This window comes from Leucopleurus acutus (assembly GCF_964270905.1).
Source record: "Leucopleurus acutus genome assembly, chromosome: 16".
NCBI classification, from domain to species: domain Eukaryota; kingdom Metazoa; phylum Chordata; class Mammalia; order Artiodactyla; family Delphinidae; genus Leucopleurus; species Leucopleurus acutus.
In genome coordinates this window covers 16,322,529-16,384,186 of record NC_139158.1, presented here as the reverse complement: position 1 = coordinate 16,384,186, position 61,658 = coordinate 16,322,529, and the positions used below count along the sequence as shown (strand labels likewise).

General features: G+C 52.6%; 7 protein-coding genes across 12 annotated transcripts; 4 read left to right on the top strand and 3 right to left on the bottom strand.

The window, feature by feature from the left end:
• Nucleotides 1–14,286: 14,286 nt before the first annotated feature.
• MAPK3 (mitogen-activated protein kinase 3) lies at nucleotides 14,287–20,933 on the top strand (the record flags this gene model as incomplete). The annotated part of the gene is made up of 9 exons (XM_082858037.1): nucleotides 14,287–14,468; nucleotides 15,530–15,712; nucleotides 17,542–17,731; nucleotides 17,927–18,043; nucleotides 18,342–18,456; nucleotides 18,843–18,974; nucleotides 19,135–19,244; nucleotides 19,340–19,494; nucleotides 20,338–20,933. 8 exons carry the CDS (start codon nucleotides 14,287–14,289, stop codon nucleotides 19,460–19,462), a joined length of 1,152 nt encoding a protein of 383 aa, XP_082714163.1. The 3' UTR covers nucleotides 19,463–19,494; nucleotides 20,338–20,933.
• Nucleotides 20,934–21,583: 650 nt separating this feature from the next.
• GDPD3 (glycerophosphodiester phosphodiesterase domain containing 3) lies at nucleotides 21,584–27,160 on the top strand. 3 transcript variants are annotated; one of them, XM_082856518.1, is made up of 10 exons: nucleotides 21,584–21,740; nucleotides 22,005–22,047; nucleotides 22,283–22,418; nucleotides 22,511–22,556; nucleotides 22,719–22,837; nucleotides 22,917–23,006; nucleotides 23,326–23,459; nucleotides 25,049–25,108; nucleotides 25,209–25,260; nucleotides 26,990–27,160. In XM_082856518.1, exons 1-10 carry the CDS (start codon nucleotides 21,602–21,604, stop codon nucleotides 27,125–27,127), a joined length of 957 nt encoding a protein of 318 aa, XP_082712644.1. In that variant the 5' UTR covers nucleotides 21,584–21,601; the 3' UTR covers nucleotides 27,128–27,160. The 3 variants fall into 3 exon arrangements, with proteins under 3 accessions (XP_082712644.1, XP_082712642.1, XP_082712643.1); XM_082856516.1 differs by having other exon boundaries at nucleotides 22,511–22,837; XM_082856517.1 differs by lacking the exon at nucleotides 21,584–21,740 and having other exon boundaries at nucleotides 21,985–22,418.
• Nucleotides 27,161–28,456: 1,296 nt separating this feature from the next.
• Nucleotides 28,457–32,150, top strand: YPEL3 (yippee like 3). The gene is made up of 5 exons (XM_082857600.1): nucleotides 28,457–28,603; nucleotides 29,279–29,461; nucleotides 29,567–29,610; nucleotides 29,822–29,930; nucleotides 31,663–32,150. The coding sequence occupies exons 2-5, from the start codon at nucleotides 29,345–29,347 to the stop codon at nucleotides 31,750–31,752; spliced, it is 360 nt and encodes a 119-aa protein (XP_082713726.1). The 5' UTR covers nucleotides 28,457–28,603; nucleotides 29,279–29,344; the 3' UTR covers nucleotides 31,753–32,150.
• Nucleotides 32,151–33,050: 900 nt separating this feature from the next.
• Nucleotides 33,051–37,102, top strand: TBX6 (T-box transcription factor 6; the record flags this gene model as incomplete). The annotated part of the gene is made up of 8 exons (XM_082856939.1): nucleotides 33,051–33,415; nucleotides 33,498–33,732; nucleotides 34,647–34,914; nucleotides 34,996–35,142; nucleotides 35,220–35,290; nucleotides 36,467–36,540; nucleotides 36,623–36,806; nucleotides 36,889–37,102. Exons 1-8 carry the CDS (start codon nucleotides 33,298–33,300, stop codon nucleotides 37,100–37,102), a joined length of 1,311 nt encoding a protein of 436 aa, XP_082713065.1. The 5' UTR covers nucleotides 33,051–33,297.
• PPP4C (protein phosphatase 4 catalytic subunit) lies at nucleotides 36,387–45,388 on the bottom strand. 3 transcript variants are annotated; one of them, XR_014326808.1, is made up of 11 exons: nucleotides 45,302–45,388; nucleotides 44,909–45,070; nucleotides 41,365–41,416; nucleotides 40,783–40,833; nucleotides 40,458–40,559; nucleotides 39,670–39,843; nucleotides 39,451–39,577; nucleotides 38,468–38,657; nucleotides 38,128–38,382; nucleotides 37,836–37,998; nucleotides 36,387–36,526 (listed from the first exon to the last, which is right to left on the bottom strand). XR_014326808.1 is itself a non-coding variant. In XM_082856940.1 (9 exons), the coding sequence occupies exons 2-9, from the start codon at nucleotides 45,004–45,006 to the stop codon at nucleotides 38,253–38,255; spliced, it is 924 nt and encodes a 307-aa protein (XP_082713066.1). In that variant the 5' UTR covers nucleotides 45,007–45,070; nucleotides 45,302–45,388; the 3' UTR covers nucleotides 38,024–38,252. The 3 variants fall into 3 exon arrangements, 1 of the variants encoding a protein (XP_082713066.1); XR_014326809.1 differs by lacking the exon at nucleotides 38,128–38,382; XM_082856940.1 differs by lacking the exons at nucleotides 36,387–36,526; nucleotides 37,836–37,998 and having other exon boundaries at nucleotides 38,024–38,382.
• Nucleotides 45,389–47,786: 2,398 nt separating this feature from the next.
• On the bottom strand, nucleotides 47,787–52,957 carry ALDOA (aldolase, fructose-bisphosphate A). 2 transcript variants are annotated; one of them, XM_082857440.1, is made up of 9 exons: nucleotides 52,902–52,957; nucleotides 50,378–50,504; nucleotides 50,081–50,292; nucleotides 49,557–49,611; nucleotides 49,266–49,426; nucleotides 48,835–48,918; nucleotides 48,543–48,717; nucleotides 48,179–48,378; nucleotides 47,787–48,090 (listed from the first exon to the last, which is right to left on the bottom strand). In XM_082857440.1, exons 2-9 carry the CDS (start codon nucleotides 50,487–50,489, stop codon nucleotides 47,995–47,997), a joined length of 1,095 nt encoding a protein of 364 aa, XP_082713566.1. In that variant the 5' UTR covers nucleotides 50,490–50,504; nucleotides 52,902–52,957; the 3' UTR covers nucleotides 47,787–47,994. The 2 variants fall into 2 exon arrangements, with proteins under 2 accessions (XP_082713566.1, XP_082713565.1); XM_082857439.1 differs by lacking the exon at nucleotides 52,902–52,957 and adding an exon at nucleotides 51,803–51,930.
• An 881-nt stretch (nucleotides 52,958–53,838) lies between these two features.
• Nucleotides 53,839–59,576, bottom strand: LOC309972963 (uncharacterized protein; the record flags this gene model as incomplete). Its single annotated transcript, XM_082856856.1, has 4 exons — nucleotides 53,839–53,952; nucleotides 58,198–58,353; nucleotides 58,607–58,750; nucleotides 59,571–59,576. The coding sequence occupies 4 exons, from the start codon at nucleotides 59,574–59,576 to the stop codon at nucleotides 53,839–53,841; spliced, it is 420 nt and encodes a 139-aa protein (XP_082712982.1).
• Between the last annotated feature and the right edge of the window lie 2,082 nt (nucleotides 59,577–61,658).

Sequence of the window (61,658 nt, the reverse complement as noted above, 5' to 3'; positions counted from 1 at the left end):
GGGTTGGTTGAACAGTTCTTTTGAGCCATAAACTCTTTGACACTCCTCCCATCAAGAGGTGGGGTCTGGGGGAGTTCTCTGGTGGCCTAGTGGTTAGAATTCCAGGCTTTCACTGCCGTGGCCCGGGTTCAATCCCTGGTCAGGGAACTGAGATCCCGTAAGTCATGCCGCGCGGCCAAAAAAAAAGAGGTGGGATCTATGTCCCCTTCCCTTAATTTAGGCTGTCTGTGACTGCTTCAATAAAAAGAGTGGTGGAAATGATGCCGGGTGACTTCCAAGGATGGGTCTTGCAGTTTTCACCTTGCTCACTGGAACGCTTGTTCCTGGAGTCTGGAACTCCCAGGTAGGAAGTCCAGTTACCCTGCCACAGTCATGTTGGTAAGGACACCCATAGGCACTATGGTTGAGCCTGTCCTTCAGCCATCCCAGCCCAGGCCACAGTCATGTGAGTGAGGAGACCATCTTGGAAGTGGATCCCCCAGTCCCAGCTGTTCCAACCCCAGCAGAGTCACTCCCAGCTGTTCAGGTCATCCAAGCTGAGACTCAGACATCATGAAACTGAGTATAGTGTATGCCTTTTCCAAATTACTGACCCACAGAGTCAGTAAGCATTTAAAAAAAAATGTTTTATACCACTAAATACTGGAATGGGGCTTCCCTGGTGGCGCAGTGGTTGAGAGTCCACGTGCCGATGCAGGAGACACGGGTTCGTGCCCCGGTCAGGGAAGATCCCACATGCCGCGGAGAGGCTGGGCCCGTGAGCCATGGCCGCTGAGCCTGCGCATCCGGAGCCTGTGCTCTGCAACAGGAGAGGCCACAACAGTGAGAGGCCCGCATACAGGAAAAAAAAAAAAAAAAAATTGGAATGGTGTGTTACAGAGTAATAAATGAAACAAAGGCTAAGGGCAATAGTGGCAAGTAATTATGTATTAATGTACTCAGCATGAAGAAGACAATGCCTACAACCATTACAATGCTGAATTAATCATTGGGTGCTAAATTGATGCATATATATTAATCATTGGGTGCTTGGGTGCTAAATTAATGAACAATTATTTCATTGCATGTACTAAATAATTTTCTCTTTATGTTCCAATACTAAACTAATATGTGTAATTTTAATTATCACTTCAAGAACATCCAACCAAAAATAAACAAAGAAAAAAAAGTCATTCCTTCATCCCTTTTAGATCCTGATGATGACGCAATGGGAGAACATTTAAAGGAACTAAATTGACTGCACAGGAAATTCTACGAGAGAATACGGAAGAGCTACCTACTCAGGGATAAACACACAAGACTGGTATAAACCTACACGAATATTATCAGGATGGCTGAGACTGTGAAACATGCTATAGACAACAAAAAGGGCTTTTAAAGCTATGTTTGGAGCAAGAAGAAGAAGGAAGAAATGGGCCCATTGCTTAGGGTAGATGGTGTAATATTAACAGATGACCAAGAGAAAGCAGAACCTCTCAACTTTCACTTGGTTTGCCTTCTACAAAGAAAATGATGCTCAAGATTTTAAAATGGTTTAAGCTTGTGGTTCAGAGGAAATTGAAGCCCCAAAACTGAAGAATAATGATATGAGAACACTAACTCAATTAAAATGTTCAAGACCCCAGATCTGCATGAAATCCATCCTCAGGATACTGAAGGAAACTGGAGATATGGTTTGGGAACCATGGTAGACAAACTCTGAGAAATTTTAGAAAATAGGAAAAGTACCGGAGATAGGCAAACACCATTCTTACTTTCAAGAAGTTTTAAAAAGTGATTTTTAATACTATTCACCAATGACTTTGGTATTAGTCTCCCTGACAAGGGTCTAGATCCTATATTCTTCAGATAATTTGTGAGCACTATTTGTGGGCACCAAGTAGTGGGGACAGTGAGAACTAATGTTAAATAAACCTCATTTCCCTTTTTCATAGGGTTGTGATAGGGTTATCCCACGATGAGACGGGGAACCTTAGGATTTTATTTGCTTTCTACCTTGATTTCAAGGAGCAAGCACAGTCTTTCAGGACATCCTTGCAGATCATATAAAGGAACGTGGTCATGAATTCAGGAATTTGGTGGGTCTGTAGCAGTTTGAATGTGAATATTAATTAAATGCTTATTAAATGCAGAAAAATGACAGAGAAAGGACCTATGAAAATTCACTCCTACATAAGAGCAGTAAAGAACCCAGCAAAAATTGTCAGAATCAACTTTTTAAAAACTCTATAAATTAACCAAAGGCTAACAGCAACTTGAGGAATGCTTATTCAAGAAAAATTGCTGAATCTTGGTGAGAACACTGAGCTTTGTGACATTTTAACTTGCTTAAGTCCTGTCCTCTACTCTCCAGCTCTGTTGAAACCTTGAAAAATAGCCCCCATTCCCAGTACAACCTGGAAGACACTGGAGGGAAGAGAATGGAGCTGGAGCAATTTCCAAGTCTTTTTTTTTTTTTTTAATTGACGTGTAGTTGAATTACAATGTTGTGTTACTTACTGCTGTACAGCAAAGTGACTCAGTTATATATATTCTTTTTCATATTCTTTTCCATTATGGTTTATCACAGTTCTTTCCAAGTCTTATTTCCAAACAATTGTCATTATTGGCACTGTCTTGTGGTTCCTTGGAAGACCCAGCTTACAAGGCTGTCTGTATTTGACTTCACTTGGAGCTTGTCCAGTGTGAGAAGTCGTCTTCCCAGGGGTCATCTGTCAAAAACATTTAAAGGCAAGTGTCTTAACTTTGCAGCTGCCTGAGGTAGTAGATAGCTGTTAGGGCAAACAATAGACTAACCAAAAAGCTTTAGAGGAAAAGCTAGGGGAGCTCAAAGCTCTGAGATGACGGTGTGAGGAGCTCTGCATTCCCATTCCCCAGAATAACAAGCAAAATTGATGAAAATTATTTTTAAAAAAACTTAAAATTTCTGGAAGTTGTACTAATGGCACATAGCCAATGAAGAGACATTTACTCAGGAAAATCTACTAGAACTTGGTAAAACTAGGAAGAGTCCGTGGCATTGGAGCCAAAAGAATTCCCTCCCTCCCACCCTCCCCCCAGCTCATCTTAAAGGAAACTCTGCCCCAGGTATGTGTGGCCAAGAAGACAGGGTTCCCTCTCCCCTCAGCTCCCAATCAAGCCTTACCATATCTCATGAGGGACAGGCTGCCAGCATTTTTCATCCCCTCCAACTCCAAGCTGAAGAGGCTAAATTTCTGGTGAGTGTGGCAGAGAAGTAGGGGGTTCCCTTCCCCCATGCAGCCCCTACTCATAGGGTGGAGGCTCTGCCCCTGGTGTGATGGTCCAAGGACACTGGGGCCCCAACCACCCTCATCCCAGCTTGCTTGTAGAGCAGAGATCCAGTGCTGGGAGAAGCAAGCCAAGAAGACCAGAAGCTACTGCCCTAGCCAGTGCCCAGAGTAGTAGTTGAGAAACTTTGCCCAGGGAGAGACAGTGCATAGAAAAGAGACTTGAGGCTCTCCCCAAAGGAATTGACTTTATTTGAAATTTAGTATAGGAAAGCTCAAGCCTAAGGGCACTCGCAAAAAAAAAAAAAAAAAAAAAAAAAACTCTTCTTAATTAAGAACCACAAGGCTAAACCATAAGCCACTTAATTCACCAGAGAGAACCAGTGAAAGAGACAGCTAAAAAGAGCCCTCCTGGGGTCAGAACAAACCTCAAAGACCAGCCTTAACACCTACCCCTGCCCAAATTTAATTGAATCAGACTGCTGAGCAATATATGCCCCAGGGCATCGTCAAAAACAATAGAGTAATCAGCCAGTAATCAGTGGAGCCTAATAGGCAGTGTGCAATATCAAATGAAGCAGACAACTTACCAGAGAAATCGTGAAAGAGACACAGAGAGCCTGCTATAACCACTGTCATCCCAAGGTGACAAGAGCTGAAACAGGAAGGCAGAGTCCAAGGCTATGCCCTTCAAGGAGCAAGACCAGAGCTTTCAAGGTGAGGGAAAACTAACTAAAATAGCCTAGTCAAGTCACAAAACAAACAAGCCAACAACAGCGAAAACAACCCCTAGGGAGGGAGAAGGGGAATCACTATCCAGAGTTGCTATAGTACCTAAAATGTCCAGTTTTCAACAAAAATTATGAGACACGTAAAGAAAAAGTGTAACCTATACACAGACAAAAAAGCAGGCAACAGAAGCTGTCTGCGAGAGGGACTAAATGTGCAACTTAACAGGCTTCAATGTAGCTATTACAAACACGTTCAAAGAATGAAAGGAAACCATGCTTCAAGAAATAAAGGAAGGTATGATGATGACGTCTCATCAAATAGAGACCAGAGACTATCAAATAGAGATAAAGGGGTGGAAATTATTTTCTTAAATAACCAAAAAGAAATTCTGGAGTTGAAATGTATGTTAACCAAAAGGAAAAATTCATTATAAGAGCTCAACAGTTGATTTGAACTGGCAAAAGAAAGAATCAACAAACTTGAAGATAAATGGATAGAGCTTATGGAATCCAAAGAGCAGAGAGAAAATGGAATGAAGAAAAGTGAACAGAGCCTCAGAGAAATGTGGGATGCCTTTAAACACACCAACATATGTGCAATAAGAGTACCAGAGGAGAGGAGAAAGAGAAAGGAGAAAGGAAAAACATTTGAAGAAAACTTGGCTAAAGACTTCCCCAATTTGCTGGAAAGTGTTAATCTATACCTCCAAGAAGCTCAACGAATCCCAAGTAGGATAAATGCAAAGAGATCCACATCCAGACACATCATAGTAAAAGTACTGAAAGATAAAGAGAAAATCTTGGGAACAGCAAGAGAAAAAAAAGATTTATCACATGCAAGGGGGTTACAATAAGATAAACAGCTGGACCGAAATGTAAGAACTAAAACTATAAAACTCTTAGAGGAAAACATAGGCATAAATCTTCATGACCTTGGAATATACAACAGTTTCTTATCTAAGAAACCTATGTACAAGCAACAAGAGAAAAACTAGATAAATTGGAATTCATCAAAAGTAAAACATTTTGTGCTTAAAGAAAATGAAAAGAATCCATTGAATGGGAGAAAATATTTGTGAATCATTTATCTGATAAGGGTCTAATATTCCAGAATACATAAAGAACTTTTACAACTCAACAACAGAAAGACTAACATCCCAATTTTAAAATGGACAAAGGACTTGAATAGACATTTCTCCAGAGAAGATATACAAATGGCCAGTAAGCACAAAGCCTTCAGAAAAATGCAAATAAAAACTACGAGATACCATTTCACACTTGCTAGGATGGGTATTATAAAAAAAGACAGATAATAACAGTGTTGGCAAGGATGTAAAGACATTGAAACCCTCATGCACTGCTGGTGGTAATGTTAAACGGTGCAGCCACCATGGAAAAGAGTTTGGCAGTTCCTCAAAAGTTTAAACAGAGTTACCATATGATGCAGCAACTCTACACCTAGATATATACTCAAGAGAACAGAAGACATATGTTCACACAAAAACTTGTACACAAAAGTTCACAGCAGCATTATGCATAATAGTCGAAAGTGGAAACAATCCAAACGTCCACCAACTGATGAATAGATATATAAACGTGGTATCTGCATACAATGAAATGTTATTAAGGCATAAAATGAGAATGAAGTACTGACATATGCCAAACCCTGGGTGAATCTTGAAAACATGCTAAGGAAAAGAAGCCAGATGCAAAAAGGCCACATATTCTATGGTTCTATGTATATGAAATGTTCAGAATAAGCAAATCCATAGAGACAGAAGGGATTAATTGTTGCCAGGCTGCAGGGTTGGGGGAATGGGCAGTAACTACTAATGGGTATGGGCTTTCTTTGGGGGTAATTAAAATGTTCTGGAATTAGATAGTGGTGATGGTGGCACAACCTTGTAAATATACTGAAAACCACTGAATTGTACACTTTAAAATAGTGAGTTTTGTGAGTTCCCTGGTGGCTTAGTGGTTAGGATTCAGCGCTTTCACTGCCGTGGTCTGGGGTTCAGTTCCTGGTTGGGGAACTGAGATCCTGCAAGCCGTGGCCAAAATTTAAAAAAAAAAAGGGGTGAATTTTATGGTATATGAATTATATCTCAGTTCAAAAGTTGAATATTAGTATGCACAACGTAATTTAATCTAAAAATATACTAAGCATGAGAAGTCAAACATAAACACTACTTTGTGATTTCATTTATATGAAATCCTAGAAAAGGCAAAACTAAAGTAACAGAAAGTAGATCAGTCATTGCCTGGAAGAGAGAATCACTGGAAGGGGGCTTTTTTTTTTTTTTTTAAAGTCTTTTGGCTGCACGGGCATATGGGATCTTATTACCTCACCAGGGATCGAACCCATGCCCCCTGCATTGGAAGCGCGGAGTCTTAACCGCTAGACCTCCAGGAAGTCCCTAAAAGGAGCTTTTTAGTTTGAAGAAATTGTTCTATATCCTGATTGAGGTGACTGTTACATAATTGTACTGAATGACCAAAATTCATCAAGGCTGTATATGTAAAATGGGTGGATTTTATTGATTGTAATTAATATCTTAACTTTAAAAACAACAAAAATTTGATGTCAGCTTAGGGAGTTACCTCTTATGATAAGAGACATATAACGTCTATATATCTTTTGCAGTTTTTAAGGCGTCCATATTTAAAAATCTCTAGGGGCTTCCCTGGTGGCGCAGTGGTTGAGAATCTGCCTGCCAGTGCTGGGGACCTGGGTTCGATCCCTGGTCCGGGAAGATCCCACATGCCATGGAACAGCTAAGCCCCTGTGCCACAACTACTGAGCCCGCATGCTGCAACTACTGAAGCCTGCACACCTAGAGCCCGTGCTCTGCAACAAGAGAAGCCACCACAATGAGAAGCCCGCACGCTGCAACAAAGAGTAGCCCCTGCTCACCACAACTAGAGAAAGCCCGCGTGCAGCAACGAAGACCCAACACAGACAAAAATAAATAAATCAAATTTATTTTAAAAAAAAAACCTCTAAAACTTTACTGTACCTAACTTTGTGAAGTAGACAGAATCAATTTATGATCCCATATTTGGATTTGATAAAACTAAAGTTTAGAAAAGTTATGCCACCCACCCAGGTTCACATATTAAAAGCATTTAAATCTCAGCCTCCCTATGAAGTAAGTACTATATCCTCTTTTTCAGATGAGAAAACTGAGGAAGAAGTTAAACAACTGATTAGCGGTGGCAGGATTCAAACTCCAGCAGTTTGATTCCAGGACCTGAATTTTTGTTTTGCATTGTTTTTTGATTTTTTTTAAATTAAAGGAAAGTAAAATGACATGAGTCAGGTAATATACATCTGCAGGCTGAATATGGCCTTGAGTTACCTGTTTACAGCCTCCAGTGAAGAATCAGATAGACAGGTGTTTGAGTCCCAGGCCTGACACTTACCACAGGTATGGTCTCCAGCGAGTCACCCAAGCTTTCCGCCCCAGCTTTCCCATGTGTGAAAAGAAGATGACATCTGTTTCACAAGGCTTGTGTGAATATCAAATAAGATCATGTGCCCTCAAAAATCTAGCACTTGGGAGGCACTCAGTTTTCCCCTTCAGTTTAGCCATTGCCTACCTGGCCCTAAGGTACTCAATTTCATTGTGTGTTGAAGTAAAATAACCCAAGCCTCTGCAGTTAATAGGATTATAGCTCATCTCTCTGCAGTTCTGGAAAGTGAATTCACGGAGGCAGAAAGAGAAGGGAACTTGCAGTCCCCACACTTCTAATTACTGTGTTCTACCACTTCACAAGTCAATCTCTGACAAACTGTGCTAAGTCCCATTAAAGAAAAGAACACTGTGAGGAGGCATATGAGGTTCAGGGAAAGTCTCTGTGTGGAAGAGAATAAAATATTGGACCAATACAAGGGAAGCAATACTCCTACCATACTCCCACTGGTCAGACTACATATAGAAAATGGTATTCTATTTTGGGTTTTGCATTTTTAACAGGAACACAGTCAACCCTGAGCTCATACAGAAAAGTGCATCATCCCAGCTGACAAGGGGTGTGGAGACCATTCCATAAATATTCAATTCTCTCTTTCAACAAATATTTATTGAGTGCAAAACACATCTTGGTACTGAAGAGGGTTGCAAAGTAAAGACACCATCATTACAGCCTTCAAGAAATTCTACCATCTAGGAGGAAGGGCAAGATGAGCACATAAATAAATATAATACACATTTGACATTTGCTCTAAGACATAAGAGCTGCAGATGTGGCACACGTAGCCGCAGGATACCAGGAAACACTTCATCCTGGAAATGGAAAGGATTCCTTTTATTGAAAAACCTGCATAACGGGCAACCCAAATAACAGAAATTGCATGAGCAAAGGTACAGAAGCAGGAATGTGTATGGCATGCAAGCCATTGAGAAATTCAGTTTTCCTAGAGAGAAATGTTCATCTAGGAAATGAGCCTGAGAAAGGTAAGATTTGGATCAAAGGAAGTAGGGCCTTGGATGTTGGTAAGGAATTTGGACTTAATTTGGTAGTTAAAGGAGGAATGAAGAATCTCTAAAGAGAAACATTGTAATGACACTGTTATTTTGCCTGTCCAGCACTCTCTGAGGATAGCACACCAATTTTCATTGGGAAAACCATCCCTCCCCCAGACCAGTTCATGTCATGCAAGTAGAGATAACTAAATCCCCAGTTCTACATTGATTGGTTCAGGGATTTGCACAGGCTCCAAACAGAGCCAATAACCAATGGGAGTCAAATCTGGCATTTTTGTTACAAGGAGACAGAAAGACAGAGATGAGCCTCTCCCTTGCCGGAGTTACTGGAAAAAACATCAGATATGAATCTGGACCTGCTGGCAGCCATCTTGCCACCATGAAAGGAACCACCAGAGAATGGAAACAATTCAGAAGAAAGCAGAGGTCAGAGGTGGGACCAAAGTACTGATGACGTTGTTTAAGTCCCTGGAGCCAACGGTGCCTTAACATCTACCTCTAAATTTTTCAGTAAGTAAACCCATAAATTTCCTTTCTTGTTTAAGTGGGTTTGAGCTGATCTTTAACCACTTGTTACTGAAAGATTCCTGCTTCATACACACCTTATAAGCTCTTGTGTTTTAGGCGTATCTGAGGAGGAAGAAGACTGAAGAAAAGGCGGCTAGTTAGTACAATAGTAGTAGCATCACACAATAGTAGAGGCAAAGTGAAAGGAGGAACCACAAGGAAACATCAGACACACTCTCCCAAAGTGTCAAGGTCAAGAAGGACAAAAAAAAAGAAAAAGACTAAGGAACTATTCCAGATTAAAGGAAATTGAGTGATAACAACTAAATGCCACCTGTGATCCTGAACTAGAAAATGGACATTATGGGGACAGGTGGCTGAAAAAGACCTGTAGATTAACTCTGTTCATGTTAATGTCTTGATTTTAATTATTGTACTGTGTTTATTTAAAATGTTAACATTTAGGGAGTGTTAATGAAGGGTATACAGAAATTTTTTGAACTATTTCTGCAACTTTTTGCTAAGTGCTGAAGTTAGTTAAAGAGTTAGAAAGTAAAAGAATAAAAACATGAAATGAGGGTTTTTAAAAATATTTATTTATTTATTTGGCTGCGCCGGGTCTTAGCTGTGGCATGTGGGATCTGGTTCCCTGACCAGGAATGGAAACTTGGTGCACTGTATTGGGAGCGTGGAGTCTTAGCCACTGGACCACCAGGGAAGTCCCTGAAATTAGGGTTTGATCGATGGTGGAAGAGATGGCTTTGGGAAATATTGTGATAATAAAGTGACAAGGAGTTGGCTAGACGTGGAGAGAAATGGAAAATGAGAAAATAACAGGGTTCAACTCTGAGAGAATGGTGATTGTCCTGAAACAGAGTCTGTAAGAGAAGCAGGTTTGGGAGTAAAACGGATGACTTTCATTGGACATCCTAAATTTTCTATATCAGCTTGTCTCCCGGTGAATATGTCTATCAAACACTGAAATTTTGGAACTGGAACTTGGATGAAAGGCAATAGCTAAGGAGAGATTTAACATAAAGGAAAAACTTGACATCACAGGAGTATGATATGACTAAGAGAGAGACATCAAGAAAGAAGGCCGGTGAGGACAGCCCAAGCAAGGAGCCCAGTGGGGGCAGGCAGAGCTGACCACAAAGATTTCAGAGAAGGGATCAGCTGAAGAATGCTTATACCAGGGGAGAGATGTTTAGACCCAGCTAATCTCTCATATATGAAGAAGTGTCACAAGAAAATTATAATGAGGTTTTTTTTGGATTTAAAAAAGAGATCAGTATTTAAATCTTCATAAATTATTCATTGTGTTCTGACCCCTATTCCTGTACATTTGCTCCTTTCTCGGTTTGTGCTGGTGAGCTGACTTAGCTGAAAGGGGATTGTTCATTTGTGTTCTTCCAATGTGACGCGTTTGTATTACCCTGAGCAAATCACCAACTGGCCTCTCTTGTGACCTTGACATTACAAAGAGATAAGAGCTGGTTTAAGACTTAGTCTGGGTTGGGACTTCCCTGGTGGTTCAGTGGTTAAGGCTCCATGCTTCTACTGCAGGGGGCGAGGGTTCGATCCCTGGTCGGGAAACTAAGATTCTGCATGCTGTGTGGTGTGGTCAAAAAGAAAAAAAAAAGGACTTAAAAAGACTTAGTCTGGGTAGACGCAGAGGCTGTGGAGGTACTGCACTACCTGACAGAGGAAATGATTCTAAAGTTCCTTCCAACTCCGTAGTTCAGCGAGCTGCTGCTTATTTTTTTTTTTCTGTTAAATGTTTATAGTATCTACTTCACATGGCTGCTATGAGGATGACAGGAGATAAAGTGCATAAAAGTGCCTGGCACAGGGAATTCCCTGGCCGTTCAGCGGGTAGGACTTGGTGATCTCACTGCCAGGAACCCGGGTTGGATCCATGGTCGGGGAACTAAGATCCTGCAAGCTGTGCAGCAAGCCAAAAAATAAAAACGAAAAGAAAACAAAGTGGAGTATTGAAGTCTCCAACTATTAAAAAGTAAGTGTCTGGCACAGAATAGATGTTCAGTCTCTATTAGTTGAATATGAATTTATGAAATAGACTAAGAAACCCCAATCCAATCTAGAAGGAAGGAAGTACCAACCCCAGCCACTAGAGGGGGCTCTCAGTCACACGCCTTCAAATGAGGCTCAGATACAGCTGAGGTGGCAGGCACCCCTCCGGATACACCAGCCTTTCCCATGCCGGGAAACTCACTCCTACTCAGGAAACCTGGCTCCACGCTCAACTCCATGGTGTTTTCCCTGAGTCACTATATTCTCCCATAGTTGCAAAATGATCTGGCAAAAGTCCCTGAAAGGCTTTTACTGCTTACTGAGTAATATCCAAACTCCTTGCCGGAATCGGAGGCCTTCCTCAACCTGGCCCCAACCTACCTCTCCAGCCTAAACTCCCCTTAACTGCAGCCACACGGGACAAATCATGCTCCTGCCTCTATGGGTGGTTCATGCTGCTCCTTCTTCTTGATGCCTTTCCTCCATACTGTCCTTCTGAAACCCTACTTCTTTTTCAGAGAGGCAGATGCTACCTCCTCCATTATTCCCTCTTCACTTCTCTAGAGTGATCTTACATCTATATATCACATATATTACATCCATCTATCCTGTATTAAATTGATTTCTGTATGTGCATCTTTTTTAAATTAATTAATTAATTTTATTTATTTATTTTTTTGGCTGCGTTGGGTCTTTGTTGCTGCGCATGGGTTTTCTCTAGTTGCCACGGGGCTCCTCTTCGTTGCAGTGCGCGGGGTTCTCATTGCAGTGGCTTCTCTTGTTGCGGAGCACGGGCTCTAGGCATGCTGGCTTCAGTAGTTGTGGCACACAGGCTCAGTAGTTGCGGCTCGAGGGCCCTAGAGCGCAGGCTCAGTGGTTTTGGCGCATGGGCTTAGTTGCTCCATGGCATGTGGGATCTTCCTGGAGGACCAGGGCTCAAACCCATGTCCCCTGCATTGGCAGGCGGATTCTTTTCTTTTTTTCTTAAATCTTTATTGGAGTATAATTGCTTTTGGCAGGAGGATTCTTAACCACTGTGCCACTAGGGAAGTCCTATCATTGCTTTTTAAGATTAGAAATTCGATGAGTAGAGAGGCCAGTGTGTAATCTGTCCAGGATAACACAGCAAGTGGCAAAAATGGGATTCTAATCCAGGCAATCTGACACCAGAGAGCTCTTGCTCTTCACCACTAATTCACACTATACAGTAATCTTTTATCAGCCCTAGTGCCTAGCTCAGAGCTTTGCACACAGTACCATTCAATAGCTTATCAAATGAATAACTAAAAAAAAAAAAAAAGGATCTAATTAGCACCTCTTGTTTTAAATTAATTATTTATTTATTTTTGGCTGTGTTGGGTCTTCATTGCTGCGTGCAGGCTTTCCCTCCGTGTGGAGAGCGGGGGCTATTCTTCGTTGCGGTGCGCGGGCGTCTCATTGCGGTGGTTCTCCTGTTGCGGATCATGTGCTCTAGGCGTGCAGGCTTCAGTAGCTGTGGCGCACGGACTTCAGTAGCTGTGGTACATGGACTTAGTTGCTCCGCGGCATGTGGGATCTTCCCAGATCAGGGCTCGAACAGTGTCCCCTGCATTGGCAGGCAGATTCTTAACCACTGCGCCACCAGGGAAGTCCTAATTAGCACCTCTTGAACCTTCACTGACTTGTGGGTTATTGGGAACCAGCAACTTGGTCTCAATCTGAATTAGAGCCTCACCATAGATCTAATTATGAGTAATTTCAGAATCATAATTACAGTTCCATTTTGTCTCTTGATCTTTAATGCATACAAGGACCTACTCCCAGCTTCTAAGGAAGACAAAAACAACATTACTTAAGCCTAGGAGGTGTGTTTCTGTGAAGGTCCCAGCTCACATTTTCACTGTGAAGTGAGGGAGATGGACTGGATGGTCTCTGAGGGCCCTCTCTTCAGTTTTAACAGACTATGATTCCAGGAGACAGAATGAAATACAAAAGAGCATCTACTTATGTGTCAGAAGATACCATGTTGAGTCTCAGCTCCCCAACTCTCAGGTTTCCCATTCTGCAAGAGTCGATTCATCCATTCAAAAATTTCTGAGGAGGGGCTTCCCCGGTGGCGCAGTGGTTCCTGCCCCGGTCCGGGAAGATCCCACATGCCGCGGAGTGGCTGGGCCCGTGAGCCATGGCTGCTGAGCCTGCGCATCCGGAGACTGTACTCTGCAACGGAAGAGGCCACAACAGTGAGAGGCCCGCGTATTGCAAAAAAAAAAAAAAAATTTTCTGAGGGTCTGAGTTTGAGTGTAGGGGTGGGGGATACAGCGATGAACAAGACAGACATGGCTCCTGCTCATCCAGCTCAGAAAAGCAGATGACATCTGCATTGTGGGGTTGTCCTAATGAAGAAACTGAAGTGGACCAAGTACTGTGTAAAGTCTAGTACAGAATCAAAAGATGACAATATTGACAGGATTGCCAAACCCAACTACAACAAAAACGTTAGCTATATTGCTGTTTTTCAGAAAAACCTAATAGTATATTTTCACCAAACCCAGTCAACGCAGCTCTCTCACCTCTCCCCTGCTCTCCAAGTAAGGATAGGCTGGGAGTATCTGTCCTCAGGATACAAGCACAGCCTGGTTGCTGAGGCCAGGTCCCTAGCCCACTCAGATAGGCCTCCTTCTGAAAGCCATTACGCTGGGAGTCTGGAAGCCTGGGTTTTCCAGCTCTCAAGTCACCTTGTCCAGCTCAGGTTTCAGTTTCCTCATCTGTGAAAAGCACGCCACAACTGTGAGGCATCCATCTCCCACCGCCACTGTGAAATACGCATTGTATCACTTAGCCTCGGGCCTGGCTCCGGGAGGCCAAACTCCAGAGGGCTGGTGAAGGTTCCCTTAAGGTTCCATCTCGAGGCCCGGGCCACTCCTCCGGCTGAGTGGGGCTGGCGGGGGCAGCGGGGCCACGTGGCCCGGTCTTGGTCCCCGGTCCAGCACTCATTTGCTGGGTGGCTCTGGGTGAGGTCATCGGGCGGCCCTACTGGTCTGCATTCGGGGGGAGGGTCTGGACAGTCTCAAGATGGTCCTGGGGAGCTTCTAAGGTTGACTGGAGTAGATGGAGCCGACAGGTGCCAAGGACCAGGTTCCTTAAGCTGGGCGCGGGGTGGTGGGTCACGTGACGGGGACGGGCAGGGGCGGGGCCTGGAGCGCCAGGCTCCGCGGGTGACAGGGCGGGCGGGAAGGGGCGGGGCCTCGGGCGGGGCCGCCGGGGGGAGGCAGGCGGGCGGGCGGGAGGGGAGGAGTGGAGATGGCGGCGGCGACGGCGGCGGCGGCGGCTCAGGGGGGCGGGGGCGGGGAGCCCCGGGGAACTGACGGGGTCGGCCCGGGGGTCCCGGGGGAAGTAGAGATAGTAAAGGGGCAGCCGTTCGACGTGGGCCCGCGCTACACGCAGCTGCAGTACATCGGCGAGGGCGCGTATGGCATGGTCAGGTGAGGGGCGTTCTGGGGGCGGGGGCGTCTTTGGGGAGGGGGCTCCGAGGGAGGGGGCAGGGAGGGTTGCTGAGAGCTCTCTGGGCCTTGGGGACTCTTAGCATCCTGAAGAAGCTGAGGCTTCAGGAGGCTGGGGAGCGTCCCAGGGAGAGGGCCTTTGAGTGCTTTCTGGGGGAGGGGGCGCTGCGTAAAATCTAAGGAGAGGGGGCTTGGGAGCTTTGAACCCACCATTCTGTAATAAAGGGAGGGGCATCTGAGTATATGTGGGGGAGCTGTGGGGGCCTTGGGGACCCTATAGACATGGGGTGAGGAGAAGAGAATAAGTCTTCTTGGGGAGGTAATATCCTTAGTGAAGAAGGAGTGAAGGACCCTTCACTGGGGAGAGGATGCCTTGGAACCCCCCCTCAGTGAGGCTGGTCAAGGAGTTTGGGAGAAAAGAGCAGAGCTCAGGGCTAGGCAGGGTGGGGTGGGGCTTTGGGCCTGGGGCCAGGGACCCAGTGAGCAATGAGGGGTCCAGGAATGCCTTCCTGCAACTTTTAGGAGGGGTCTGTGAGTTCTCCCAGCCCCACTGGGTGCTCTGGGCCTTTGTTCATCTGGGAATAACTCTGCTGCCCAGGAACCTCCCCCTGACACCCACCCCTGCCCTGCCTACCCCTTCTCTCCAGTCCCTCCTATGATTCCCTCCTTCTCACTGTATTTACCTCACTGTACATCCTCCACACCTCCCAATCCCTGGACCTGCCTTGGGTTGAGGGAGCCCATCCTGGGAAGGGGAGGATGAGGGGTCAGGGCAACTAGAATGGAAAGGGTTGAGGAGAGGGGAAGTCAGTGATCGGTCAGTCTCTTCCTCTGTTTGTGAAGTCACTGAAGGGCTGCCTGGCTGGTCCCCAGCTTTCTCCCTGGAGATCCCAGGCCTTCACAGCAGGAAGGAACCAGCATTGTTTATGACTGGCCAGAGCCTCTCCTGCTCCCTCCCCTCCCTGCCAAGACCTGGGTGGGGCCACCGGGCCTGGACTCCCCCTTTCGTAAGGCCATGCCAACAACATCTCTGGCCCTCTCAGCTCAGCTTACGACCACGTGCGCAAGACTCGAGTGGCCATCAAGAAAATCAGCCCCTTTGAGCATCAGACCTACTGCCAGCGTACGTTGCGAGAGATCCAGATCTTGCTGCGCTTCCGCCACGAGAACGTCATCGGCATCCGAGACATTCTGCGGGCACCCACCCTGGAAGCCATGAGGGATGTGTATCCTTCACCTTGGCCAGATGGCTGGCCAGGCACAGCCTCAGAGCTGGGCTGGGTGACTGTTGGCTTGTTTTCTGTTTCCTTCTTCCCTACCACCCTCCAAAACAAACCCAGTAAAAGAAACTTTCCAGCAGCAAAGAGGCCACAGAGTGTAAGAGGACGTCGGGGAGGCCTCAGATGAGTCCTGGCCTGCTGCAACCAGGCAGTATGGCCCTGGGCAAGTCTGTTCTCTGAGTTCTGCCTCAGTAGGGGGCTGGGCAAGATGGTCTCTATGGGAGCTTTGTCTTCTGACATCTGCAGTTCTCTGATGAGATCCAGCCTCTGCCCACAGTCAGTTTTTTTGTTTAACAGACGGTGATTCTTTCTCCTCTGGGTCCTCAGACTGGAAGGAAGGCAGGAAGGAAGAAAACTGCCCTTTTTGGAGGGGCTACTATGAGTCTGGTGCAGTGCAAGCCGAGTGCTTTGACATTTCTTATTCTAACTCCCAACTGCCCTATAAGATGGGTCTCATCAGCTCCATTTCAAAGATGAAGCAACTGAGACTCAGAAAGCCTCAATAAAATCAAGTGCTTCTGTTGCTACCTCCTCCTCTCCCCCAGATGAGAACCTGTCCTCTCTCTGGGACTTCCCACTCAGAGCCCCACCCCAATCCCCTGTGGACTTGCACCTTGCCCCGGGAGGGACAGCCTTGCCTTTGCTGCCCTCCCCCCATATTGCTTTCCTAGTTTGTTGTCCACTTCCTGCCTGGCTCAGTGAGCAGCTTATAACGCCCATCACCTCTCCCCTGCCCCACCCACCCCAGCCAGTTCCAGTCCTCCACCCAAGAGTGAGGATTAGTATCGCACCGTTTGCAGCTTCCACCACAAACCGAGGGCAGGAAATCTCCACACTCACCCCCAGCTTGACGTGTGACCTTAACCAGGTCACTGCATCGTGTCGGGCCTCCTCATCTTTAAAACAGCAGGGTTGGTCCAGGTGTTCTCAGAAGGCCCTTTGGAGGCTGATTCTGAAAGACAGCCCTAATTTAGTCTTCTAGAAACAAAGCACATGACATTTATTTGTTTATTTATGTGTAGTCTTTTTATCTTAGAATATAAAAGGACATTTACTCCTCTGTCTTTGGATGTATGGCCAAGCACCCTGAGTGGGAGCGTGCAATGGGGAGTTTCTCCTCATCGTCTTGCACAAACCATTCCCATAACGCAGGCATTTATTTTTAAGCAAACATTTATTGCATGCCAGATGGTGTTCATACATTATCTCATTTAACCTTCTCAAGAGCCATGCGGCTCAGGCTTTTATAACAGCAGTACTAGTTCATGTTTGCCGAGCACTTACAACATGCCAGGCACTGGGCTGGCTGCTCTGCATGGGTCATCTCTCTGCTAATCTTCACAACCACTTTCTAGAGAACAATTTTTTCCCCTTACTTTACAGATGAGGAAGTAGAGGTGCAGACAGGTTGAGGCCACAAAGCCAATGAGCAGGGCAGTGGGGATTCAGACACTGGCAGGTGAACTCCAGAGTTACTGCTCTTAAATGGGACATTCTCCTGCTTCCCACAGTTGAGTAGCCCTATTCTCCCAGTAGGGAAACTGAGGCCACAGAACTGAAGTGCTTTGGTCAGGGTCCCTGGCTGAGATCCGGCAGAGGCCTTGAGCCCAACTGCTAAGTATGGGCCTTACCCAGCTCATGATATGAGTTGGCAGATCTGTTGAGTCCCAGGGGCATCAGCTGGAGGGATATGAAGCCTGTTGACCAAAGGCTCTTCTTCTTAACCAAGTGCCTCTCGCTGCCCCCATCTGGGGGGTCTCTGGCACCAACCTCAGCTACATTGTGCAAGACCTGATGGAGACAGACCTGTACAAGTTGCTTAAAAGCCAGCAGCTGAGCAACGATCACATCTGCTACTTCCTCTACCAAATCCTGCGGGGCCTCAAGTATATCCATTCCGCCAACGTGCTCCACCGGGATTTAAAGCCCTCCAACCTGCTCATCAACACCACCTGCGACCTTAAGGTCAGAGAGTTGAGGGCCGGTCTCCTCCTACCCCTGGGGTCTCAGGCTTGCAGGTGCCCAGTACCCACCCCCCCACCCCATAGGTAGGAGAGTATCGCAAGCAAAGGGAACAGCATGGGCAGAGACGCGGTGATATGATTACTTGGGCCCAGGAGGCCTTGAGCACCGAGCTCAGTAGCCTGGCTTGCCTCCTAGATCTGTGATTTTGGTCTTGCCCGGATTGCCGATCCTGAGCACGACCACACTGGCTTTCTGACGGAATACGTGGCTACACGCTGGTACCGGGCCCCAGAGATCATGCTTAACTCCAAGGTAGGGGGGCCACCCACCCCTGAGGGGAAGGGGCTGTGTCCCACAGAGCCCTGGAGCCTCCTCTAAGCCAGGCAGTGATCCCGTGATGCAGGAAGTCTACCCCCAGGCCTTGTCACATTATGCTGGTCCTTGGGCTCCGGAAAGAAACTGTGGATTAGCTCCTCTGGGCCTCTGCCCTCTGCCTCCCTGGCTGGTGTTGAACCTAGGTCGGGGGTTGTGGGTAGGCGCAAACATCAGGGTTGGCTCAACAACAGGTTGAGGCTGGCCCAGGAGCCCACCACTTTCTCCTCCTCCCCAGGGCTACACCAAGTCCATTGACATCTGGTCTGTGGGCTGCATTCTGGCTGAGATGCTCTCCAACCGGCCCATCTTCCCGGGCAAGCACTACCTGGACCAGCTCAACCACATTCTGGGTGAGGGGGGACTGGCCAGCTGAGTGGGAGGGAGATTTCACTTATTGGAGGTGAGATTTCTTTAGGGTCAGGGTCAGTGAGTCTGTGGGAGTCAGGTCAGGGGGACGACCATGTGTGGGACCCCTACAGCATTTCACAGTAGTTCACTGAGGTATAGATACTGTCCCCATATGATAGATGCGAACAGTAAGGCTACGTACACCCCATGCTTAGGAAGTGCTAGGGCCTGGATTTGAACCTAGGGCTGCCCGAATCCAGACCCCTTGCTCTTCGCCACCATAGTACTGGCTGGTGGCCTGGAGCAGGTTGGTGGAGGCTCTTGTTCCTGGCGCCTTCTGTTCCCAGAAGGGAGAGATTGCTCACCAAGTCACCTGCTTTACCTACAGGTATCCTGGGCTCCCCCTCCCAGGAGGACCTGAATTGTATCATCAACATGAAGGCCCGAAACTACCTACAGTCTCTACCTTCCAAGACCAAGGTGGCCTGGGCCAAGCTTTTTCCCAAGTCGGACCCCAAAGGTGAGAGAGACTTGGGGGCTGGTGTGTGATAAAAACTGGGTGTAGAAGAAGGTACATGGGCCCAGTAGCTACCTGGGCCTCTGGACACAGAGAAGAAAAGCAATGCTTCTGGGAGCTCCTCTGACCTTACCTTTGACCCCTGACACCTGCGCTTCCCTAGCTCTTGACCTGCTGGACCGGATGTTGACCTTTAACCCCAACAAACGGATCACAGTGGAAGAAGCACTGGCTCACCCCTACCTGGAGCAGTACTACGACCCAACAGATGAGGTGGGCCAGCCACCAGCAGCAGGGCTGGCAGGTAGGTGGATGGGTGGGCATCCCTCAGCCCCTGTCCTGAGCCTCCCCACTTCTTTGCCACCCAGCCAGTGGCCGAGGAACCTTTCACCTTCGACATGGAGCTGGATGATCTACCCAAGGAGCGGCTGAAGGAGCTCATCTTCCAGGAGACAGCCCGTTTCCAGCCTGGGGTGCTGGAGGCCCCCTAACCTGGACAGATGCCTCTGCTCCCTGGGGCCTGGTGAGTGCTCCCCACCACCCACGCGCAGATTCACCCTGAGACCAGGGTGCCCAGCGTGCCTCCACGCAGTCACAAGCACTCACATCCATGAGCCACGTGTACGGTGGCAACAGAAGGGCCAGAGCCTACCTCAGCCACAGACCCGTGGCCACCCAGCCCATGTCTCCCACCTGTCAACACCCTGCACACTCCAGCCCCAGGTCACTGAGGGCCCCCTCTCACCCATCCGAGGAACGGAGCCAGGCTTTGGCTCCCCCAGGATGGGCAGAGAGGCAGGTGGGGCAGTATTTGCTTTGGGAGGAGCCGGCAGCATCCGGCCTGACCCACATGCCAGGCTTTTTCACACCTGGTGTCCAGGTCAGCAGTTCCCATACCTTTGGGGGACCCGGCTGGGGCTACCGCCACCCACACTGCTCTCTGTTCCTCCTCTAGTTTCCTCTCTGTCTCTGGCCAGCTGTGGCCTGATAGCAGCAAGGCAGACACACCTGGGTTCAAAGCCCGCCTCTGATACTCCATAAGGGCTGTGTGATATTGTGCAAGACACCTCACCTTGCTGCAGCTCAGTTTCCTGGACACAGTCCTGATAATGAGAGCAAACACCTCCCGAGCATTGTTGTAAGAGATTTGCATGGATTAACTCACTTAGCCCTTATAGCAGTACCTTGAAATGGGTACTACTGTCATCCGCATTCACAGATAAGGAAGCCCAGCCGCATCACACTCACCATAAGGCAGGAGTAGAGGCCAGGCTGTGAGGACGAAATGAGGGAAGTGGAGGTCGGGGCTCTGGCAGGTCCGCTCACGTGTGCTAATGGTTCCTTTCCTGCCTGCCTTTTTGTTTAGGCCCTGCCTCCTGCCTGCCCCTCCCCTGCCGGACTGTTAGAAAATGGACTCTGTGCCCAGCCCAGACCCCAACAGCCCAGGTCGAGGCAGAGGGCAGGCCTGGCCACCTCCCTTTGCTTTGCTCAGGCATCCTGCTTCAGGCAGGCCAACGCGCCCTCCCCCCTCACCTGAGGACCCGAGGGGCTCAGGTGGCCCCAAAGCAAATTCCCCTCTGCTGTTCTGCCACCGTCTGCCCGGCTCTCCCAGTCTCTGGTAGTTCTGGAATTCAAGGGCTCTGGCTGCCCCGGGACCTACTGAGGGGCAGTGGGGGAGGGACATGGAGGACACTTGAGTGGGGACTCAGGGCCAGCCCTGCCCCACTCAGCCCATTAAAACCCCACCCCATTTTCCCTGAAGGAACATTCCTAAGGCTCAAGGACTAGTGTCCCTGAGGAGCAGACCTAAACCCTCCCCCACAAAGCTGCCACATCTAACGTCCCCGCTGCTTCTGTGTGTGGGTGAACAGAAGTGGAGGCGGGGGCACGTGGAGAGCCCAGTGCCCCTGCCCACCCCGTGCCTGTATCTAATATATAAATATAGAGGTGTGTCTATGGATGGCCCTGGCTCTGTCTGTGTTCGCCGATGCCCTGACGGTAATCCTTGCTGCTTTGAGGACTGAGTCTCCAGCCCCGCTGCTTCCCACCTGTGGCTTTACCTGGAGCGGCGGCCTTTGGCTCCCCTGCTGGCCAGGGTTGAGGCTGGGAGTGTAAGGAGTTCCAGACTCCTAGACGGAGTGGGGTCAGTCTCCCCCTTAGTCACTATTCTGTCCCCACTCTAATGGCTTCCTGTCTTATCTGGCTGGGGGTGATTCTGGAGTGACTCAGGGACACACTATACACCCCCGGCTTCTCTGGAAATGGCAAGGGGTGGCATGTTACATACCCTGGGCGCACATACCAGTGGGAAGGGGGAGTGTTGTAGCAGAGCTGGTGGGGGGCGGGGGGGACTTGATTCCCCAGTGTGGCCACGGAGAGAGGCATTCTGGGGTGTGTGAAGGGCCTGGGGGTACGCGGGCCAGAGCTGCCTGGCCTCTACTCCTGCCTCTACCCCAACCCCAGCTGAGCCCTGCAGTCTGGCCTCAGGCCAGAAGCAGGCTCAGCAGGTCCCAAGGGGTGTGGTGGCAGCCGGTGGCCACCCTACATCAGCCAGGCATTCAGCGAGGCAACACAGCCCATCGGTAATGGCTCAGCTTGCAGCAGCCAGGGCCTGAAGCAGCGGCGCGACCATGAGCTCTCTGCTGTACTACACCCTGCCCGCCCTAAGCAGCTATGTCATGCTCTCCATCTTCTTCCTGCGCCGACCTCGCCTGCTGCATACGCCGTGGGTTTCAGCCTTCTGTCCCCGCCTGGGGGCCCACCGGGGAGGTGAGCTGGGCTGGGGTAGACGGGGTGGGAGCTTCTGAGGATGGAGTGAGGATAGCAAGGCAGGTGCCAGGGTGGACAGCAGAGAGGGGTAGGTCCAAAGGGCAGGATGTTAAAGGAGGGCAGAGTTCGAGGTGGGCGGAGAGCCGGGTGGCAGGGCAGGATGTGGAACAGGGAAGAAAAGGCTGCTCAACCCGGCCTGCCTGGGGCTGATGAGGCAGGAGGCGGGGCCGGGCCGCAGGAACCCACCCTGGATGCCCCACACAGGATCTGGAGAGCACCTGGAGAACACCATGGAGGCCATGGAAAAGTGAGTCCACCTGCCTGGCCAAGCTGCCGGGTAAGGTTGTGCCAGCTATGCGAGGCGTGACGCTAAGGGGCGCCGTTCACTTCCTGCTCTGGGTGACTGGAGCCCCCTGGAGTCGTGCAGGGCACAGCCTGCACATCCGGCCAGAACTGCCTCACATTCCCCTAAACATCCCCACCGCCCTGCTGTCTGGCGCATCCCCCATCCCTCGGCCACTCACTGACCTTCGCTCCCATAGCGCCGTGGCCCAGAGAGCCGACCTCCTGGAGCTCGACTGCCAGCTGACTCGGGATGGCGTGGTGGTGGTGTCACACGACAAGGACCTGTCCCGCCAGTCAGGCGTGAATAGGGATGTGGGCAGCCTGGACTTTGAGGTGGGCCTTGCCCCAGCACCCCAACCGTGCCCAGAGAACCACCGTGCCTCCACGCGTGACTCCTGGTGACATGCTCCCTGCTCTCCCTATAGGAGCTGCCCCTCTACAAGGAAGAGCTGGAGGTTTACTTCTCGCCGGGTGAGCGTGTGGGCTGTCAGCGCCGGGCTGAGCCAGCTGGAGTGGGGTCACGGCCTCAACCTCCTGCTCTCTTTTCCCCTTTGGGACCCACGCCCTCCCCCCGGGCTTGCAGCCCCCCACCCCAGCAATCCTTCTCTGATCCTTCTTCCCACAACCCCTCAGGCCACTTTGCACACGGGTCAGACAGACACATGGTGCGTCTGGAGGACGTGTTCCAGAGGTTTCCGCGGATGCCCATAAGCGTGGAGGTCAAAGAGCAAAATGAAGAGCTCATTCGCAAGGTGGTGCTGTGGGCAGGGGTGGGCGAGGGCCCAGGGCTGGATGGAGGCCTGACTCGCCATCACCTCCTCCCCCTCCCAGATAGCGGGCCTGGTGAGGCACTATGAACGCGATGAAATCACCATCTGGGCCTCGGAGAAGAGCTCAGTCATGAAGAAGTGCAAGGCCGCTGTGAGTCCCTTACCCCTCCCTGCGCCCACTGCCCCTCCCAAACGGGCTTAGGCCAGAGGGGTCTGGGGGTTCTGCAGGAGCCCTGAGCAGGGTTTCCAGGGGTGGGATTTGGAGAGCGGGGGAGGTGGGGAAGGTGTGTGAGCAAAGGCATGCGACAGGGACAGAAGCGGGCTCTGGGCTTGGAACGCTGGGCTAAGATGTGGCTTTGATCCTGCAGGTAGTAGGGTTTCCTGAATGTTGAAAACTGTGCAGCCCAAGCCTCCTCTCTGCTCCCACAGGAGCAGACTGATCCCCTTTCTCACTTCCCCTTGGCTTCCAGAACCCTGAGATGCCCACCGCCTTCACAATAAGCCGAGGATTCTGGGTGCTGCTGCTCTATTACCTGGGGCTGCTGCCCTTCATCTCGATCCCTGAGAGGTTCCTCATCTCTTTCCTGCCCACCATCATCAACAGGTACCTACAGGGTCCCCGTCTCCCTTCCTCATTCTCCCCCAGACTTCTGTCCTCAAAAACAGCCCCCTCCACCCTACACCGGAAACTAAAACAACATTGTTAATCAATTATGTTGCAATATAAAATTAAAAGCTTAAAAAATAAAAAAAAAACACCCCCCACTTCAAACCCCCTTGTGCAGGGTCCCGTGTGGAGCAGGAGATCCAGTGTCCCCAGCTCCCTGGCTACCCTCAAGGATAATCTCCCATCCAGGGTCCTTTGAAGACAGTGGTCTCACCAAGCATTCATGAATACTAAGGGGGACACGAACCCCCTGAAATCCTATGCAAATGTGCGTTGATGTGGGTGGAGTTTTAGGACAAGGGTTCATTTGTTCATCTAGTCATCCAACAAAGAGTTATTGAATGCCTACTCTGTCTCAGGTGCACTTACACTAGTAAATAAGACCAATGTGGGTGGGGAGAGGCCCTTCACGAGCTTACAGTCTGGGTGGGAAGACAAATATTTATTAATTACAGCATCACTCTCATTCTCAAACAGAAAGGCAAGCATTTTCCTGCTTGAGGACAAGGATTAACAAAGTAACAGCTGGGCAAAGTATCAGGAATTTGGATACTTCACCAGCTCTCAGGCTGGGACCCTCCCTTTGCCTTCTGAGACCTCCTCTGTGGCGGCCCCAGTGCTTTCTGCTCCCCTCTGTCGTCCTGAGGGAAGCTCCCAGCCAACCCCCATCATCCCTTGCCACAAAGAGATCATTATACTACAAACTTGGTGTACCTAACTTTTTTTACGGGGTTTGCAAGGTGTTTTCACATCCTTTAGTTTATTTGAGCCTTACCTTGCAGCACCCTCAGGAGATAACAGGAATCATGACCCCCATGGAGAATCTGAGGCTCAGAGAGTTTCTGTAATTTGCCCAAGGTCACACAGCAGAGCCTGCCCTGGGACACTGTGAAAGCCTCTAAGGTCACCCCGGGACTTCCCTGGAGGTCCAGTGGTTAGGACTCCACTCTTCCACTGCAGGGGGCACAGGTTCAGTCCCTGGTCAGGGAACTAAGATGCCGCATGCCTCACAGCGCAGCCAAACAAAACGAAACAAAACAAAAAACGACAATAACAACAACAAAAAAAAAATTCATCATTAAAAAAACATAAATAAAGTCACTCTGGAGTGGAACAATTAGGGACAAGTAGCCGACCGAATAAAATGCTGTCTGGTCTCAGGAAGTTGGTCAGGCCTAACCAGGAGGACCTCCAGCTGCGTATACAGTTTGGGAATCAAGCTGGGTCCTGGCCCTGGCCCCACCATGGATTTGCTGTGTGACCTCGGGCAAGTCACTTTAGTTCTCCAAGACTCAGTTTCTTCTTCTGTAAAACGGTGAGGGGAGGGGCACACCCTCAAAGCATGGAGTCAAGGATACCGGAGTAGGAAGTCACTGAGCAATGGGTGACTTGTTCCTCTGGGCAGCCGCAAAGGTTCTTCTAGAGGGAGTAGGGTTATACGGGTTGGGGGGCGGTCACTACCACCCCCACCCAACCTGTGACAGAGAGAGACCCAAGGGGCTGACCACGACACCACCTCTCCACAGGACCTACTTCCCATTTTCCTGCTCTGGGCTGAATCAGCTGGCGGCTGTGGTTTCCAAATGGTGAGATGGGCGAGAAGGCTAGGTGGAGGGATCCCACAGAGACCCGCCCTTCTCCTTAGTCCCCTCTCATCACAGCCTTTGCTACCCCGCCCCCCACCAGGCTCATCATGAGGAAAAGTCTGATCCAACACCTGGAGCAGCGAGGGGTGCAGGTGAGCAAGTGGGTTGTTCACAGTGTGGGCCCAGCACGACGTTCCAGTCACAGCCCTTTTATTAACTGGCTGGGTCACTTGGACAGATCACCTTCTGAGTCTCAGTTTCTTCATCTGTAAAATGGGGATAATGATATACTTAATTCTTCTGGATATGTAGCCGATACTTAGTAAGGGCTTGATAAAGGCTAGCCGTTACGATAATGATGATATATTGAACTGTCCTGATCCCTGATGAGAGGGGCTGGGAAGAGACCAGAAAAGGGGAAGACCAGCCCAGGCCACCCCCACCCCCCTCCAACCTACCGAGCCTCAGCTCTGACCAGGTCATTTAATTAGCAAACCTTTGTTGGGAACTGTGTTGAGAACACAGTTCCAGGCACTGTGGTCCCGGGGAAGGAGCAGGGAGCTTACCATCAGTGGCAGAGGATGAGGAAAAGCAGGCATCACAGGGGCAGCCAGTGGACAGAAAGGAAGAAGAGTGCTGTGGTCTGTGGGGTCAGAGAAGGCCTTCTAGAAGCAGTGAGGAGCCGGCTGGCAGGGAGGGGAAAGGGAGAGCATCTCAGCAGGAGGCTCAGCATGTGGGAAGGTCATGAGAAGCAAGAGGCCAGCAGAGGAACTGAGAGGGGTCCCACCAGGCTGCAGTCTGGAGGAAGTGGCACCAGGGGAGCTGGAGAAGGCAGGAGAGGCTGCGGCAGGCAGCCTGTGAACCTCAGTAAGGAACCTGGACTTCAGCCCAAAGGAGAGGGAAGCTTTTGAGGGCCTTAAGCAGGCGAGAGACCTGATTCAATTAAGCCTTGTCGAGTGAGGGTCACTCTGGCCACCACGTGGAGAAGGGACTGTGGGGGCCAGTGTGGAAGCAGAGTCTCACTAGGCGCCTGATGCTGCCACTGACAGGACTGAGGCTTAGGTGGCAGCAGCAGGGATGGATGGAAGGGTTAAGTCACAGACAGGCCGGACTCGGCCACTGATTGGATGTTGGGGTGAGCAAGGCATGGGGATGACATAGCTCTTTCAGGTCAGGCCTCCTGCTCCACGGTCTTCCTCGTAACACTGGGAGGATAGACCATCACTCTCATTTGTGAAATTAAGAAACTGAGATGTCCATCCAGTGACTTAGCCCAGGGTACAAATACCAGCTCAGCCTACTTCAGTGCCCACAGGAGAGGACTCAGAAGGCAGGGAAGATGTAGAGCAGCAGGATATGGGCAGGCTGGGAGGCAGGCTGGTAAACATTCCACTACCAGCTGTCCCAGGGGGAAAGAAACCCCTTGATTTGAACATTAGGTAATTTCCCTGCTGTATATACTCCCACCTTGGCCAATTTCAGGCTACCAACATGAATTCACAGAACAGAGTTGGGAAGAGGTGTGGTGTGGTAGCACACCATTATATACTATTTCCGTCTTATACATTCAGCAGATGTAGAGAACCTCCAGAACCTGGGCAACAGTAAAATGTGGTAAAATAATTAGGAAGTGATGAGTTTTGAGTATTTATTACCTTTGTTTTTAATATAATTTATTGAATTGTATGTTTATGTAATATAATACTTAATAATGGCTGTATCTAATAACCAGTTTTCAAAATTCCTGAAAATGTGACCGTCAGCTCCAGCATAGCACTGCTGGGAGGTCTCCACAGAGGAGGAGAGCTCCCAGCATCTGGATACAAGGGGAAGCGCTAGGTAAAGTTGTTGGGAAACTACAAGCCCCTCCCTCCCCACTAGGTGGTATTTTGGTGCCTTAATGAAGAGTCAGATTTTGAAGTGGCCTTCCGCCTGGGGGCCACCGGCGTCATAACTGATTACCCGACAGCCCTGAGGCGCTACCTGGACAACCATGGACCACCTGCCCCGGCCTCCTAACCCAGAGGTGCTCACCCTCTCCTCTATTTCTCTTCCCCAATAAATGTATTCTTTTCAGTCACGTCTTTGTGCTTGGGGAGTCGGGGAAGGTGTGAGGGGTTATATCCTGACTACAAAGATGGCAGCTTGTGGCAGAAGAGGCCAGCTGAGGGCTAGAGTCTGAGGCCCTAACCACCCTGACCCACTGGTTCTACCACATTCCAGACCCAGAGTAATGCCACACCCTGTGCCAACCTGGCCTCCACTCTCCTCAGGAATGTCCCTTGCAAGGCCCCCTGCCCCTTCAGAGCCACAATGGTTCCATTCTCCTGAGGACATTAAGAGCCCCAAGCACACAGCAAGAGACTTGCCTTGCCCCTGTAAGCCACATCACCTGGCTTCAGAGGATGGGCATGGCTGGCCCATCTGCTACCTCAGCCATTCCAACCTTCCATTACCAGGTGTCCCACTCCAGAAGCTTCTCGAATTCCTCAACCCTCGTTAGCCCTCCTACCTTATTCATTTAATGAATCACATATTTCACAAAGAAGTTATTAACTATAGGCCAGGCTGGGTACTGGGGCCAGTGCAGGGAACAAGACAAGCCTAGCATGGCAGGCACGTGTTTAAATGGACATTGTCATTTTCAACCCAGTTCAGACGTGAGAGGGAAAGACACCTAACCCAGCCTGGATGGGCAGGACATCAGGAGACTGCCAGGAGGAGGTGATGCACAACAGTAGGAATCGGCTTGTTCTGAGGCTCCGGCTCCCAGGGTTCTCACACGGATGGATACCTTTAGCTCTTCCCATCCAAGAACCTGGCCCTGATGCTGTGGCAAGAACCATGGAATCGGGCCAAAGTGAGAATCTCAGCTTTACCTCTTATCAGCTGGATAAGCTTTGGAGAGCTGCTAGACCTCTGTGGACCTCAGTTTCCCGGTAAAATGGGAACAATAGCAGAAGCTGCCTCCTAGGATTGCTGTGGGGATTAAGGGAGTGGGGCACGGGCGGTGGGTAAACGCAGATAATTATGACTATTATTTCCCGGGGTCGTGCTTCCAGACACCATCTCCTTCCTAACCCTACGTCAGGTCAGGTACCTCAGATTCTCGTCCCTTCGAGGACCGCGGGAGGAAAAGGGGGCTACCAGGCCCCGGCCGTGGGGCCGGCCGCCTGGGTTTCGGGCCGCAGCCGCATTTCCGGGCCGGCCTGAGCCAGGAGCAGGGGGGGAAGGGCAGCCCAGGCCTGCGCTGGCCGCTGTGTGACGCGCCCCCTCATTTGCATGCTGCACGCCGATTGGCCACAGCGGCCGCCGGGACCAGAGGCTGTCCCCTCCCCCTCCCGCCGCAGCGGCGGCAGCAGCTGGTCTCGGTGTAAACAAGTCGCGGAGGCTGCGAACCCGGGCCGGGGTGGGGGGGACGGCGCCCACCAGGAGCGCCCCCCACTCGCAGGCCAGGCCACCCCGGCGGACTGGACCCCCGCGCGCCCAGGCGAGGTGAGGCCCGCAAAGTCAGGGTTGCGCGTCGCCCCGCGCCCCCGCGGCGAGCACTGCCCCCTTCACCCCCCGCCCGGCGCCCGCCCCTCGTCCCCGCGCCCCAGGTGAGCCCCAGGGTCTCAGGTAAGGCTCCGCGATGCAGGTAAGATCCCCTCGGCATAAACAAGGCCTCAGCGCCCCCAGGTAAGAGCCCGTCTCCTCCCAGGTGACCCTCCACCTTCACTGAGGCCTCCTGCCTTCTCCAGGAGGGTGAGGCATCCTCTCCCCAGGTGAACTCCCTGTGCCTCAAGTGAAGTCGTCCCCACCTCCGGCAGTTCAGCTGAGGTCTTAAGGACCATACAATTCCTAACCCCCTCCATGTTCCCCCTAAACGGAGAACTGACAGCTCATCCACTCTAGAGCCCCTTCCTCCAGCTTCAGTTGCCAGGTCAGCGGGGGTGAGGCTGAAAGTAGGTGGGTGACTCATCTTGGGCTCCTCCTAGCCTCAGTTTCCCCATTGATGCAACTTGAGCACTCCTCAGTGAGTCAAAACTCAGATAGCTCTGGCCCCTGGAGAGGCTGCTGGCTCTGGGGAGAGGAGAAAGCAGCCAAGTGTGACAGAGAGAGTCCCCGTGGTCCAGGGCATGCCTGCATGTGTGTGGCCCGGGTCCTGACAGCCCACTCCCTCCGCTGCAGGCACTGGGCTCCCTCTGCTCCCCGTGGGCCGCTCCCCGCGTGGGGCCACTGCCCCCGGCCCCCGCCATGGTGCGGATTTCAAAGCCCAAGACGTTTCAGGCCTACTTGGATGATTGTCACCGGAGGTATAGCTGTGCCCACTGCCGTGCTCACCTGGCCAACCACGACGACCTCATCTCCAAGGTAACCAGGTCACAGCTGGGGCTGGACTGGGAGGCTAGAGGGGCTGCCTGGCAGCTCCCCATCAAGATCCCTGACATCCTCTCCTTTGTCCCTCCCACCCTTTAGTCCTTCCAGGGTAGTCAGGGGCGTGCCTACCTCTTCAACTCTGTGTGAGTATTCAATCTCCCTTTCTTTCCCTGACCTCTGTTGTGACTTGTGACCCCTGGCATCATACTGAGACTCTCAGAGTCCCCTGGTTTGGGCAGGAAGCTTTGATCGCCTTTCTTTTGGATGCTAAGGACAGACACAGTAGGATACAAGCTAGAGGCGGGCTTTGTGATGGTGGGGACCCTCCCTGGGACTGCCCCCGTGTCCCCACAGGGTGAACGTGGGCTGCGGGCCAGCCGAGGAGCGGGTGCTGCTGACAGGCCTCCATGCTGTTGCTGACATCCACTGCGAAAACTGCAAGACCACTTTGGGCTGGAAATATGTGAGTCAGTGACCTCAGACCCCAGGGTAGCCTTTGACCTGACCTCATATCACTTCCTCCTCACAGCAGTCATCTGGTAGTCTTTCAGGGTGTATAGGCCTAGTTCACCCAAGTCAAACTGTCTTTTCATCCCCAGACCATGTTCTCTTCTCTCACATTCTGCAAGGGCTTTTAGAATTTTTCTCTTAACTCATCCTTCTCCTCACAGGCACAAACATTCCCATTTTAGAGATGAGGATATATAATGAGAATTACCATTTATTGAATGCTTATGTGCCAGGCACTGTTATGTACTTGGCATATCTTATCTCATTCACTCATTACAGCAATCCTGTAGGTAGTCTCTTATTATCTCCACTTTACAGAAGAAGAAAGGAAGGCCCAGAGATGTTAGGTAACTTCCCCAAGGTCACACAGCTGGTAAGTAACAGAATAGGGACCAGAATCCTCGTTTTGTCTTTTTTCTTTAACTCCAAACCGTTGACCCCCAGCTTCTGTTGCCATTCAGAGGATCAGAGAAGTTGCCCAAGACCCCACAGCAACATGGAGCTTGGGTCCATGAGCCTCCTTTTCCACTGCCCTCATTGCCACTGCTGTCGTTCAGGGTCTGATTTCACCACCCTGAGCATCATTTCCTTATCTGGCAGTGGAGGATAAAGCCACCACCTGGCACCCAAAATTGTTACGGGGATCAGATTAGATGCAGCAAAAGAAGATGCTCTTGGGAAACTGCAAGTGACAGGAATCCTCAGGCATCTCTTGGAGCTGTGGTGCCTCTGTGAGGTGGATGCCCCAGGCAGAGACAGAACCGTGACCTGAGTTCACCCCTGGCCCTGCCACAGATTTGCTTTGTGTCCCTGGACAGGTGGTTTGGCCTCTCTGGACCTCAGTAAAATAAAGAAGTAGCCTGATCCAGAGATCAAAAACTCAAGTGCTTGCAGGGCCAAGCAGATGCTGTGGATCTGCAAAAGGGGCAACATAGATCTGGAGAGGGGGTCAGTCTGGCAAACAGGAATGAGCATGGCCTGCCCCGTATTTTACTGTTTGAAAGTTATTTTTATTAAACTCTCTTGGCCAAACAAAACACATGTATAGGCCAAAATTGGCCCTCAGGCTACCAGTTTGTAATCCCTAGATCTTTTATTTATCTATTATTATTTTTAAAATTGATTAATTTTTGGCTGCATTGGGTCTTCGTTGCTGTGCATGGGCTTTTCTCTAGTTGCGGCGAGGGCGGGCTAATCTTTGTTGCAGTGCGTGGGCTTCTCATTGCGGTGGCTTCACTTGTTGCGGAGCAAGGGCTCTAGGCTCGCGGGCTCTAGAGCGCAGGCTCAGTAGTTGTGGCACACGGGCTTAGTTGCTCCGTGGCATGTGGGATCTTCCTGGACCAGAGCTCGAACCCGTGTCCCCTGCATTGGCGGGCGGATTCTTAACCACTGTGCCACCAGGGAAGTCCATCCCTGGATCTTTTAGAACCTTCCATATCCTCTCTGTTGGAGCCAACATTAGTACTTAAAAAGTACCTAGGATTCAGAGAGTTCTGTCTGTCCCCTATTAGTGAGAAACCTGGCCCTGCCATTTACCGGCTTTATGTCTGTGGGCAGGTGGCTTGGTTTCTCTGGTTGACAGTTTCTTGATATGTAAAATGAGGCCAATCATATCCACTCCCCAACCCCTATTCCTTTTGGTAAGGCCCTAGCTCCAGGGATGACAGCCTCTCCCCTCCTTTCAGGAACAGGCCTTCGAGAGCAGCCAGAAGTACAAAGAGGGGAAGTACATCATTGAACTCAACCACATGATCAAAGACAATGGCTGGGACTGACCCCTGCTCCTGATGCATGTGGCTCCAGCCCTGTCTGGCCGCCAGGGGGCGCCACTGGCTTCCTTTCACCCGAACGGAGCTCTGGACCATCAGGGCCTCTGCAGAGGAAGGATCCAGCTCCTGTACATATATTTTATTGCATGCACTGTGACCTTGGGGGGAGATCAGAAGGTGGACAAGGTGGACGACACCCCCGCACCTCCCTGCGATCTGGCTGGCTTGGATCTCATTTTTAACCCCTTCCTGCCCCGCCTGCCCTATAGATATGGCCTGTGTGCTTCTCTCTTGGCCCCAGTGCACCATCAGCCCTGTGAAATTCTCCTCCCACCGGGCACCTCTTACCCCACACGTGTCTGCTCCCCTTGTTCTGTAGCGTTTGTACATAATAAAACCATGGAGTGGAGACAGCCCCAGGCTCACGTGGAATCCGGGAAGGGGGGGACTTAAATGCAGATGCCTGCCTCTATAGACCTGTTCCCTTTTGAGTCCCGGAAACATGGGGTGGTAGGCACGGCGGTCAAAGCTGGGAGCCTTCGCTCCTGGGGCTCAGCTACCTTCTCTAGCACCGGGGGCGGATCTCACTGCAGGTGGAGATTCCCGCGCCCACTCTAGCTCGCTAGGCCTTGACCTCAGCTGATCTGCATCTTCTCAGCCTAAACGTTTTGACGCCGCCTAGGGGCAGCTCTCCTGAGAGGCAACTGCTCCGCGGGTTTCACCGCCCCGCCTCGTCCCAACTACAACTTCCAGCGGCCCCAGCGGCACCTGCCTGTTTCCTTCGCGCCAAACCTCGGCCCTGGGCCTGCTGGGAAGTGTAGTTCCGAGGGTTCCCCAACGCGGGACCTTCTGGGAAACCCGGGCGTCAGCGGTCAGAGATCGTCGAGCTGTCGGCGTCTCTAAACTTTTGAGACTTGGCCGAGGCTGGAGGTTTTTCAGACTGGGAACTGGGAAGGACTCCAGAGTTCAGGCCTCGTCTGCGGACTCCTCGAGGTCCCCGGTGCCCCGCATTAACAACAAGCTCTGGTCGCGTCCCTCAAGCCCTGCTCCTTCCCTCCAGTCATGCTTCGTCCCTCCAAGTCTCATCCTCCAAGTGAAGGGGGGGGTCACCTGCCAGAAAAGTCTGGGGCGCCAGGGGCTGCCCCAGGACTCCAGGCTCCATCCCAGGGTCCAGGCCCCGCCCCTCAGTAGCTTATCCCTAGCCGGGGCTCCCCCCGTGGGAACGGGGACCAGCTGGCCGGAAGCGCCAAACTGCGTCCCTGTCGAGCCCCGGGGATCAATCAGGCCGAGGAGTTAATTATGTAATGAGGGGGCAGGGGGTCGGGGCTAATGAAGCCTAGGGGGGAGGGGAGGGTACCCAGGTATCCGGCCCGCTCTCGGACCCCTTCCAGGCCCCAGGGGTCTCCACCCCAGCCTAACTCCAGGGCCCCAAAGAGGGGAGGGGCTGTGATCCTGGGTCTGGAAGGGGCTGAGCTGTGAGCTATAAAGGGGGCATCTCTCAGCACTGGGGCACTCTAGGCAGCGTGACCTGAGGCCAGACAGGACTACTCCATGTACCATCCACGAGAGTTGTACCCCTCCCTGGGGACCGGCTACCGCCTAGGGGCCCCCCAGCCCGGAGCAGATTCCAGCTTCCCGCCTGCCCTGGCAGAGGGCTACCGCTACCCCGGTGAGCAGTGGGAGCAGCTCCTGGGTAGGAACTGGGGTGGAGGCTGTGGCCCTCGGCTGGCTCATTCTCCTCCCATCTCCAGATCTGGACGCTCCCAAACTGGATTGCTTCCTCTCCGGGATTGAGGCTGCTCCCCGAACTCTGGCCGCTCCCCCACCTCTACCCCCGCTGCCCCCAACCCTGGGCACTGAGGCGCCCCCTCCAGCCCCAGAGAGCCTTCATCCACTCCCCGGAGTCAGCCTGAGCCTGGATAACCGGGAGTTGTGGAAAGAGTTCAACTCCGTGGGAACAGAGATGATCATCACCAAAGCTGGGAGGTGAGGGGTCTGGGCCAGGGTCCGAAGACCCAGTGTGTTCCTGGTGGGGGTCTCTTGGGAAAGGCAGAGTCCCCGGTGATGGGGCTACGTGTGGGGATTCCTAGGGAGGCTAGAGCTCTGCCTGAGTTCAGAGTGTGACTGTGGCCTGGGTCAGGGGTTCTTCTGTGGCTGGACCAGGGGTCATTCTGTGGCAAGTGTCAAGGGTCAGTCTGTGGAGTCTGTGGCTGGTTTGGGGACTAACCTATGGCAAGGGTCCTAGGTCAGTCTGGGCTGGGGGCAGAAGGTCGGGCTGGGTTATGAGTTAGTATGTGGCCTAGATCAGGGGTCAGTCTGTGCCTAGAGTCAGCATTCAGACTATGACTGGGGTCAAGGGCCAGCCACTGACCAGCATCAGGGAAGTCTGGCCAGGATCAGGGGTCACCTTGGAGGCAAGGATATGGTCAGTGTGCAGTCTTTATCTAGGCCAGGAGCTCAGGCACTAGCGTGGTGAGTCCCCTTTTTATTTTCTCTGAAGCAAGTTTGTCCAGCAGCTGTAGATTCTGGTGCTGGAGATCAAGTGAGGAGACCAGGGTGGGGAGCAGAAGGCTCCTGGCAAGATTTCCAGAAGAAAAGTGTGTCACTCCTCCTTCTGCAAATGGAGTTTGAGGGGCCAGGGGTCAGGAGTCCGGACTCTGCTCCTAACCTGCTGTGTGACTCTGGTCAGATCACCTGACCCCGTTGGTCCTGTTTCTCGTCTGTAGAATGGGATGAGACAAGCTTATAGCTCTAAGATCCTGCCCTCTAAGTTCTGATTCCGCATCCCTCGATTTTCTGTGACAACTGCGTGAGCCAGTGGCTATGCCTTCTTGCGAGTGCTGTGCCCACCGCCGGCCACTGAGTAGCTCCAGGCCTCTCCCGTCCCTTCCCCTGTGCAGGCGCATGTTCCCTGCTTGCCGAGTATCAGTCACTGGCCTGGACCCCGAGGCCCGCTACCTGTTTCTTCTGGATGTGGTTCCAGTGGACGGGGCTCGCTACCGCTGGCAGGGCCGGCGCTGGGAGCCCAGCGGCAAGGCAGAGCCCCGCCTGCCTGACCGCGTTTACATTCATCCTGACTCTCCTGCCACCGGTGCCCACTGGATGCGGCAGCCTGTGTCTTTCCATCGTGTCAAGCTCACCAACAGCACACTGGACCCCCATGGCCACGTGAGGCCCAGGCTGGGACCCCCGGATAAGGGTTGGGGGTGGGACCAGGGTAGGGGGTCACGCCTGTTTCTTCCCTCCCAGCTGATCTTGCACTCCATGCATAAGTATCAGCCCCGCATACACCTGGTGCGGGCCGCCCAGCTTTGCAGCCAACACTGGGGGGGCGTTGCCTCCTTCCGCTTCCCCGAGACCATGTTCATCTCCGTGACAGCCTACCAGAACCCACGGGTGAGTGACCCTGCTTGAGGGGGTGGCCGTGCCCTGCCCAGGCTGTGGGAGTTTTGACTCTGGATGTGCACCCCCAGATCACACAACTGAAGATCGCAGCCAACCCCTTTGCCAAGGGCTTCCGGGAGAATGGCAGAAACTGTAAGAGGTGGGCATCATTCATTCATTCATTCACTCGTTCATTCATCAAATGTTTATTAATCGTCCACTGTGTGCCAGGCACTGTGCTGGATGCCAGGAACACAATGTAAGTAAAAGCATGTATTCACTCACTGATTTGACAAATACTTATTTAGCACCAGCTTATGTGCCAGGCACAGTTCTAGGCAGTGAGGATACAACAGTGAACAAACCAAAGCCCCTGCCCTCATGGAACTGGTGATACTCTAGTGGGCGGAGTAGACAAGAGAAATAAATATATAATATGTTAGGGGTAAGTTCTAAGGAGAAAAGAAAGCAAGCGAGGATCAGAAGGAATGGAGAGAGGTATTTATTAGATAAGAGGCCTGGAAATGCCTCACTAAGCAGACATTTGAGAAAAGACTCGGAGGAAGTATGGGAGGGAGCCAGGTGGATATCTGGGAACATGCCAGGGCCCTGAGGTGGGAGCATGCCTGCGGTATGGCGGGTGTGGAGTGAGAGAGGTGATGGGTAGCCAGGTTATGGTGGGCTGTAAAGGTTTCATTCGTTAGCACACTGGCTTCTAACTAACCCCTTCAGAGCTGGCCCTTGCCCTCAAGACACTTAGAGTCAGGCAGAAGAGATAGATATTCATTCAAGGATCACCCTAACTAATGTAACAGTATCACTCTCGACAAAGGTTATCAGGGAGGGCGTGTGGTGCTGTGGGAAGTCAGGAGGCCTCCTTTGAGGAAGTTATGCTTGAACTGAGACAAGAAGGAGGAGTAAAGCAGGTGAAGAGGGGACAGACGGGGATTCCAGAGTGTGGCTGAAAGGCAGCTGGTGGAGATGGGCAGAGTGAACAAGGTGGCATGAGCTGGGATCAGACCATGCCCTGGCCTTGTTGCTTGGGAAGAAGTCTCCACGGATTCTAAATGCAATAGGAAACCATTAGAAAGTTGTTAAGTGGAGAATAAATCCCAGCTCTGCTATTTCCTAGTCATTTAATTCTCTGGCTTCCATTTCTTCTTCTGTAAAATGGGTATAAAGTGGCACCTACCTGATAGGGTCCCTGGGTGAAATGCCTGGCACCTGGTAAGTGCTCTTATTACCATCATGACCATCACCATTATCATCATCATCATCATCATCATCATCAATCATCATCATCATCATCATCATCATCATCATCACTGTTCCCCAGGGAGCGAGACGCCCGTGTGAAGAGGAAACTGCGGGGCCCAGAGCCAGTAGCCACAGCGACCTATGGGAGTGGAGGTGAGTGTAGGCCCAGTGGTGATGGGGCCAGGCCTGAGATGCTGATCCTCCTTAGCCCACACTGTCCCTTCTGTCTCCCCAGATGCACCGGGTGGTCCCTGTGATTCCACCCTGGGCGGGGACGCTTGTGAGTCAGATCCAGAGCAGGCCCCAGCGCCCGGGGAAGCTGCCCCGGCCCCAGCTCCTCCCTGTGGTGGCCCCAGTGCTGAGGCCTACCTTCTGCACCCTGCAGCTTTCCACGGGGCCCCTGGTCACCTTCCGACCAGGTGAGTGGGACAAGGGCACAGGGCTGGGCTCTTCCAGGCTGGGGATCCCTCTCCCCTGTTCTGATTCCTCTCTGCACTTCAGGAACCCCAGCTTCCCTGAGGCTCCAGACTCTGGGCGCCCAGCCCCCTACTCAGCTGCCTTCCTGGAGCTGCAGCCCGGGCCACCAGGCTCAGGATACCCAGCAGCAGCACCCCCAGCGTCCTTTGCCTCGCACTTCCTCCAAGGGAGCCCCTTCCCTCTGCCCTACCCTGGGCCTGGGGCTTACCTGGATGTGGGCTCCAAACCAATGTACTGAGCCTTTGCTAAGCCCCTCTGCCTCCCTCCCCATCTTCCATCACAAACCTCCAGTTCCCCTCCCCCAGGCCTGTTGCCCCCTCACTTCCACTGGCCCCATCCCCCACGCCAAATGGCTGCCTCGGGCCTCCCCCACCCCACTTCACACTTTGATTTCACTCCTACCCCCCTCTGGCTTCAAAGCTCTGGCTAAGCCGCTGGGAGTCCAGCTGGGGCCAGCTTCCCCTTCCCGGCTCTCACCTCAGTGTGAATGGAGGGAGGCTCTGCCGGGCCAAATGGGACCTGGGACCAGCACTCCCACCTCCCAGCCTCACCCTTGGGCCCGGCAAGTTCTACCCCCTCGCCCCAGTGCAAGCCATGCCGGTCTCTTCTCAGGACTAGAGTATCTTTTGTTAATAAAACTCGGAAGACATCAGTGTTCTGGAAACATTGGGCTAATGGTGTTCGGCCCAGAGTGGGGCTGTGTGAGCACAGGTTCTGTGAGGAGACCCAGGCCCCAGTCTAGACTTGTCATTTCCAGCTGCTTGACCTTGTGTGTGTAAATCAACACTCTGGGCCTGTTTCCTCTTCAGGAAAACGGGGGAATCAGTGTCTTGACACTCAGTGTTCTGAGAATTAAATAGGGCTGCCTGAGAACCCGCCCCTCTAACTAGCACTCAGGAAGCCCTCGGGAGCAGTCACTGTCACTGGATGGGGACCAGGAGGCTCTGGGCAAGTTGACGCCTGAGCCGCACCTTGCTGGCAGGACTGGGGTTCCAGGGCAGTCAATGTCCTGACGTCTACCAGGCTGCGCTGGCACCACTGCTCATCCCCAATCAATTCCGACACAAACCCAAAGACCATTTTTCTTCTTTTATTAGATTTTTTCCTTTTTTTTTTTCTTCTCAAAATTTTTATCTAAAAACAAACAAAAAAAAAGAAAAAAAGAGAAAAACAAAATTATTGGAAACTTCACGGTTCAAGTGGGGAGACACGGGAGGAGGAACATGGAGCCAAGGCTCCAAGCCTCTCCAGAAAAGTCCTCACCCGCGAAGTGCCCTCTTTTGGGGGGACAGCATAGCCGGGGACAGCCCCCCAGCCTTCGTCTGAAGAGGGCAGAGTCACAGTGGTCCAGGGGCCAGAGGGGCTGGAGGGGGCAGGGGCCAGAGGGGTCACAGGAAGTAGTCAGCCACGGGCTTTTTGGAGGGGATGCCCCGTGTCTCTTGGGGAGCGGCCTCAAAGATGATGAAATCTTTCTGGAGATGCTCGTCCAGCTCCAAGATGGCTGCCACATTCCCACAGCTGGAAGTCGGAGGGCAGCAGTGTTAAAGGAGCGGGTCGGGTCAGCCTAGATCCCCACCTCAACCTCCCAGCCCAGGCAGCTCACCGGTAGCAGTAGTTGGGTGCCGACCACACAGTGAGTACAGTCTCGTTGAAGTGCCACTTGTAACCTTCCATCACCAGTTGGTGGGCGCGGCAGATCATGTCAATGTCGTTGGCTGCATTGAACTGGGCCACCACGTCACTGCCAAATAGGTAGCCAGCCCCACGGGGGCTCACGCCCCAGCCTGTTGTGTCTGAGGCAGATGAGGGTAGGGATGCCGAGAGGGTGTCTTCAGGGCATCAGTGGCTATCCGCGGCCCTTTGCAGGAGAGTGCCCTGTCCCTCCCCCAGTTAGGCCTGTGCAGCAGGAGCACAGGGCCCGAATGCGTTGAGGGAGCCTGGGGGCAGGACAGCAAATGCTGAAGCAGATAAGCTCCAAAGAAGAAAGAATTTCCTGATAGTTGAGCCACCTCACCATCAGGGTGACCATGTAATTTACTGTCCAAACAGGTACACACAAGAGCGAAAGGAGGTGCTGACAGTAACCACACCAGGACAGCACCTGTGGCCCCGGGCTGCCCAGCCGGCGGGGAGGTAGTAACAGGGCAGCGAGGGAGTGGAGGCTGCTGTTACAGCACAAGAGCCCTAGACAGGGATGAGGAGGCTTGGCTTTCATCCCGGCTCTGCTCCATACTAGCTGAGGGGGCCCACAAAGTGAGGGGTCCTCAGGGGGCTACCATTCTGGGAGTCTGACCTCTGCAGAAGCCCCTTCACATTCAGGGAGCCGATGATTTTGTCCTCAACAAGCCCCTGAGCAATGACATACATCCCCACCAATCCCCCAGCTCAAAGCACCCAGCTCCCCATGTTCTCCTCCTCCTCAAGGGTGCCAGCCAGTTGGCCGTCAAGCACGGACGCCAGAGAGGACCAGCCCCGCTCTGCTCTGCCCCAAACTCACCGGCTCGGGCTGTCCCTTCAAGGCACCTGCTTTAACCACAGGACCCCCTCAGTCACCCACTAAACTAAGAGTAGAGCTCCTGCCCTCACCTTCAGGGTCGGACCAGAGCAGGTCACACATGGGCCCGTCATGAGGCACCTCTTGCTTTCGGTCAATTGTCCGGATCTGGTCCAGTGTCTGGATGGAGGGGGAAAGGCCCCCGTGCACACAGAAGATCTACAGGGGAGAGCGAGACAGGTGGGAAGGGAGGCTGAGGCCCAGCGCCTCTTCCATCTCTCCCATCCCCGGGAGCTGTGTGGCGGGCCTACCTTGCCATCGATGATGGCCGACAGGCTGAGGTAGTCAAAGATCTCAGTGCAGTAGCGCCACACGGTCACCGAGCCGTACTTGCGCAGACACTCGTCATAAAAGCCGTAGACCTGGGTGATCTGACGGCTTTCGTGGTTGCCCCGGATCAGGGTGATGCGGTCAGGATAGCGAACCTGGAGGTAGGCACCATGCCAGGCCTGGGGTCGAGGCTCTGTCTCGTGCTCCTAGATGTCCTCACATCTGCCAGCCCCGCTCCATCCTCATCACTACTGCCGTGGCCCAGATTCATGTCACCTCTGCCTGAACTGTGTTACATCCATCTCAGACACTCCCAGTCCCTCCTCCAGAGGATGCAAAGCTGAATCCTCTCCCACCTCCTGCCCCCCTCACATCAACTACAAACCTAATGGCCCCTCCTTCATCCACCAGGTACAGACCAAGCCCTTAGCGAGACACTCAGAGCACTCTGTCATCTGGTCCCTTACAGCCTCTCTCCCGCAATGGATAATGCACCCAGCTGAACTCAACTCCATGCCACTTTCTGAACTGGATGAGCCTCTATTTCCTCCCCTACAATGCCGTCCCTCTGACCTCATCCTCCAGGGGCCCAATCAGATGTCCCCAAGTCAAGGAAAGCTTCTCTGACCACCCAAGCAGAATGTGTCCGTCACCAGCAGCACAGCTCAAGAGTTGGGGGTGGATGGGCAGGAGATGAGGGTGGAAAGGATGCAGACAGGTCAGGCCTGAGGTGGCCCAGGTCTGGGGTCCAGAAGTCGGGGGGTCCCACCTTAAGTGCCAGCAGCAGGAGGAACGTTTCGACGCTGTAGAAACCACGATCCACAAAGTCCCCCATGAAGAGGTAGTTAGTCTCAGGGACGTCGCCTCCCACCTGGGGAGGGAGGAAGAAGGTTCTGCTTGGTCCTAAACTGTCCCCGACCCACTGTGGTGGCCCATTTCCAGTCAAGTTGAGGCCCTTCTTTCACAATGGGCCCACCTGACTAGGGGCCTTTGGCCTCCACTCCACTCACCAAACTCGAAAGTTTCCACTCTCAGTTAAAGGGGTCTTCCAGTCATCCCCCAGGTCACCTTTCCCATTGTTTCCCCAGACTCACTCTGAACAGCTCCTTGAGGTCATAGAATTGTCCATGGATGTCACCGCATACCTGGAAGTGAGAAAGCAGGTCGGAACTCAACAGTCCGAAAGCCTCTGCTACCAGGGGCTGTCCTTCAAAACACCCACTGCTTGAGAAGATCCTTATCTCTCTCGGCTAAGCCTCTGCTTCTCAGGGCCAAGAATCTACTCTCCTACTCCAATCCCCTGCATCCCGCACTGAGTGCCAACTATTCTGGGGGCAAGAGCTAGAGCCAATTCTTTCCAGCTAGACCTGCAGCTCCCAGAGGACCTGGCCCCCTCCTCTCCCTACTCCCCACCAGGCACCCAGAATAAAGTCACTAATAACACACAGGAACACATGGAGTCATCACTCACCAAACTGAGTTCTTCTGCCCTGGTCAAGAGCATCCCTCCAACGACTCCAAAGACCCTGCCCATAACAGCCAATTCTTCTAGCAAAGCTCCCCTGAAGATGGGGCTCTCAGGGATGAGGGGTAGACCTCAGAGCCCACAAGATTAACGGGAATGACCACGTGCCTAAAAGACCAAGCCAGGCTGTGGAGGGACAGCGGGTACTCACTGTGACTGGCGAGTCCACCCTCTGCACGTTGCTCTCCTCCACCAAGATCTCTCTGGAGACAGGAGAAGACCAGGGTCACCAAAGCCGAGCCAGCCCAACCCTATTCCTGACCTTTTCTGCGGGGTAGGGGAGGATATGAGGCTGTCCTTGAACCTCTAGGGGGCAGGTCGGAGGTGTGCAATTTCCCCAGGATAGCCTGACCACAGCCCCACTGCTCGAGACCCTTCTGTGTGTGGCTCCCTGCTGCCAACAGGCCAAAGCCCAAGCTCTCGTTCAGCCTTTGCAAGGAGTCTGGGACTTTCCCGACCTTGACCCTCCATGCTGCTCCCTTTCACACAGCCAGCACTTACTCCCAGAAAACAGATGTCCTCCTCCTCCTCTCCACAGGGCCCTCTGCTCAGAGACCGTGCCCTTGGCTGAGCTCTTACAGCCCTTCTCTCCCCACCACAGGGGCCTCCTCCCGGACTGTCCCAAGTCATAGGGGTGGTGCCCTGGGCAGGCCGGCCGTCGGAGGCACCTTCAAAGTGATACGCTGTTGATGCTTTTCTATTATTTATTTAGAGGAAGTGAGGACTTTGTCCTCCCTTTCTCCTTGCAGTGCAGTCCACTTCTACCTGAGTGAGCTTGACATGAAATTGCTTTGTCCATTACAGACACCTAACAGTAAGTAGTGCCGTGTTTCTAGATTTTGTCCTTGATGATCACAGCAGCCGTGAACACTTCAGTTCATACCACGTGCCAGGACGGTAGTAAGAGCTCTGCACAGATGATGCGGGTAATCAAACCACCACCCTCGAAGGCAGGCACTGTGATGATTCCTATGGCTCAGATGAAGAAAGCGGCCAGTCACACAGGCAGAAACTGAACCAAGGCAGCCTGCTCCAGAGTGCGGCCCTTACCAAGCTAGTCTGACGTGGGAGGCACTTGCTCAGCCCTCTCTCTCTGCCAGTCCCCTCCCACAAGACCAGGAGTTCCCTGGGCTTAGGGTGCTCTGTACGACTAAGGTGGCTCCAGGGAGGTGTGCCTCAGTTTCCAGGAGTGGCAGGAGGCGCTGGCGGTGGCCCAAGGGGCCAAACAGCAGCAAGGCTCTCCCACCTGTACTGCATCTTGCGCCAAACATCCGCCACGTGACTGCTTATAATGACCTTTCCAACTGACTCGGGAGGTTCTTTCCATCCTCATCTGACAAAGGAACTGAGGCTTTAGAGAAAAAAGGGGCAGAATCGAGGTCACAAAGCTGGAGAGTGGCTGAATGGGAACCTCGGGGACCCAATTTCCTGAGACTTTATACCAGCCCCTTCCACAGACTCTGGGTTGCAACCTACCTCAGTGCCAGCAAGGCCTCAGCACAGCGTGGGAACCAGGCCCCAGCTCTGTCACCTGCAGCACACCACCAGCCCTCTCACGGCTCACACCTGCTCACCTTCACTTCCACAATGAACACTGCCGACCAAAGCGCCAGACCCTGACCCTGGATATGAAGAATCTCATGCAGGCTCCGTAAGGATTTCAAAGACTTGGAGATGTAGAGTGACTTGACCAGGGTCACACTGTTTATAGGTGACAAGGCCATACTTCCTACCGAAGACCACCCCCGATTCAAAACCCTCGGCCGTTCTAACGTGCTGATGTTTTTCACAAGAGCAAATTCAGCTCCCAGGCCTCTGTAGTTCCAAGGTTTTGAGCCTCCATACCCTCTGAGCAAGCAAAAGCTCCTGACACGACCAGCCTCAGCCTGGGCCCCTGGTGGGTCCTCAGGAGGCCATGGCCAGGTGCTAGAGTTGGTCCTCCTCCAGATTGGGCCTGGGATTACAATGGCCACCTCAGGCCTGAGCCTAATACCTCCAAGCTCCATCTTAGGAGCTGGGCAGGACCCTTCCACCCCTCAGTAGCCCCCTGCTGCCTCTCACAGAGTCTAAATGTCTGTCTGCCTGGCTGTCAGTGAGCGTGGAGTATGGCCAAAGACCTGGATCCAAAACCAGGCTCCCCGCCGATCAGCTGTGAGACCAGGGGCAAGACATTATCTTCTCTGAGGCTCAGTGTCCTCTCTGTGAAAAACTCACCCCATGCCCTGCCTATTCCACAGGACTGCAAAGAGCAATGAAGACTGAATACATGACGAGCCACAGATGAGCATTTAAAAGCAGGCCCTGCCTGTTCACCAAATCCATGCAGGACCTGTCCGGCTGTTACAGGTTTGTGTGGGGCAAAGCCAAGCAAAGAGCCCGACGGCCACTTTCTCTCTGGGTGGCCTTGGTCAAATCACTAGGCTTCAAGGAGTCACAGCTTCCTGTTCTGTAAAATGGGCCTAATAATTCCAACCTCACAGGATGGCTGTGGGAAGGAGATGGATACAAGTTCTTTGCCAGTACAAGGCCAGGCTGAGTGGGCCTGTCGTTCCACCAATGTGGGGTGGTTCTGCTGGCACTTTCCCCACAATTCTCCAGCATGGTGGAAGCCATAGAAAGTTCCTCAGGAGGCAGGTAACTGGTCTCCTCACCGCTGCCCACACATCTCAGGGCTCCACTCCTATTCTCACCCTGCTAGGAATGCCCTTCCTCACTGGGCCTGCCCCCATCAGCCATCCAAATTATTTTCACCTTTCAAGGCCACCTTCTCTTATAATCCTTCTCTAATAACTTCTGTCCATATCAGCATTGCCCTCTTCCTACAAAATAATTTCAGTAACACCCAACGTTTGTCCAGCACTTACATTTTACCAAAGCCTATGCTAAGCACATCCCAAGCACCAACCATCTTATTAAGTACTATTATCCCCACATGAAGAAACAGAGTCTCAGAGACCTCAACATCACCAACACAGCGAGGAAGCTGGCAGAGCTGATTCCAACCTAGTGCCATCATATTCCAAAACCTGGTTCTTCATCACTACGTCACCCTACTTGCCACAGAACTGAGTTGGGCCTCCCTCCACACCTTGCTTAATTCTACTCTGGCTTATTGGCTACTATTTCCTAGGCTCCCACAATGAATATGAGAGTGATCCAACTCCACTGTCTTGCATTATGGCCCGAAAAGGGACAGGACATGGAGAACTGGCTTCATGATCCATCCCTTAATTGCTGAATATGAGAGTCCTCACCTGTAAGATGGGATCAATTCCATCCACCTTTTAGGGTTGTTATTGGAATTAAAAGAACACTGTAAACCACAGAGTCTTTAGCTTTTCTGCCTTGAACTCCTGTTCTTGCTGACACTCCCTTTTATCATCTTATTCTTCGAGGTCTATCCCAAAGTTCCTCCAAGAAACGTTCTCTGTTCCCCCCTAGACAGACAGGGTTGTTTCCCTGAGCTTCCTAAGTACTTTCTGTAACTAACTCCACTGAAAACACATCATCTAATACTTCAAGTGACTTCATCCAGGTCTGTCTTCCCCCAACAGGCTGGCTGCTCCTCGAGGGAAGAGGCCCTATTCCGCTCCTCTCCAGGAAAGCTTCCAGGAGGAGCCAGGCCCAAAGTTCTCAGCTGGATTTGCCCGAGGCCGGAACCCCAGGCCTCTCTTCCTCGGAGCCACAGGACTCACCTAGCCTTAGCGCACAGGGCCTTAACTTCGCTCTCCTTGATGAGCTCGCAGCGCCGCAGCTGCTCGATCTGCCGGTCCAGGTCGCTGATCTCCGCCATGGCCCACCCCCCGGCGCGGGTCAGAGCCGGGGCCGCCGCCCCCTCCGCACCGCACAGGGGTCTCCTGGGAAAGGCGAAGACAAGCCCGCGGATCAGAGTGTCCCTAGGGGGCGCCGGGTCGGGGTCGGGGGCAACTCGATTCTGGAGCTGGCCCGGCCTCCCCACTCCCGCCTCTCCTCACATCGGCTCCCGGGCCCCCAGCGTCCCAAAGGCCGGGCAGCACCCCCGCTAACTCCCGTCGAGCCCAAAGGGCCCGCGCGGGGGACGGTGGCCTAGAGGAGTCTCAGACTATTACCGCCGCGGCAACTCCGGCTCCGGCTCCCGGGGGTCCCTGTCTTCCCCCTTCCCTCCGCTTTGGGCCGCCGCCACCACCGCTTCCACTTCCGGCCCCGCCGCGGAAGCAGAGGAAGACTAGTTCCGCCGCGTGCCGGACGTGGCGTCATACACACACTCCCCCTCCCACGCCGCGCCCTTACCCCACCCCCTCAAGCCTGGGAATGGAAATGAGCCCAAGGAACCGGATGTCGGCAACAAGCGGACGGAAGTGATTGTGGGCTAAGCCGATTGGCGCTGCGAGGGATGTTGGGGAACCTCAGTCCTGTCCTCCCATCTCAGTGAGGGAAACTGGAGCTGAGCCGGGACTCCACCCTGTAACTTTAAGTTACACGTTTTTGTTTACCTGTTTTAGCTGGCCTCCCCCATTACAATCCCTGAGGGATGGAACTTTGCCCTGTTAACACTTGCAGCCCCAGTGCTTACTTTGAACAAGACCTGGAACAGTTGGCATACAGAAGTATTCGTTCAATGGTGAAGGAATTCCAGTCCGGATCTCTTTTTCCAAGGCCCCAGAGAAGTCTCTGCTGTGGAGGACCTCCAAAATTAGAAGTGGAGGAGTCCACCTTCCCCACACCAAGTCTATACCTCAGTTAACATGACCTCCCCGATTCCAGAATGGTCCCTTTGAAACCCCTCAGCTGCTTATTGTCTGCATTTTTACTTTTTTTTTAGAGGAGGAAACTGGCTTAAAAAGGTTAAGTAACTTGTTCATGGTTGCATAGCTAAGAACTTTGGGTTTGAATCGAAGTTGAAGTTTTTGTTTGTTTGGCTGTGTTGGGTCTTCGTTGCTGCCTGCGGGCTTTCTCTAGTTGCAGTGAGCAGGGGCTACTCTTCATTGCAGTGCGCGGACTTATTGCGCTGGCTTCTCTTGTGGAGCACAGCACGCCGGCTTCAGTAGTTGTGGCTCGCGGGCTCTAGGGTGCATGCAGCCTCAGCAGTTGTGGCGCACGGGCTTAGTTGCTCCGCGGCATGTGGGATCATCCCGGTCCAGGGCTCGAACCCGTGTCCCCTGCATTGGCAGGTGGATTCTTAACCACTGTACCACCAGGGAAGTCCCCAAAGTTGAAATCTGAACCCAGGAAAGCTGTGTCCTCAGTTCTAGTTTCTTCTTCTGTCACTTACTCTTTCTGGCGCTTTGTCATTAGAAACTTTATAAAACATCCCAAACTGACATTTGATGTCCTCTGCTTCCCTAGTCTCTTGCTGCACGCAGAGGAAGTGATTGGTCTTTAAACAAACTTCCTGGTGTCAGAGCCCTTTTGGAATGTCCTTTTTGCTATCTTCTATGGACCCTCAATTTCTAGTTGCTTTACTTCAGACTGTTTCACAGAGAGCTGAGTGAGGCTAGGCACAGAAGTGAGGCCACAGTTTTAAGGGGCACTAGACACCAGTTCTGTTTTGGATGTAGGCAACAGATGCAAATGTGCAGAGAAAGGTAAAGGACTAAGTTCTGAAATTCCTACAAGGTACTAAGTTTCTATGCAGTGACTATAGGGATTCAGTAGGTCCAGAGATCAGAAAGGTGAAGTTTTTTTTTTCCCCTCTAGAGGAGAGCTCAGACAGGAAATGGTCCACATCATGAAATTTGGGAAGTGGCAGGACTATGTCGTTGGTTATGACTAAGATCTTTAATACCCAAAAAGATCTGATATAGTTACTATTACACCCCAGCCTGGGTGAACGGAGAAGGGTTCAAAGCACGGTATAGGGAAGTGCAGGGCCCTCATTCTCGCTTCATGGAATGCAGAAGCCACAGAGGTTCAGTTCTTAACCTGGAACCTGAGCTCCACAGTTCTGTGTGTGTGTGTGTCTGTGTTGTTGAAGTGGATGTCAGAGAGGATTCCAGGTTCTTCAAGGGGTTCCACAACCCAGAGTCTAAGAAGTCAGTTCTAATCCCATCTCCTTTTAAGATGGGAAAACAAACAAGCTTAACAGTGCAGATTAAGAAGACATGCATTAATAATCTTGTTTCAACCAAGAAACAGTGAGGCAAGATCCCCTTAAGGACAAATTGGGAATAACAGTACCTACTCCTGTAGAATACTTATCATGTTGTACGGTCTATAGATTCAGGAAATCTTAGTTTCTGTCAGTGGCTGTTTTTTTTGACAGGGGCCTTCTACACCTGTGAGTTCTGGGCCTAAAACTGAGGCTGAGGCTGCAGCCTCCTAAGACCAGCAGTTACACATGCGCTTCCCCACTGTAAGCCTTATCAGATGCTGCTGGTAGAAGGAACAGAGCACTGGGTGGTTGGAAGAAAATTCACAAGCTCTTCTCTTGAAGCCCTGGGCAAGTATTAAACAAAGTATTAAACTAGTCCACCTCCTTCACCTATTTTTCTGCTCAAGAAGGAAGAACATAATGCAAGGGCGCTTTCTCCTCTGGGCTCTGCCACCTCCCCCAGCCCTCCCCTGCCCTAGACACCACAGACATGGACAACAGACTCCCCCTTAAATAGTTGTTTATTGGCAGTAGGCTGGAAATGGCGGAGTTAGCGTACACAGACAACACCAGGCATCAATGTCACGAGGGAGGCAAGAGTGACGGGCAAGAGCAGCCTGGAGCCCCGGTTGAGGCCCCCTCTCTTCAAGAGTGAGTGTGGGAGGGGGCAGAGCCTGGAGTGTTGAGGGGGCAGCCTTAGAACACCTCCGCTTAGTAGGCATGGTTAGAGATGAAGAGGGACTCACTGGCTGCAGCCCCCGCCTTACCACTTGGGGTGTACTTTCCTTGGCAGGCAAGGCTGTTGGCCTAAAAGGGGAGAGGAGCCAGAGTGAGAAGGTTCCTTCTCAGATCCCATCCACCCCAGCACCCTGCCCACCTCCTGCCCCATCCTCACCAGGGCTCGCTTGACGTATTCTTCCTGGGCAGCCTTCAGGTTCTCCTTCTTTCCACCCCAAGTCTTCAGGGCAGAGGCCTGCAGGGCTCGGCCGTAAGAGAAGGTCAGCGCCCACGGCTTCAGCAGGGGACACTTGTTGATGGCACTGAGGTTGATGGATGCCTCCTCTTCACTCTGGCCTCCAGATAGGAAGGTGATCCCTGTAGAAGAAGGGGGTGAAATGGCGGTAGGGGCTGTAGTCAGAGACCCGGGGGACTGGTAGGAGGCCCTAGAAGCTGACCTGGAAATTAGAGCACATGGGCACAAGGTTTATGGGTACAGTCTGTCTACCTCCCAGAGGTCAAGATGAGGGTGTGGGTCTCACCAGGGACAGCGGGGGGCACTGTGCGACGCAGCGCTGTGACAGTTGCCATGGCAATCTCCTCGTGAGAATATTTATGGGTGCAGGCGTGGCCTGGGGTTACCATATTGGGCTTCAGCAAGGTGCCTTCCAGGTAGATGTGGTGGTCACTCAGAGCCTTGTAGACAGCAGCCAGCACCTACGGCAGGGCGGGACCAAAGTGGGGTGGGGTGAAGCAGGGAGGGGTACGGGGGTCAGCCCCAGGGCCCCCAGCCCAGCTCTCTAGCCCACCTCACTGCCCAGGCAGGCAACCTACCTTCTCGGTTACATACTGACAGCGTTTCAAGTCATGGTCCCCATCAGGGAGGATCTCAGGCTCCACGATGGGCACAATGCCATTCTGTGGGGTGAGGGACAGGGCAGCCTTGAGGCCTCCTAACCCAGAGCCCCACCTACAGCTCTCCACAGCCACTGACCAAGATCTCATCTCCATGACGACAGAGACCCCTGGCTTCACAGCCCTTGGCCGATTGCAGGAGATCAGCCATCTCCCCAGATCCACCTGCACAACCCCTATTCTGCTCTTCTGCTTGCAGAGCCCTCCACGGGCCCAAGCCTCGTGCTTGGTGAGGATCCGGGGCAGTTGCCTTGGGGAAGGTAGGTAGCCTGGCACATGGGTGGCAGGCTAGCTGACATGCTGGAATGGAAAGAGGTGGGAAGTGGCCTCTTGGGGACCTACAGGCCCACCTGCTGGCAGATGCTGGCATAACGGGCCAGGACATTGGCGTTTTCCATGATGGCGAGGGTGGAGGGGGTGTGTTCCCCTATCTTCAGCACACAACGCCACTTGGCAAAGTCAGCTCCGTCCTTCTTGTACTGGGCACAGCGCTCCGACAGCCCATCCAGCCCTGTAGAGGGGACGGAGGAATCAAAGCATGGCAGAGGAGGGGGCACGTGGCTCCCACACACCCTGGGCACCCAGAGGGGTACCGAGCTGGGTGGGCTGGTGGGTAGGGCTGGGAGCTAAACGGTTCTCACCTTGGGTGGTTGTCTCGCCGTTTGTTCCTGCCAGGGGTACCACACCCTTGTCTACCTGTTGGAGTGGGGCAACAACACAGGACAGAGAAGTGATCTCTAGTGCCCTTTTCTCCTCTGTAGCCCCGCCCTGTCCCCGCTTTACTTCCTCTCTCAAGTATCTTTCCTGATTTGCAAATGTTTCACATAGTCACGTTATCTGATCCTATAGAGCAGGACACACACAGAGAGCCAGGGCTCCTACCACTTACTAACCCTATGAGCAAAACGCTTCATGGCCTTGAGCGTCTAGTTTTTCAATTGTATAATAAGTGTAACACCTGCCTCTCACAATTGCAAGGATTAAAAATGCCAAGCAGGTCCCATATGTTTCTAGCTTTTTTACACGCGATTTGGAGGTGATCTGGGGCAGATTCCACCCAAGTCTCCAGGCTTCCGACCCGAAGTTCATCCCCCAGCCTGCTACTCTGGATTTCTTTCCCCCAGATCCATCTTACATCTCACACCCTGAGGCCTAGCCCCCTCACCTTGATGCCCACAACACCGCCCTTGGCTTTGATAACTTGGGGGAAGGGACGCCCATCATCTGTCTTCTGGTAGAGCGTCTCATGAAAGAGGATGACGCCCCCAATGCAGGGATTCACGCGGTCGTCGGCAGTCAGCAGCAGTTGGCGGTAGAAGCGCCGGTTCTCCTCGGTGTTCTCGGTGCCAATGGACTGCAGTCGCTTGGCAATGCTCCCTGGAGGGAAGCATCACATGGGAATAAGGGGATCAGCCTATCACCCCCAACCTGGGGCCCTCCTCCCACTGTGTCCTGCCCGCACCGGTGGACTCATCTGCAGCCAGGATGCCCTTGCCCGGAGCCACGATCCGGTGAGCAATGTCAGAGAGCTCCTTCTTCTGCTCCGGGGTCAGTGCTGGATATTGGTGGGGCATGGTGCCTGTCGGTTCCTGGGCAGGAGACAGACCAGGGAGGGCTAGTTAGCAGGGTCTTCCCATGGTCTCCCAACAAGCAAGGCCCCTTGCCTGGAGGTCAGGGCAAGGGACACTTGCTGTCCCCAGCTCTCCCCTACACCTGACTTCCCTATACTCGGCCTGCCTCCTGTACCTTTCCTAACTCTGTTGCTGGGTATTGCCCAGCTGAGGGTGGGGCTGTATACTGGCATCTGGAGTAAAGGGAATAGGCCAGAGCCATGGACAGGCAAGTCACGTGGAAGCCGGACCCTCCTGGCTTGCGCTCTGCCATGGGGTCACCTTGCCTGGAAGCAAAACCGAACCAGAGTATTTTAGAATTAGAGGTTGTGCAGAAGGCAGAAGGCCCAACCTCCTCATCTGAAAGGAGCCTGAAAAGGGAAAAGGTCTGTGTTTCAAGCCACACAGCAACCCTAGAGCCAGATGTGAGCGTAGCACCCAGATCTTCTGACTGTTACAGGAGTGTTCCTTGCAGAGATCCCAGGGCTGGCTCAGGCTCCATGGCCTCAAGGACACCCCAAGGTCAGGCTTCTCCCCCCACGGTGGGGGGAGGTTGTTAGAAAAAGGGTGTTAGGAAAAAGGCAGGAGGGTCATCAGAAGCCCAGAAAAGGGCCGCAGAGGAAGCCTAGCCCGAGGTGGAGGAAAGGGGTGGTTTGTCGCTCTCACTGGTCATACAGGGTGAGAGAATGTGGAGGAAAGGCAAGCGCCCACCCCCTCCCCTGAAAAATGCTCATGTATGCTCTGCGGCTGCAGCTGTTCCAGGCTCAGAATCAAGGTCACCCGATAAGGAAAAATAGGGAAAAGTGTTCATGGGGCATCAGAAGCTGCCGAGGGGTTTCCCCTGCTCGGCGGGGGCACCCGTCTCCCAGGACAGGGACCAACCACCCGCTTTCGGGAACCCTGAGGCAGTATATGAGCTGGCCCCCACCCCTCGGGGCCTCCTAGGATCCCTGCAGAGGCAAAGGGGCCATAATACTTGCACCAAGAGTCCTAACAAGAAAAGGGGAGGGGGAAATGGTACTTCATCTCGCCCTGCTTCCTTCCTCCCTGCCGTGACTCAGCGCGGAGCGGCCCTTGGACTGCGCAGCAACCCGCGGGAGCTCAAGCTGGAAGAGTTGGGGAGTCTGGGCTAGGAGCACAGGTGTGGGTGGTGGTGGAGAGGGGAGATGCTGGGCCCGGGTGGGGGGGCTCCGCGCGGACGCCCGACCCGCCACTACATCCCGGATCCTTCCCCACGACCCTCTCCCTGACCTTCGCACGTGGCGAGGGGCGCTCACCTGGCACAGGAGAGGGGCGGACTGGCGGGGTGCAGCGGTGGAGAGCCGCGGGCTGGCGAGTGGACTGAGGGAGCGAACACGGCAGTCGTCACCGGGACTCTGGTTCTGAGGCGCGTTCCAAGGGGAACGCAGCCTACTCAGTTCCCGAGGGGGGGCGCGCGGGGGCGGGCGGGAAGGAGGTGGTGCCGCGCCTTATAAAGGCACCGCTCCACCCTCCGCGGAGATTTTCCCTTTGCAGGGGGCCGGAGGCGCCCCGGCGTCCAATTGCAGGCGAGGGGCTGTGCGAGAGACCGCCCCCCGAAAGGCGAAGCCCGGAGGCGGCGCTTGGGCGAGGACAGTGCGGCGAGAACACGATCCCTTCCCCCACCCCGTCCCCCTCGGACGTGACTCGGGCCACATCCCGCGGGTCGCGGGGGCCCTCCCCTCCCTCTCCCTTCTCCTCCCCCCACCCCCACCCCCCGCTTGGCGTGCTTTGGGGCGCTGTGACTCAGCCGATTTGGGGCACCGGCAGAGATGGGGATGCGGTGGGGGTCGGGTCGGAGAAAAGCGGGTGGCACAGCCCGAGAAGACTGAGGCTCAGCTTCCCCCGCCAGGGGCCCAGTCCAGCGGCCCGGGGCAGCCCCAGCTTCCGGCTGCGCTGAGGCAGCGTGCGTCGCGTTGTAACCGAATCCAGAGGTCAAGCGACTGCGAGCCCCGGCGGAAGAGAGGGCGGCGAGGGCACGCACGGGGAGCGCGAGGAGACGGCAGGGGTTGGCAAGGGGCGGAGGCGAGACGGAAGCTGTTCCGGGTTCCCGCGGGGAGACATCTGCGCCCCATTCCGGCGGGTCTGGCTCCCGCCGCCCGGGCCGCCCCCCGAAAGCCAGACCCAGCGGAAACCCGCCGGCTACTGCTCTGCCCAAGCAAGTCTGGGGATGCGGGGCCAGAGTCCCTGCGAAACTTCTCCCTGGCACTGACTTCCTTCTCCAAAATAAAATCCGTCCGCCCGCTGTCAGCCTCCCAGATATTTTTCTAGCCTCCCCATCCTACCCGCCAGGTCTCCCCTCTTAATCCCGACGCCTTCAGCCCAGCCCCACCCCCGCTCCGTCCTGCTGGCGCCCACCTGCGAGGAGGAGGCCGAAGGAGCGGGCAGAGCCTGGTCAGCAGCGAGTGAGTCAGGCCACACCCGGGCTGGGTTATAAGGCAGCTCCTGCCCTACCCCCAACCAATGTCCCCGACCTTCTCCGGTGACCCTTGCCCTTTCCTCACCACAGATCCCCTGGCAGGGGATCTATATTTAGGGAAACCTGAAGCTCCTGACATTCATGCCAGCTGGGGGCCTAAAGTGAAGGATGGGGAGGAAGCTGTGGGCCTGCCTCTTTGGGGGTGGGGGGAGGGTCCCCTGTCCACTCACCAGTACTTCAGAGGAAATTTCCTTGGAAATCCAGACTGATGCCCTCAAAAGGTTGTCAGGAGAAATCTTTGGACAGGGATCTGTGCGGAGGAAAGGAGGGTAGGGGACTCAGATCTGTGGCCTTCCCTGTCTCCTCTGCTCCCCTGACTCCGGGCCTCTCGCTGGCTGCTGTGATTCTCCGGAGCCTGTTTCTTTAGAGGGAGAGCAGATGCAGGCACTACACTCACACCTCAGAATAACCAAGAGTCCATGGACAGGGTGTGCCTGGGGTACCCCTACACCCTGATATTCAAGGCCCAAGTTTGTCCCATAATGCTCACTGTGGTGAGCAGTGTCCCCCACCCTCACCTTCAAATACGATCATTTACTTGGGGAGGGGGAGAGGAGGGCAGGGGCACCTGGCAGAGCACCAGCCACTCTCTCTTCTGGCCCTCCAAAGGGGCCGCCATGCAGCTGGCGGAGGGCTCCTTGAGTCCCACTCTGCAGGGAGGCAGGCTCTCCACTGCTGGTTCCCAGGCTGGTGAGCTGGGTAGTCCATTTGTGGTTCCAATAGCCTGGAGAAAAGTGTCCTGAGGCCCCTCAGGGAACAGGGCCTGAGGGCCCTGGGAGCTGGCCGCTCCCCAAAGGGCAGGGACCCTGCGTCTTGTCATCGGAGCTTGATCTCAAAGCAGAGACAGTTGAGGCTCTGGCAGTCAGGAAGCTGGCACGCACAGGCACAGTCACAGAGCGGGCAGCAGCAAGGGCAGCGAGGGGCCCAATCCTGAGGGAGAGGAGAATGGGGTGAGGGAGTTGGGCAGGAGGAAGGGGGACCAGAGCCTGAAGCTGTTTCCTTCTCAGGGGAGAAGGGAACAGAGTGGCCTGCAAAGTCCCATTTGCCCAGTGGATCAGAGGGTGCCATTCACCATTCTTGGGAACAAATCAATTCTTTCTGCTGTTGAGAAATCAGCAAGGAGGCAATGTTCCTAACAGCTGGGTTCAGGAGCTGGAAGAAATCATTTGGTGGGCGGTGGGGGGTCCTTTCTTTCTTCCCATCTTATGGATGAGGAGACTGAGGACCAGAGGACAGCTGGCCCTGGACCCACGCTTAGGTCACAATGTTCAGCTCAGAGATGTTTCTCTTATAACACGCAATTGAAAGTCGTTAGACTGGGAAAGCACACACACACTGTCTATGATAAAAACAACTTGTTGGTTTTGTGGATTTCTTCCTTGGCCTGAGACGAAGCTGGATCTCATTCATCCTCTATTTCTGAGCACCTACTCTGTGCCAGGCACAGACTATGTTCATGAATGATTTTTAAAATCTAGTTTTCCTTAAAAATGGTAATTTGCAGATTTAATTTTTTAATGTTTAAAAGGAGTTACATCTCTTTTATTTATCAGAACCTTGAGTAGAGGGCCTCTTTACAAAAGAGGAAACGGAGGTTCAGAGAGGGGAGTGATCGTGCAAAGGAATACAACAAAGGAGTGGGGCTGGGATGGGTCTAGGCCTGCCTGCTCCCAGTCCTGAGATGCCCCCTGACCAACTGCTTCCCAGGGGCATGAATAGCAGCTTCTTTCAGGGTCTGCTAAGGCAGGGACAGTTCCTCTCCCGTCTCCACTGAGCTACCAGGGGACTCACGCTCAGCAGGTGTCTGAGATACAGATGAATGTTGAATGAATGGATCAATCAAAGCATATCATTTTCCCCTCTTTAGGCAAAGAAGGAAGAAGAGGGCTTCTCATCTCCCAGGGGAGACAGAAGGTCTGCCTCTTGGGGAATAGGAACAGCAAGTCCTTAGGAAGGGAGAACCGGTCCACTCCGACCCACTCCTCTTCTGCCCTGGGACACGGATGATCTGTCACCGCTGCAGGCAGGGACTGGAGTCAGGCCAAGTGGCTGGAATAGGACCCACCCAGGATGTGTGACAAGGCTGGCTCCTTGAGGCCTAAGGCAGAGTTAGTGACAGTCACAGTTGCACATCTCAATCAGACACCGGGCCAAGCCAGGAATAGGGGAATGACCTTTAGAAGAGCTGAGGTTTCGGGGTGCAGTGTCCGATGACTGGTGAGATCAGATATCACCAGGGGCTCCGGTGAGGGGAGGGCATCTGCTCCTGCTAAAAGAATTGTCTCTCTAGAAAGAGGTAGAAGTATATCATGGTGGAGGGGAGAGAGCGAGGTGGCTTCCTTGTGTTTGATGGGGGTGTGGTTTGGGGTGTCTCTGGGGAGTCCCAGTCTGGGCTGAAGTCAACTCTGTGGGTTTTTGGAGGACTTGCAGCGTCATTCTGTGCGCAGAATTGGGGGCTGAGAGAGGTCCCACTGCTCTCGCTTCAGAGAAGAGGGTATTAAAAGCATTTTTTGGCTCTGCCCCCTGGAAGGGTTTGGCTCTAGTTGTTAATAACTAGCTAATGGATATCTTGACTCTCACAGGCAGCCTTGTGGCTTCTGGAAGGAATCTGCTTTTTAAGTACATTAAACAAGGGCTCCACATGACTGTTAAGCCCTGTGTTTCTCTAGGCCTGTAGTTTTTCACTCTGATTTCTTTCACTTTGAGGTTGTGAAGGCCAGCCATCGTTACTGTTTGGAGCTCAGGGTTTGAATCTAGTTCAGGCCCAGGTGTGGCTAATTCATGACTTGTGCCTCAGTTTCCTCATCTCTGAAATATATTTTAAATATAACACCTACTTCACAGGGTCACTGTGGGGAATCAGTGGAAGGCAGGAAGCACGGTGCCTGGTAGGGAGGGAGCTCTCAGCAAAAGGGAGCTCCTCTGTCACAGCGCTTTTCCCTCAGCAATAGCTCTTAACCCTGGTGGTATGTGTCAGTCGTGTAAGAACTTGTTAAAGATTCGCAAATTCCGATCCCATTCCAGATCTGCTGGGCATGGGGCCTGGATGCCTGGCTTCCCATTTAAGCCTCGTTCCAGCTTCTGATCACACAAGGGGCTGAGAACCAACCACTGCCCTGGATTGCATCATTTCTCACCCTCGATTCAGAATGTGAGGCAATTTCTCACATTGCCTACTTATTTCTCTGTCCTTTGCGGGAATGTAAGCCCCGTGGTGGCCGTGTCTACCTTGTTTCCACTGCGCCCCCAAGGCTCAGCACAGTGCCTCAACAGTGACTCCATAAATCTTCCATAAGTGAATAAATAAATGAATGAATGAATTAGGTCCTCATGACATACCTGTGAAAGAAGTAACATAGGCAGGTTTCTCCCTGCGAGAAAGAGAAGCCTGGGTTTGTGTCTCCACCCAGGCTTTAGGCCTCTGTAAGCCTCAGTTTCTACAGCTGTGAAGAAGCCAAGAGATTTGGAATATTTGTGGTGGCTATTGTTACTATAAGGAAACTGAAGAACACAGAGGCCTTACTGTGCTTTGTGGAAAGACAGCTCAAGGAAAGAATGACCATTCGTCATTCTAGAATCCTTCCTGGCTCTGGCAGAAGCCGGGGAGGATCAGGACCTGAGGTCTCCAGCTTGGACGCCCTGCAGCCCTGGAGGCGGCAGTGGGAGGAGCCAGTCCCTCTTGACAGCGCACCTCACTTTCAAGGAGGAAGAGAGGCCTCTGACTCTTCCCTCCCCGCGGACAGAAGGTGAAGGGAGTGGTGTCCCCAGGAGAGGGGGCCAGAAATCATTGTGCAATTGAGCATTTCTTATAGAATAGGAGGTCTGAGGACCCAGGGTCTTCTCCTTTTTCCCCTTTGTCCCCCTAGCCCCAGCCCTGGGCCCCATCTCCAGGCTATCCCTGGGAAACCAGACGCAGATTACCTGAAAGAGGAGAACTCCTTGCCCCATAATTTATTTTGAAACTCAAAACATCTCGCAGGGATTTGCAACTGCAGTCTGCCCGAGTTATGAATTTGCTTGGTCTTTTCCCCTCACTCTTCCCTCCCTGGGGAAGGTCCCCACTTCAAGGGCAGGAGCTTTGCTGTCTACATCTCTGAGCCCAAAATCATCAGAGCCTAGGAAGGTGGTCAATTACACTTAACATGTGGCTTTAAAGCCACAAATGCAGAATTGGCCTGTCCTCTGTGAGCCAGGCTTCTCCCTGAGGGTTCTGTTTCAACACATGAAGGAGCAATTTGCTGTGCAAGACTCTACTGTGGAATGCTGGAAAAGTGACTAAATTTCCCTGAGCCAATTTATTCCCCTGCAAAAGGAGGATAAAAACATGGATAGGTAACCAAGGTGTGATGCCACGTTAAAAAGGGCAAGTGGCAGATGTGAGGAAATAGTCTGTGTGGTATATGTGGTATGACTACATTTTTACCAATAGTAAAATACAACAGTGATAGTACTGTATGTGTATTAGTATATGAGGGACATACACCAAATGTAGCAACCTTGGTTAGAGAGCTAGTTTATAAAGTGACTTGTACTTTCTATGTATTTCTACATGCACACTTTGTAATTAAAAAAATACATATAGATAGGTTTTTAAAAATATCCAGCTCTCGGGGTTGTTAATCAAGTAGCACAGTATCTAGAACATCGTATTTACTCTGCAAACAGAAGGAGCTCTGTGAGGGGCTGTCTTTTCTTTTAACTACCATTTTCAGAAGTAGAAATGTGCCCTACATGTTACATACATTACCTTTCTCCAGATGCTGCCCTATTTTCCTTTCTCCAAGTAGCTTTCATTACCAGAAAATATCTGATATGTTGTTTTTGGCTGTCTCCACCTGACCCAGTACCTGGAACTGTGCCTGGCCTAGAATAGGTACTCAGTAATAAATTTTGTTGAACCAAAAAATGAATGCAGGGCTTTCCTGGTGGTGCAGTGATTGAGAGTCCGCCTGCCGATGCAGGGGACGCGGGTTCGTGCCCCGGTCTGGAGGATCCCGCATGCCGCGGAGCGGCTGGGCCCGTGAGCCATGGCGGCTAAGCCTGCGCGTGCGGAGCCTGTGCTCCGCAATAGTAGAAGCCACGGCAGTGAGAGGCCCGCGTACCGAAAAAAAAAAAAAAAAGAATGCACAGAGAGTACCAAGATCAGGACTCACGGGCCAGAACGAGAGAACTCACAGATTCGGCGGGCTGGGGGCAGCAGGCATCCAGGTAGTGGGCTGGGCTGGGCAGAGGAAAGTCACAGGCTTCTGCGCAGGTCCAGCAACAGTCTTGGGGCCTGGAGGCGCCTTGCTTCCTGCAGGGGGAGCTGCAGTCTGTGCAGCAGCCCTGGGCCTAAGAGAAGGCAGGGCTCAAGCTCTGGGCCAGGCGGCAGGTAGGGAGGTACAGCCAAGACTCAGTTTTGGGGAGAGGGGCAGCAGAAGGTTCAGCTGAGGACGAGAAGAGGATCTCCTGGTCCCACGAAAGGGACAGATGCGGGGACTAAATGGCAAAGGTGTCTCAGGGTAAGGGCCTACAAATGAGGGGAAAAATTGACCAGGTTCCTCCTCCCCCAGGCCCACCCTTCAGCCCCCACCAGGCCCCTCACCAGCAGGCAGTGCCTAGTCAGCAGCACTAGGCCCAGCAGCAACAAATAGATGCCCACAGCGAGGACGACAATGGCAGGGATGGGGAGCAGCAGGGAGGGGCTGCTGACGGGAGCCGGGGTTGGATTCCACGGGCTAGAGGAGGCCTGGACAGCACAGGAGGAAGGGGTGATGAGGAGATGCGGAGGGGCTGCAGGGACACAGAAATACCAGGAGGGACACGGGAGGTGGCTGGGAAAAGGGGAGGAACAGCCACCAGGTGGTGGGGAGAGAGTGAATAGGACTACACTGTCTTGTCCCCAAACCTGCCTTTTCTCTTGTCATCCCCATTTCAGCACCATCGAGGACCTGTTGGTCATTCTAGACTTTTCCAAGATTTATTGCCTTTCCTTTCAGAATGCCTCTCCAAACAGATCTATTGTCTCTGCTTCCACTGCACTACTTTACCATCCCTCAGCCCACAGTACTGGCCTCTAACTGTCTTGCAACCTGCAGTTGTGACCCTTTCCACACCAGCTGTCCTGCGTATCCCTCCCTCCCTTGCGGTCCATCAATGGCTCCCACCGACTCAGTCCAAACTTCTTATCTCAGCGACAAAGGCCTCAATCTGGCCCTGCCTACCTCTCCCTCTCCCCCATTACACTCCAGCCGTACTGAAGTCCTAGCAGTTCCCCAAATGCCCTGGCCTCTCTCTCACGCCCACCTCTCTGCCCATGCTGTTCCTTCTGCCTGGGATGCCTTTTCTTCTCTGTTGCTTGGCTAGCTCCTCATCTTGCCAGAGTGGGATGTGCCCTTCCATGGGAAGGCCGTCCCTGCAACTCTCTTTCTGTCTCACAGCTCTTGTCCTGAGCTGGAAGGGTCTATGTTGGGTAAAGAGCCCCCTCTCCAGTCCAGGCTCCAAGGCAGGCAAAGTCAGGGTGAGTGGAGGGCGCTGAGGGGGCCGCTCCAGAGAGGGGTAGGACTCACGTCCATTGGGCAGGACAGCGCCAGTCAGTCCAGGAGCTGCAGAGGAGAGAAAGTCCTGGGCCTCAGACACTGAGAGGGGCCATTGGCCTGGGATGCCCATTCTCCTCCTCCCATTTCCCGTTTGGGGAAACTGAGGCCCAACGACGGTCCCTGGTCCGGACAGCGATGATGGGGACTCGGGGCAGCGCCTCCTTCGAAGGCCCCAGCCCGACCCTGGCCACATCCTACCGTTGTCCCCAAACCCCGGGCTCCCTCCATCGACCTATCCCCATCACCTGCGCCCTCGGGGCCGCGGGCAGTTCACGGATTCCGCTCCTTGTTTGCTCCAATCGGCCGCAGCTACTGCACCGCCCAGAAGCCTCCCGCTGCTTCTCCCTGTTGTCATGGGGATCAGAGCGCCGCTACTACGGTGGCCGCTCAGACCCAAAATTCCTTCTACGCGCCCCTCGTTGCATTTTTCCAGTCTGTGGACGCCCGCTCTTCTTTCTAGTCGATGTCCGCTGGGCTTTCCGGCAGTTACCGAGTAGAAATGGCGAGAGTTCCCGCCGCTACCCGCCTGGCTCGGATCCTCATCGTGTGCTGGGTCCTGCGGCGCTGCAAAAGCAAGCCTGAACCCCCGGGCTACACCGCCAACTGGCTGTGTGACTTCGGCCAAATCACTGCGCCTCACTGAGTCCATTTTCCCCTCTGTAAAACGGGGAAACGCCTGCCTCCCAGGGATATTGTAAAACTCAGAGACACTTCTTAATTGTACAGAATTATCCTCAGTAATTTTTCAACCTGACCCCCCACTCATTTTTATTGACAGTGCCCAAATTTAAGAGCCATCATCTGGTCTCTTCAACCTTCACATCATTATCAAAGTGATTTCCTCCCACCCACGTCAGATCTTGTGCCTTTTTTCTTTTTTAAAAAATAAATTTATTAATTTAATTAATTTATTTTTGGCTGCATTGGGTCTTCGTTGATACGCGTGGGTTTCCTCTGGTTGGAGTGAGCGGGGGCTATTCTTCGTTGCGGTGCGCGGGCTTCTCACTGCGGTGGCTTCTCTTGTTGCGGAGCATGGGCTCTAGACACGCAGGCTTCAGTAGTTGTGGCACCCAGGGTCAGTAGTTGTGGCTCGCGGGCTCTAGAGCGCAGGCTCAGTAGTTGTGGTTCACGGGCTTAGTTGCTCCGCGGCATGTGGGTTCTTCCTGGACCAGGGCTCAAACCCGTGTCCCATGCATTGGCAGGCGGATTCTTTTTTTTTTTTTTTAATTTTATTTTATTTATTTTTTTATACAGCAGGTTCTTATCAGTCATCAATTTTATACACATCAGTGTATACATGTCAATCCCAATCGCCCAATTCAGCACACCACCATCCCCACCCCCACCCCCCGCCGTGGCTTTCCCCCCTTGGTGTCCATACGTTTGTTCTCTACATCTGTGTCTCAACTTCTGCCCTGCAAACCGGTTCATCTGTACCATTTTTCTAGGTTCCACATAATGCGTTAATATACGATATTTGTTTTTCTCTTTCTGACTTACTTCACTCCGTATGACAGTCTCTAGATCCATCCACGTCTCAACAAATGACTCAATTTCATTCCTTTTTATGGCTGAGTAATATTCCATTGTATACATGTACCACATCTTCTTTATCCATTCGTCTGTCCATGGGCATTTAGGTTGCTTCCATGACCTGGCTATTGTAAATAGTGCTGCCATGAACATTGGGGTGCATGTGTCTTTTTGAATTATGGTTTTCTCTGGGTATATGCCCAGTAGTGGGATTGCTGAGTCATGTGGTAATTCTATTTTTAGTTTTTTAGGGAACCTCCATACTGTTCTCCATAGTGGCTGTATCAATTTACATTCCCACCAAGAGTTCAAGAGGGTTCCCTTTTCTCCACACCCTCTCCAGCATTTGTTGTTTGTAGATTTTCTGATGATGCCCATTCTAACTGGTGTGAGGTGATACCTCACTGTAGTTTTGATTTGCATTTCTCTAATAGTTAGTGATGTTGAGCAGCTTTTCATGTGCTTCTTGGCCATCTGTATGTCTTCTTTGGAGAAATGTCTATTTAGGTCTTCTGCCCATTTTTA

Bases quoted from the DNA above. Each gene is read 5' to 3' on its own strand.
- GDPD3 (XM_082856516.1), top strand. From the start codon at position 21,602: ATGAGCTCTCTGCTGTACTACACCCTGCCCGCCCTAAGCAGCTATGTC. The intron at 23,007-23,325 runs GTGAGTCCCTTA...CTTGGCTTCCAG, and splicing joins TGAAGAAGTGCAAGGCCGCT to AACCCTGAGATGCCCACCGC. The intron at 23,460-25,048 runs GTACCTACAGGG...ACCTCTCCACAG, and splicing joins CTGCCCACCATCATCAACAG to GACCTACTTCCCATTTTCCT.
- ALDOA (XM_082857440.1), bottom strand. From the start codon at position 50,489: ATGCCCCACCAATATCCAGCACTGACCCCGGAGCAGAAGAAGGAGCTC. The intron at 48,718-48,834 runs GTAGGTTGCCTG...GCCCTGCCGTAG, and splicing joins GTCAGTATGTAACCGAGAAG to GTGCTGGCTGCTGTCTACAA. The intron at 48,091-48,178 runs GTGAGGATGGGG...CTCCCCTTTTAG, and splicing joins AATACGTCAAGCGAGCCCTG to GCCAACAGCCTTGCCTGCCA.
- PPP4C (XM_082856940.1), bottom strand. From the start codon at position 45,006: ATGGCGGAGATCAGCGACCTGGACCGGCAGATCGAGCAGCTGCGGCGC. The intron at 40,834-41,364 runs GTGAGTACCCGC...TCTCACTTCCAG, and splicing joins GGGTGGACTCGCCAGTCACA to GTATGCGGTGACATCCATGG. The intron at 39,578-39,669 runs GTAGGCCCGCCA...TCTCCCCTGTAG, and splicing joins CGGCCATCATCGATGGCAAG to ATCTTCTGTGTGCACGGGGG.
- YPEL3 (XM_082857600.1), top strand. From the start codon at position 29,345: ATGGTGCGGATTTCAAAGCCCAAGACGTTTCAGGCCTACTTGGATGAT. The intron at 29,611-29,821 runs GTGAGTATTCAA...GTGTCCCCACAG, and splicing joins GCCTACCTCTTCAACTCTGT to GGTGAACGTGGGCTGCGGGC. The intron at 29,931-31,662 runs GTGAGTCAGTGA...CCCTCCTTTCAG, and splicing joins CCACTTTGGGCTGGAAATAT to GAACAGGCCTTCGAGAGCAG.